Source organism: Sinocyclocheilus rhinocerous, unplaced genomic scaffold (genome assembly GCF_001515625.1).
Source record: "Sinocyclocheilus rhinocerous isolate Xijiao unplaced genomic scaffold, SAMN03320098_v1.1 scaffold1744, whole genome shotgun sequence".
NCBI lineage: Eukaryota > Metazoa > Chordata > Actinopteri > Cypriniformes > Cyprinidae > Sinocyclocheilus > Sinocyclocheilus rhinocerous.
Window position 1 is genome coordinate 8263 of NW_015638946.1, and position 70761 is coordinate 79023.

Here is a 70761-nt window from a genome sequence, read left to right on the forward strand (position 1 = left end):
AATTTATTAAAAAATATATTAAAAATAAATTATTAAAACAAAGAAAATATAACCGAATATCCAAAAAAAGTACAAAATGATCAATAAAAGAAAAAAACAATAAATAAACTTAATTTACACTACCGTTCAAAAGTTTGGGGGTAAGATGTTTTTTTTTCTTTTTCTTTTTTTCCCCTTTTTATTCAGCAAAGATAATTAGGTAGAATAAATCTGAAGAAAAAAATGTTCAATACTGACTTTCTTGAAAATATATTAAAATCATTTTCTGAAGAATCATGCGACACTGAATACTAGAGTAATGGCTGCTGAAAAATCAGCTTTGCCATCACAGGAATAAATTACATTTGAAATTATATAAAAATTGTTTATTAATAATATTTTACAATATTACTGTTTTACTGTGTTGCATAGGGAGCATCAAAAACATTAAATCTTATCAACACCAAACTTTTAAACTATAGCGTATATTTAGCATTGTATATAAGATAGATGTACTCATTAGATGAGCATCAGACTGTTGGCAAGACTTTGCTGACATCTGCACTGGTGTGTTTGTGTGTGTTTGTGCAGATCGCCGGCCCTCCAGATTGGTGTTGGGTTTCACAACACACAAAGGCCATAAGTGGTGTAAATTTTGTTTAACGGAGAATATTCAATAGCTTGAGGATGGGGTTCAGCTACATCCCGGGCCAGAAGGGAAGCCTGACAGACATCCCAGGGGCGTGTGTGTAACCTTCAGTATTGAGGGGGTCTCTGACAGTTTCCACATGGTGTGAGTGGGTGTGCATGAAACCGATGAATGAAGACCACTACAAACATGATACCAGACGCACTGCAGACCAGGTGTCAAACAGCCGGTACCCAGAACACACCACTGCATGTCATGGGACATCTACAGACTGGGAAGAGGTGTTCAGATGAGTGTAAATCCAACTCTGTGAGACTGATCTGAGTGATCTGACTGCTAGGATGGAGGAACATCCGAAGCATAGACTGAGATTTGTTGCACGCTTGATCTGGAACGAGTAATGAAAGGAACTGAAAAATTAATGTTGAAAATGTCCATCCCGTGATCCCGAACAGCTCCTGACCCCCGTGTGTGCTGGAGTGCATCACCTGTCTGGGCTTCGGCTCAGTTGTCTATTCCGTCTGCCACGTCCTTGTCTGCCAAATCTCCCTCCCCAATCTAAGGGGCACACGCGGCTGTAATGGCAGGCGCATAAACAGAGTGTGCGGCTTGTCAGACCTAATGGTGCAATGTTAAAACATGAGGCCCCTAGAGGTCCACATAGCGTCGCACCCTCAGACCATCAAACCCCCTGCCCTCAGCCGGCATTATGATCAAAAGCTTCACCTTGCAGCCGAAGGTGGAGAGAGGCAGAGGAGGGATGAGGAAGAGTCCTCATTATGGTTCCGAGACATCCATTTGGGCATTTTTAATATGTGTATCCTATTAAGCTCTTTAAGTGCTTTTTGATAATTGTGCTTTGTACTTTTACAGCACTCCAGTCTATTCCCAGTTCAATTTCCTCTTTTATCGGACGTTTGAAATATTGATCTCTGACAGATAAAAGCAAACACTATAATCTTGCTCCTGAGAGAGAGAGAACGCGAGAGAAGGAGAGAGCGAGGCGGCGCTGTAGGAATGCACTGGGGACGTCTCTTCCTTCCAAACCCTCTTTGTTTTATTGCGTTTCTTTGTCAACAGAATTTGCTTACTGCTTACCGAGATGCTTATGTAAAGCATCTGCTCGCTGATGGCTCGTTGATATGACCGTCTCCCTCGGTCTCATTTACCTCTATCTGACTCTCTCTCTCTCACGCTCTCCGTCTCCCTTCATCTGCCCCCTCCCTCGTCCCCCATCAAATCCCACACTCCCCCCTCGACATTTTGCGGAGCGGAGCGGAGGGGCGGCAGAGGTGCTTTCGATGATTGCCACAGCTTAAACGGCTGTCAGGCCGGCCTGAATAAGCATGATTTATCCCCGTAGTGCTTTATGGAAGTTAGTGTTTTCTGTTAACCTGAGCTCTCAAATGCAGCTTGCTGCTGCCTGGCAGTCACATTAACCTGAATCAATCACATCTTGATTTTTCCATAAAAGAAAAGCCAGCTGTAAATAACTGGGTGGACGCAGCGCGAGGATGAATGCGTGGTGTGGCGTGTGGCCGACTGCTGCGGCTGCCACTCAGCGCTTTGCCGTGGGCTTATTACAGCGCTGCCGTCACTGATGTTCCTCCACTGACTTTCGCAGTTCTGTCAGTTTTTTATTAGGCAGACAGCGGAGAAAGCAAACCCTAAAGCGGCTCTTCCATTTTTCTGCTGCCGTTTTCAGCCTTTTTAGCTTTCACAGACACTATTTAAGATTTACTGCAAACATTTGAGCATCCAACCCACTGTATTGACTCCGTTTGACAAGCGTAATCCTTCTCCTCTTCCCCGTCGTTTCCATCCCAAGATCAATCACCTCATCAATGCTGTCTGACTGCTATGAAGTGCAGGCAGGAGGTTCGATTCCCGCTCAGCACCCTTACGGACTTGCTATAATATAGAAATTGATTCATCTTCAAAGTTTTCTTAAGTGCTCGCCCTGGTGTTGAAGGTGTCACTGGTTTGGTGGAAACACAAGCTCTTTGTGTTTTTCACCAAAGTGGAACTTCTGAGAAAACAGCCCACACAAATGGATCGCAACAACAACTAAATGAAAACTTCCCTGCAGTTGTGGGGATTTCTTTGTCTTAGTCTGAAGTAGTAATTATTCAAAATTTCACCAGTCATGATATCAACAGTCAGCTATACTGTAGTGTGGAGTAAATATTAACTAAATATATTTCACACAAAAAATCTAGGAAGTAGAAATATTTGAATATAGGCATCCGGTAAAACGTGAAAATAACAATACAAAAAAAAGATGTCGGTAATAAACTATAAAAGCAATATATTTGAATTATATGAAATGAAAGAAACCAGCAAATAATACACACAACACACAATATTCAAATATATTAATACATTTAAATATAATCACTTTCCTGCTGCATACATCTTTATTGTGAATTATTATAGTCTACACAAGCTGAAATGCAAAATAAGTCTATATTCAAATAAACACAATGCATTTGATTAAATAAATTTAAATAAATGTAGACATCCAGGATAATGTATACATATATATATATATATATATTTATATATTATCCTGGCTGTCTACATTTAAAAACAAGCACTTCTATGCTGTGCTTCATACATATTGATGGTGGACTGATCAACATTTAGTGCATATTTACTCCACACTAGCACACCATCCAAATACCTGACAATTATGTGGGTAGCCACATAGTGAATTTTAAAACAACCATACATATTTTGTGCAAAAGTGTGTGTGTGTGTGTGTGTGTGTGCGTGTGTGTGAGAGAGAGAGAAATAGAGAGAAAGAGAAAGAGAAAGGCACACTTTTGGTCATTCATTTTCTGCTCAATTCTGCATCAATTCTGCTCAGCCCAGACAATAACTTATGGCTTTTCAAAATGCCTGTGACATATTCATAGACCCACAGCTCAACCCAGAGAATCGAGAGTGTCAATTTTACTTTAGTCCCCTCTTTCATTCAAAGCATACAACTGAAATGGACATCTCCCCCTCGCTCTCTCCTGTTTTCTTTCTTTCTCTCACCTAGTGCCCAGTTGATGAGTACACATGTCCTTTATAAAGCAATCTCCACGTGTGTAGACTGAACCATATTCACAGTATAGCCACATTGTGGACACTTGTTCTTGCTAATATGTCTAGGTTGGCATTTGGAGAGCGAGTGTAGGGGTAGAGCTGCTGGTGCTAGTGTTTTGGGAAGTGTAGTAATTACTGTTAGGACAGTGTCAGTGACCTCCAGATTGCAGGATCTTGTCTCTTTTGTCTTGGCTGTACCACTCTCTACACCGGCTGAAATTGTATCTATTCACTTTGGCTCTGTTAAAGAAAATGCTGGTAGTATTGGGCGCCAGTGAGCCGTGATGGTGAGGGCTTCTTTTCTCGTCCAGTAAACACACACACTCTCACACACACATTTAAATGTGAGGTTCCTACAGAGCAGCTGGGCCACAGGGTATCAGAGGTTATTGAATGTATGTGTGTGTGTGTGTGTGTGTGTGTGAAAAATAGAAAGATAGAAAGAGAGGGCAAGAGAGGAAAGGAAAGAGAAAGAAGCATGCTGTGTGTATAATTTGATGATTATCAGGTGAATACCATGCCCCACCCGGACTATTGACAGGTGTCAGGTGACATGTAGACCGTGGCAGTATTTGTCAGCTGTCCCTCTCTGAGTATCTCTGGAGTCTTGAGCCGTTCACACACACACACACACACACACACACACACTGCGCACATGTATTTAATTCGATCAGCCACTGTGTTTGCGCTTCCCCCCCAAAATTTCACACCCTACATCCTCACTGTTTTCCTTAACACGAGTCTGTACTGCCCACTGCTCATCTGTGGGACCCATTAAGATGCTTCCAGCCTGATACATCCCCAGTACTTTGGCCTAAGTTACCGTGAGCGGTTAGCGCTTAGAGTCAACATGCTAATTGGTATTCTGCAGCGTGGTAGGAGGCTGTTCAGGATGTGGGAGAGTGAACCAGTGTTCGATCCTATAAGAACAAACACTCTGTTCCCTGCCCTGCTGTCAGAGCATGGCGATACGAAGGAGAACAGGACCTGACATTGCATACACACGGTACAGAATAGCTCAAACACACTCATACATTGAGGGATTTCAAATGCATACTACCGTTTATGTTGTTGGATATTAACTGGATTACTTTTTTTGTAATACACATTACTTAATTTTTATTCATAGTTGGCCTGTTTGTATATATATCTAGGAATATAATGCTAAATTCAATAATAAGGCTTTTCGTTTTGTTTTCTGTGTGACCAAGAGTTCAAAGCTATTTGTCACTCTCAAATCACATTTTATTAGCAATGGTGACCATGAAGCACAGCACAAATTATTAAATAATCCTTTAACCTTTACAGGGACCTTAAATATGCATGGCACAAATCAATATCATTAGCTGCAACAAAATACATAAAATAAAATCAATGCTAATAAAATGATATCGGTCATATACTCTGTTTCATTTCCACCCTTACCCTATTGCACAATGATTCCCATAATTCTTTGCACTACCATATGCTACGGCATGGATCTTTTTCATTACAAGTGAGGTCGGGTCAATTAACAGAGCTGTTAACACTCTTTAGTTTAAGTTCACACACCAGCCAGCTGTTATTACCGTCCTATTCTTAAGAAAGAGGGTTAAGCTCTTTAATCCACTCTGTGTGAAGAGACACACTCATTCAAAAAACTGTATAATGCGATGACCAAACAATACATGACTCAAATTACATTTGATAATGTGCCCCGCTACGACAATAAAAATATCATCCTCAAAACAATTACAATACATGTAAATCATGTAACATATATATATAAGCTCATCCTCCATGCTATGAAATTTCTTAAATCAGGAAGAAAAATCTGGGCAAATATGTAATTGGTTCTAATGTGCTGATGTTATTGCAATGTTTGTGTAACAATCTCTTCTTGTTGTTCTTTTTTGTTTGTGAGTGTATGTGAGACTTAGTGTTTGTGAGGGAGGGTGTGTGCTTGTAGACCCTCATACCTGTGGGAACCCTGTGGAGCCCAGCGTGTTTCCTGCTCTTGAGTTTGAAGTGCTCTCCAGCTCGACCGTGGCCTCCGAAAATCATTAACACGCCTTTGTTTCCCAACGTCATCCTGCAAAGAAAGAGAATGAGTGAGCGAGAGCAGGATTTTAGAAATATGAAGCAAAGCAAAATAGGTAAATGCTAGATTTTAAAGTGTTTAATTTCATATGTCCTCTAAGGTGAAGAGTTAAATCTAGATCCAATATAAAACAAGTATGCTGGGTAACAAATCATAACGTTGTTACATTTTCTTGTGTTTTTAGCTCAAACGCATTTCATTACACAAAATTTAAACCCTTGGTATGCTAGTAGAAGCATCGGAGACAAAGACTCATGGCTTGATTGTGATCAAATAAGTGTAAAATGAATGCAAAGACTGATTTTTAAACCGTCATGGATTTATTACTGAGAAAGGGTTAAAAGTGCTGCACTGTTTTAGTTCAATGTAAAAATAAGTTAAAGTTTACGGCTTTTATAATACTTGCAATTCTTACTGATTTTACCCTTTTTAATGAGAATAATATCTTAGTGTTTTGGTTTGGAAACAGAGAGAGAGATTTACGGTAAAGCCCCTCCTGTTTTTGACGACATTTAAGCAGGAAACCTGCACAACACACACACACACACAAACAGGCACACAAATGGACTCTTGGGGTTTTGTACCCATCATGCCAGTCTTGCATAAACATGCATACACTTTGGGAGTCGTGTAAATTGCCCTAGAAGGGAGGTCAACTAAGTGTAATTGTGCTGAAATTGGCCGTGTATCCGCCCTGCCATTCCTCTGCCATTATTCCATTCACTACCTCTAAAATAAAAAAAAACTCCCACAAAGGAAAACAGTAAAGAAAAAAAAATAAATAAATAAATAAATTACAAACTTGTATTTAAAAAATATAAATGTATTGTTTTCATGTTATTTTACTTTTTTATTTATTATGATTTTTTTATTTATTTAGAACCATGCAATTTTTATCATGTAATGCATCTTAATATTAAGTTTAGGCTACACGCTTTAAAAATCTACACTAGCGAAAGACATAAATAATATTAATCTTTTTTTACAATTATATATTTTTTCCTTTCTCATTAAATGTATTTTTTTTAATTACTTTAAGTGACTAATAATCATCTTTAAGCATTTTTGCAAAACTGTTTAGCCTATATTAAAACATTTATTTAAACAAACATAATTACATGTACATGATTCATGTATTTTATTTAATAAACAAATAGGTAATCCTAATCTTCATTGTCATCCACAAAACTGAAGCTGAATAAATCAGAATGAAAATCAGCGCAGGTGAACTAAATTACTTAATTTAGTGTCCTGTAGACAAACCTAGATATTTCACTGTGCAGAATAAACCTTTATTTGTTTTCAAGTGATATGCTATTTGTCTTTTCTCCAAGTTAAGCACATTCCCATCTGACAATGACATCTGTCTGCAGATTAAAATGACATTAGCTGTATCCTCTCAGCTATGTGAAACTGGACACACGACAAATAGACCATCTCAACACAACCCACTCCTGACATTAAATTTTAAAATAAATTAATTAATTAAAATAAAAAAAATAAAAAATAAACGACTTCTACGTCTAAAGCAAGTCTCGCTCGACACTTGAGTGTTCACGTGTGTAAAAACCAAGTAAACACACTGTTCAATTCGCACTAAATTATGCTGTGGAATGGAGTGCAACGCCTCCTAGTGGCTACTAATGGGAGCGCGACTCGTTTCTCCAGTCTTTAACTTGCGCGTTCGTAAAGACCGAGATCAAGAGCGAATTTCCATAAAAGCACGAGAGTTTGCCGGTGCCGTTTATCTTTTGATCAGCTATGACTGATGCTCGGTTAATTCAAATCTAACGTTCTGCGGCGGGAGCTTCATTAAAGTGCGTGTGTGTTTGTGTGAAGGAGAGATGCTGGAATGCAGATGTGAGAGGAATAGCAGGTAATTAGTAGATAAGAGTTCTCATTTGAGTGCAAATACACACATCATACATTGTTACATTACATTATTGTGTGTGCGTTTTTTTTTTTTTTTTTTTTTACATATAATATCCAGCACAACATAAATAGTAGGGCCAAAGGAAAACATTGTGTGAGGTAAATTGACAGAAAACTCACTGTACGTATGCTGGAATGAGATGTGCAGGGTTTGATAAATGCTTTCGCGAGACTCCGGCGTTAGGGAACAGAGGTGTAATGCAGATGAAGACAGCACAAAAGAGCAGATGAGCTACAGATAATGATACTATGGTAGTATTAACTTTTAAAATACAACCTGATCTTAAAGCTAGAAGTAGCTAATGTTGACACACCACCACCACATCACATCCAGGAAATCTTAGACTAGAGCAATAAGCTTTAGTCTCTTTTCTCGCTTTAGTCTCATTGCTTTTAAGTAAGATTATAAATAAGATAATTGAAAGAAAGAAAGAACGAAAGATAGAAAGAAAAAGAAAGAAAGAAAAGAAAAGAAAAGAAAGTCATGCATAAGGTGAGCAGGCTCTGTCCTGGCTATTGAGCTATATTTTAGTAGTCTTGAGTCTCCATTTTATTTTATTTCTTAAATTATTATTATTGTTGTTTATTTATTTTTGTTTTGTAAACCAAAACCTGTGTCTTTCATGTGTGCACTGCAGCTATTTTAATTGCAATTACAGTTAATTTTCATTGATTTTGGACGTTCATGAATAATGATCGCTGAAGTTTAAAGAATTATCATACAGCCTCTATTATCAAATGCAGCTCTGATTCTGCTTTGGGTCTGTGTAAATATAATGCAGCATCACAGAAACCTTACCACTGTGTAGATTTATGATTTAAATGTATTAAACATTAATGGTTTCATTCCTAATTCAATCGTTTATTTCCATAAATACATATTTTAAAACAATTTTCATAACATTATTTCTACACTTGTAATTTCCTTAGTAAATGCATTTACGATCCCTATGTCAGATACAGATACAACTTAACAAAAGGCTCGTTGTTGAGCTTTTAGCAAGAATTAGCGACAACAAACACACATCCCTCTCAATGCATTCAGTATATTTGTGTGAGACAGAACTAAATCATCTCCATGATAAAAACTCAACTGGGAAACCTAATTATTAAACACAAAAATAAAAAAACATTTCACAAAAGCTACAACTAAATAGAGTAAATTAGATGCTGTCTGTCTCTGAATAGAGGATTCAAACTGTCAGAATACCTGGAAAGATAAAGAAAAGTCCTGACAATGTACAGAGTCAGCAAATGCTGCCTTGCCGTATAGAGTCAGACAGACCTGCAACCAGAGGACAGATCCTGCTTCGACTGCATACTCAACTGTACACGTCAAAACCATTTTCAGTTTATGTCTAATACCTTAGATAAAATTATTATTTATTTCTTTATATTATAATTTTTTTTTATTCCTGGTATGAAACCACATGTTTATCATTCCCAAAAATCGTATTTAAATCATAAAGTGAAACATAAAAAGGACGGCACTTGTCATTGACCTATGACACTGAACGTCAAAAAGAGGGACACACTGTTTGCCGTTCCTCTTTATGACTTTTTCTTTCCCCTTCCCCCCACCATCTTTCTCAGACACACTCACACTTTCAAGTCTTTCACACACACATACACACACATAGTTACACTTGCATACACACTGTCTGTTTCACACATTTGTTAGCTAGATAAGTTTTTTGAACATTGTACTGGAATTGTGTCACTTTAACCCCTACTTGCTCAAAACATACACACACATACTAAAGTGTCATCCCACTCACTGCGGTGGTCTACATGCTGTGGAGAGAGCACTGCAGAAACACTCCCGACACACACACACACACTCCCTCTTTTTCTCTCTTGTAGCACAGTGGGTGTTAGTAAGGCTGTAAGAACATGAGAGTGATGGTAGTAGCAAAGACGATATGTGTGTGTATGGATTAAAGGGATATGGAGGGGAACTCAGTGAGCTGTACATCATTATATAAAGAAGGGGGAGTGTGTTATTCTGGATGTGTGACAGCAGTGAGGAATAAACGTCATTAGCAGAGCGGTTTAGACCAGGAACACAGGGTGCTGGACAGTACAAAAGCACACATATGCACTTGGAAACTATTTTTACCCGTAGGAATGTGCCAGTTATTTGTGAGTGCAATCCACTAAAAATACTAAATGTTCTTACTAAATGTGATCACAGTGGCACCAAAAAAAGAAATGACCTTTTTTATATTGTTTGGTGTAATCTGAATGTCTTGTTATCCCTCTTAGACCTCGGGCTATCAGAGCAAATTTAGTCTCAATTGTGTCTGGGTTTTTTTTTTTTTTTTTTTCAGTCCAAGTACGATTGCATGCACTTTAAAGGTTCAGGTTAAATCAAACTAAAGCAATAATTTGTCATGATTCAACTAACCTGGTACGCAGGTATATGTTTGTCACTGGATTACAGGAGTGCAGCATTCTGCAGAAACGAGAGGGAAAACTGCTCTTAAAGTTCAGAATAGGCAACAACACACACATCTTTTTTAAGACGGTTCATCTTATATACAGACACCCAACTAGCCTACAAAGCTACTAAAACTGAAAAAAAGATATTTCTTAGATGACCAAATATGTTAATTATAGCTGAAAATATTATACAAACACACACAAATACACACTTAAAAAGCTTACAAATTTGGGGACGCAAGATTTTTTTTGGAGAGAAGTTTCTTATGCCTCCAAGGCTGCATTTATTTCATGAAAATACAGCAAAAACAATCATATTTTGAAATATTATTAAAATTAAAATGTTAATATATTTTATAATGTAATTTATTCCTGTGATGGCAAAGCTGAATTTTCAGCAGCCAGTCTTCAGTGTCACATGATCCTTCAGCTGATTTGTTATTCTTATTTCTTCTTATTAATGTTGAAAAAAAGTTGTGCTTAATATTTTTGTGGTAAATTTGATAATTGTTTACACACACACGCACAAAGGAAATTATGTATTTATTTTTTTCAAATAGGAAGTTCAAAAGTATGGCATTTATTTGAAATAAAAATATTTTTGTAACATTCTAAATGTCTTTACCGTCACTTTTGATCAATTTAATGCATCCTTGCTAAAAGTTTTCATTAACTCCAAACTTTAGTGTGTATAGACAATACACATTTATTAATTCATTCATTCATTAATTCAAACTTGGAGATTGTTTCTTAGGCGTTATTGTAAAATACTATTCTGTCAGGAATTCAGAAGGTTCCCTCTACTGTCATCTGTGTCTGTGTGTGAGTACGAGTGTGTGTACCTTTCTGTCTATCAGCGAAGGCCTGTGTCAGTTTGTGTATCAGTCTCTCAAAGAGTGTGCTCATCTGTCCATCTCTATGTTTGTTTGATGCTTTTTTTCAGTTCTCTCTCTCTCTTTTTCTCTGTCTCCCTGTCTTATTGAATGCATTACCATGGTTGTCTTCATGAAAATTCTAGCTCAAGTTTAGAGATGTTCTCCATATTAGTGGTAATAGGTGAACAGATAAGAGGAAAGCAAAGAGATTGCAAGTGCAAGAGAGACAGAAGGTAGTCCTTAAATTTGTTCTTGAGCAAAAATATGTGACCTGACTCACTGTGGACAATAATTGGCCAAATTAGCGAGGAATGCCTTGAATGCAGAATGGATTTCATGGATACACTAAAGTATTAAATTATTTAATATTAATATATATATAAAATATTAAATAATAATAAAAAAAATCTTAGATCAGCATGAGATAGCGGTTTATATGGTGCTCTTCTCCTCACGTCTGTGCTTCTGGGGTCACCAGACAGAGACGAGGTAAAGCCGGTAGGGGTCACCAGGTTAAACAAGGCTAAAATCTAGGCAGGAGCCCTGTGGCTGCCATTTAACCCCAATCCAGCGTCTCACACATACACCGTGTCCCCCGGTCTGAGGCCAGGAGAGACGGGCTATTGATTGCTAGCAATGAGAGAGCCAGCTGCCATTACACCATTACAGTCCTGACAGAAGAACTGCACTGCATTGATCTGCAGGCCAAGGCCCTCCTGCTGGTATTTATAGAGGTAGAGCAAGAAACATCCTTATCCCATCCTTCTTTATCTTTCTCTCGCTCTCTCGTCCTCCCTCTTTTATTCTTTCTCTCTCTCTCTCTCTGATGAGGGGTAATTGATTATAAATGAGAATGTGTTTCCTACCTGACCCCAGTGCACTGTGGGTAAGCTTGATTACATCTAGCGCAATTATGATTGATATGATTCAGTCACCGAACACATCACGTGTTTATGTTTATAACCAAGCTAAAATAGACTTAATAGACAGGAAGTAGTGGCATATTTACATTTTGACTGGAATGAAAATGAGGCTGAGAGGGAAGAAGTACAGCACAGTACGTTCAATGGATTGTACTGTAGTTAAACAACATATCAACTGTTCAGCTGATGAAATGTCTTTCTGAAAAAAATATAAATAAATACTAAACAAAAGATGCGAGTTGTGAAAATGATGTGATCTAGGACCTTTATAGAGAGCATGTCCATCCTTGTTAAATTCACAACGGCATTTAACCCATATTCAAACTACAGTCTTCAACTGCCAAAGAATACACAATACATAATAAAATGTTGAATATTAAATACACCTTGCACATCACCTCTGTCTTTTGAAATAAGTGCACAATGTTGTAGTAAGACCAGCATGTAAACATGCTAAATGAAGCCAAACTACAATCGCATTATCAGCACAGTTAGTTCTGGTACGATTTCAGTCAGACTACAACATATTTGAAAAAGCTGAAATATTGCTCAAGTCAAACTTTTAAAAGTGCATCTAAATGCCTATGTGTGTATTTGTGAGCTATACAATATTTAACCGATTTATCATGTTTTTCCCACATATCTCCTACAATGTGGCATGAAACACTCATGTTTAAAATCCCACTTAATAAATTCCACTTCTCTCTCTTTCTTTTCCTTTTCACCCAGTGATATAGCACATAATCATCTCTTCGTTGCCAGTGTTGTGACAGCACACTGAGCCTTGGTGAATATCTCAGTATGTGTAAAAGTTGAAGCAATCAGCACCGGTCTATACTGCTTGCTTAGCAGGAGGTGTTAAAAAGTATTGGCAGCTGACATAGCCTGACTTAATATCCAGCTAAGTGATTTAATAGCTTCTGTTGGATGCTTAACTGCTGTTTTTTCTTGTATTGATTTATGAGCTCATAAAGTGTACAGTGAATTTTCACCCACCATGGGAGCTATCGAACCAGCCATTTGATATTTCATAATCAGCTCAATACAGTAATAACCCACAGTTTGGCAACCTTTCCATCAGAGAATATAAGCTAAAGGTGTGGAGATCTACATCACAACAACAGTGTGAATCAGCGAGAGATGTTTGTTCGGTTTTGGTTGCTTGAGAACATGCAAATGTGTGAACGTGTCTGGTTGCGTTTTCATCCATTTGAACTGAAAGTTACTTTGCTGAATGTAAATCCATCATATTTGCTCATGTGTGCTTCTCACTGGCGCGCAAAATGCCATCTACACATTAGCTGAATAACATCAGTGTGTCTAAGAATCCCAAGAACTACCATATCTGTCCCTGTCAATAACCAACATACTGCTTCCCATCAATCCATCTCTCCATCTTTTTATCTGTTGGTGTTTTGTCCATAATTCAGTTATTGTGGGAAACCATAATGAAATTTCTGCATTGTTTGTTATTCTCTCACAGTCTGTAATTCATCCCATCATACAACTAAGTTGAAGTGTCCTTCTGCCTGTTAAATGCAGAGAAGGAGTCTCTTTATATGACCCAGTTATATTTCAGGCTGTCTCTATGGGCAGCCTGTCTCTCTGAGGGGAATTAAGTTAAGCATGTGGTTGAAATGGTTGGTTATGAGTAGAAGCATTACAGCAACAGGCTTTTAAAATCCATTTTGCTCTCTCTGATTAGATTTGCTGTTATCATCACTGCAGTGCTGAAACGACTGTAGCTTGTTCATATTTCTGAAGAAAAGCATACAGTAAATCCAGCTAATTGGGACCTGTCTGCTCCAGTTATGGCTGATGAAGAAATATTGCCACAAAAACCACAAGTCACTTACGACTTTCTTCCACGCTGTGCCTGGAATCTCTCTGTTCCTTTCTTTCCCTCATTCATCCATCCATTACAGAATAATTCTATTTCAACTGAATTTTCATCTATTTTGTCAAAAACTCCTGAAAAAAGATAGACAGACAGACAGACAGATAGAGACAGACAGACAGATAGACAGACAGACAGACAGACAGATAGACAGACAGACAGACAAACAGCCAGAGACAGACAGACAGACAGATTCCACAAATAAAATCGTTTCCACAAAAATATTACATAGCACAACTGTTTTCAACACGGATAATAAAAATGAATGTTTCTTGATCGCCAGAAAACAGTTGTTTTAAATTGTAATAATAGTTCACAATAGTGCTGTTTTGACTCTATTTTGATCAAATGCATGCACCCTTATAGACCAGCAGTGTACATTATTTAAAAACAGCATGACATTTTGGCAGTATTTTAGGGCTGCCAAATTTCAGAGCCAAAATCCTGCAATGAAGTCAAACTAACACGGGAGACTCGCACAACATTTACAATGCTAAATCCTTTTCCTCAGGGTTACATTACCGTCATGGCAAAGTGTAAAGCAAGCAGTGGTGTAAAACTATCCTAATCTGGCAACACTAATGCAGTGAACCAACACTACAAAACTAGCAATCACAAAGTCTGGGTTGCCATTCACCTCGAGTGTGAGCAAAGCTAAAACTCCCGTTTTTGCCAGGGTTCCTAGCACCTGCAGAGTGGTGGAGTGTGTTGTAATTGCAGTTGTATAATGGCCTGTTTAACACTATGAATAGGAACAGTGCACCTGATGAAAACAATGAGCAAACCCAAGAGATTGAGTGTCTGCCAACACTAAACCCAACCATTCAAACTGCACACAGATAAAGTTACAGTTCACTCCTCTGGACTGCATTAAACTAATGGCGTTCATTGATATGGCTCAAAATGGAGTTGTTTTTCAAAATATTCTTTAGAATAAGAAACGGCTTGAGTGCTTAACATATGGCTCAGCAGATTACTAATTGAATATTCCGTCTCTCATTTTGTGTATCACCTTTCGTCAAGGCAGCATACAACCACTCACATATTGCATATGTTATTCCGTCCATAAATTACATGTAGCGTCACATGATATTATCAGTTGTAATCATGAATAGGGAGGCAGTTGGCCATTAGTGTGGGAGGATGAAGATGAATAGATTAACTCATCGCATATCACATTTTGCTAGGGAGCATGTGAAATCTATACAATAAACACCATATTTAGATCTCTGTAATATATGTGGAAATTTCGGTTAAAAAGTTCAAAGAGAGCATTTCTGATTATATTGGACATTACACTACTGTTCAAAACTGGTTCTTCTATGGCATCGCTGTGAAAACCCCCTTTTGGAACCATTATTTTTAAGTGTATAACAATTAACCTGTAATAATATTTCATAATATTACTGCTTTTATTGCATTTTGATCAAATAAATGCAACCTTGGTGAGCATTTCACTTCTTTCAAAAACATTTAAAACCTTACCAACTCCTAATTTCTACAGAGTAGTGTGTATATATTTTAAAGTTTAAAGCGGATCATTGGAAATGTGTTTTTGTTATTTCATAATAGCAGAAGCTGTGTAGTGATAATGTTTGGGTTGTTTTTAAAGGTACAGCAAAAGCTGAGAGATTTCCATTTACACCCCTTTTTAAGAGATTCTGTTTGAATGGTTTGCTCAGATTAATATATATATTAAAAGAGGAAGCAATAAATGATTTTAGTTTGCTTTTAATGCAGGGAGTGTAGCCTTAACCATAACTCTGACACAAGCCCACTGTCTAGGCTGTTTTATGATTACATCACAATGGTAAAGTTATGGTATAGCTGTATTGTTTTGGATCAGTGGTATATATTGCTTTTGATATCTGTGCTTTTATAATAAGTACAGGCTCCATTTGGGTCATTATGTTCTCTCTAATGCCTGTTCCTTTTGTCAAAATGTCCTACAATACATCTAGTGAGGCATGCTTTGTGTGAATAATTGAAGATATCAGAATTTTAGAAGTTAATAAGCTCAGCGTTCGGCCATGTTAGAGGCGTACTTTGACAAATGCATTATATTTCCTCCTCCCTGATGCACTTACTATCTGTTACAGCTAATATAAATATGCAAATCTGCCTGTTGAACTTTACTGGTGCTGCTGTGATTCGTCTCTTTAAGATATTCATTTGCATGACTGAAGCACCCATGCATCATGCCAGTGTCATTCTGAAAGCAAATATTAATCAATTTTGCGTGATGTAACCCTTCCCCCAGCAATCCTTGTTTCTTTGTTTGACTGTAGCGTTGGCTTTTTTTAAGCATTTACTTGCTTTACAATTTAAGAAAGGTCTTTGTGCGTGACCCAGCTATTGTTGTGTCTGGCCCTTGTACAATAGTGAACAGAAATGGTGACATGATGAAATTGATTCATCTGTGTGAATTACTTATAAATGTAATTAAATTGAGTTATGTTCAATATCATCACAAAGGCTCTCTGTGGCCTTTTAACAAATATTCCAGGAGCTGGTGAGTTTCTTGGGTTCCGTTTCACAGTGGTGTGTTTTACATGCGGCATGGTGGCCAAAAAAGGAGGACACTTCACAGCATTTAGTGAAGCCAGGGTAAAAACTGAAAACAATCCCAAACTTACAGCATTAACAATTTTTACCTTTACAAGGGTAACTTTTCTAACCTTTTTAAATGTGTGCTTCCGTTTTATGTAAATTCGTAAATTTATTCAATGAATGCAACTGGAATAGGAAGACATCATTATTATCAATATTTAGAGCTATTACAAATTAAATCAGTTTAAACAATCTTTGCACTGCAGAGGTGCCACAGAAGCTGCATTTAAAGAGGAATTTATATGTATTTACAGACAGTTTAAGCTGTGTCTATGTCAGCTGCATCACGCTGGATCTGTTTCCTACGTTGTTGTCATTTGATCTGAACGGAAACAGCATATCCGCGTGGTGCAGCTGACACAGAACAGCATACGTTGTTTTACGTCCAGCGGATATTCTCCAAAATGGCACCAGGGTGATGCGGAGGAGACAAATTGTTGTATAAAGTCGTTTTTTTTTTCTCTTTTGCACACAACAAGTATTCTCGTAGCTTTGAATAATTACGGTTGAACTCCTGATGTCACATGGATTATTTTACAGATCTCCTTGCTACGTTTCTGGACTTGGGAACATTTCATTTGCGTTGCTGTCTATGCAGGGTCAGCACAACAAGATACTATAGAACTCATTATAATCAGTGATGCCAGGCCCGGTTCTTGACGGCTATAAAAGGGTGGGCTGGCAGATATCCTGGGTGGGCATTTTTTAGTCGTCATATCATCACATAGAAGATATTTATACTGTACATATTGCTATAGTAACTATATTATATGTACACTGAAAAAAAGCTTTCATGGGCAGCCTAGAATATCATGCATTTTCACAGCAAAATAAACTTTTTTTCTTTATTGAATAGTAAAAAAAAAAAGCCCTCTTTGTTCACTTTCACTGGATCATTGTTTCTACACTGGTGACTCTTTTCAACTAACTTTTTAAATAAATAAAGGATTTAAATGGATTTATGGAAATACATTTAAAAAAGAACACTAAAAGAAGAAGAAGAATTTTTGTAAAGTAATCAATCTGAACTGCAAATAATATTTTGATTTTAAAATATGCACCCATTCAATTTCAGTTGAAAACGCAAAACAGAAAAATGCTATTGTCATCATAATCAATTATAAATTACATGAATCATGTAAATGGCAGACCTACTTTCCATTCAAAACCATGCCCATGCCTGGAGCCAGCCCCAAGTGATGCTGTCTACACCATAGATATATATACATATCTATGGTCGGTAGGCTAATTTCAGTAGTCATGTTAAACTCCCCGTAACTCACAAACTCCCCGTAATAGAGCGCAAATATTTCAGCCCGTTTTTGCTCGTTTTTCTGCAGCAGACTGAAGCTCCGCGTGAATTCAGCGCGCCTTGCACACAAATTTCAAATGATTCTCAACGGTCGCTTTGTCGCGTCAAGTGTACTAGACTTTAGCTATTGTGGCGCAGACACGGTGCTCACCTATCGAGAAGAAACAAAGCAACCTCGGCGTCCGATCACAGGCCTTCCGCTCCTTGAGTTCTCTCCAGCGCTGGAAAGCTGATCCGATATTTACACGGGTCCTACTTCTTGCCTTATGCCTTCTTTTGTTCCGCAGACGTTTTCCTCTTTTGTTTTTATCCGCCATCTCTATCTTTCTGTCGCTCGGCTCAGCTAATGTCCGTCCCGTGCACTGAACGCTCTCTCCTCCACATCATGAGTACACATGCCCCTTTACTGCTGATTGGCTACAAGTTTGTTTTGCTATTCGGCCCGAATTAGTTTTCTAAAGCGTTTTTGAAAAATCGCTTACCCCGCCTTTAATGCTGCTCAGAGATGCCATGAATGCATGTACACTGCAGTTACAATTGCATAAATAATGTTATACGATTTTAAATAAGGTTATACATTTTAAATATAAAATATACTAAAAATAGAAATATGAAATGTAAAAAAAATTATTTATACTTCATATATGAAACTACCACCAGTAAGTGGCAGCAAGTCACTGTCTTAATGGTTCATTCATTCACTCATTCTGGAACAAAGCAAGTGATCGTTTTTATGAATGGGTCATTGAATAACTGACTCACCTGATTCATTCAAAAACACCGAATCATTCAGGAATGAACGCCACTGTGTTTGCTGAGATGCAAATGTTCTGCTGTGATTCTGTTTGGAACTGTTTTCACTGGTGGAATAGAGCAACAGTCAATATTTTCAATATTGCGTCTAAAACCTCACTTAATATTACCTTAAATAGCCTTTAAAAAATTATTTACTATTGGATCAAATCTAAAAAGAAGGACAAATAAATGTCTGACTCAAGGCTGTGTCAGAAGGAGGACATGGTATTTCAAACTCGGACAAAACTGGACAGATGGCCACCCAATACAGTAGATTGGCATTATATAATGTTAGCGCATACAAACCCTGAATCTAAACTTTTTTCTTCCTGTTTTATTTCAAACTCTGCTGCACTCAGGAACCTTTAAAGAAACAAAAAGACGGGCATGACTCACTCTCTGGATTAAGTTTCCATTATGATTCATTCATATCAGAATTCAGGGAATGGCATAAGAGCACAGTGTCAGTATGCTTCCTTTTGTCTGCCTTTCTTTTTTTCTGTTTACTTGCTGACTTGCTCATTCAATTTCTCACTCCCCCTCTCCAGCAGGGTTAAGAGCATTGAACCGTACACATTCTTATCCGTTCACTCAAATATTTTAAATGTTAAATGAATATCCAGTTTGTTGCAAAGCCTGAAATAGAAAGCTCAGAACAAAATACAAACCCATCCAGAAGGCCTGCTCTTTGTCTCTCTCTCTCGCACACGCACACACACACACACACACACACACACACAGCCCCTGTGGGATCCCCAGTCAGACAAACAATGATAAAGTAGTGCTCTTATGTCTTTGACACTCTGAGGAGATGCAGACCTCAAAACGCCTAACTAATAAACGCTGTCTGACTGCCACACATCCAGTGTACACAGATATCAAATGTAATGTTAGTGATGGCTCAGTGTGTTTCTCAAAGAATATTGTTTATTAAGGTATCACACGTTTTCCCCAGTGCCATTGGAAAGGGTCAGCGTAAGGTGAAATAGAGTAAATGGGCCACTTTTTGTCACTGAGATGAAGTGTCCAGAATGCACCCTAATACTCACCCTCAAACATGAACTGTTTTGACATCTGAGCTGACCGCTGAAAAAGACAACACACGGTCCAGATGACCAGTCCTTCCTATTAACCATAATAAAACAACTGGGTTTCATCTGGGTCGAGGCCTCCGAAGTAAAAGGGCACATGAGGAGAGCCAAACCCACGAAAGAACCTAAGGGAGAACGGATGAGTGGACGGGTGGGGGTGCGGTTGCCGAAAGGTCAAGCATGTAATATAAGAGCAGGATCTCGGCCGTCTCCGTCAGACAATAGCCTCCCGCAGCAGACACTCCGCTGTTCTCTCTCTTCTCTTAATTACAGTCATATCACCCCTCCACCGCCGCCTGTCCTTAACATATTCCTCTTTATTTGGAGTCCTTTTTTCTCAGCTAATGGAATGTCAGCTCTCTGCTATTCCCTCTCCTCATCTCACACCGATCAAAGTGACCTCTGCCTCTCCGCCGGTGCACAAATCAATACGTGCACTGACAGAAAACCACACAACATATAATAAATGACAATCCGCGCACGCACACACACAGGCCGTCCTGTGGCATATCTGACAAAAGCCTTTCATAGCAGTCATTCTGGCACGATGGCAGTGAGTTATGTTTAAGGGGGGATTGGCGGAGCGCTCGGCTCTGCGCAGGTGTGGATATTACAGGGCAGGGTGGGTTTAAAGCATCTCTCCTCGGTGTGTGAGAAAGCCCGTCCCGGCCCGGGGCTGTCAGCACCAATGCCATTACAGTTGTAGCTGTTTATTGTGGTTGTCTTGCTGGGAGAGGTTCTATCCAAAGCAATTTTCCTCTTAAGGGGGCAAATTGCTGGCGGAAAATTGTATGTGCTGTCGCTCAGCCATGATTGGCAGGGAGGCCGAGTTTGGCAACAGCGAATAAAGGAGAATGAAAGGATTTCATACTCGGAGCCGAGAGCGAGTGAGCGAGGGAGGGACGGATGGAAGGAGGAACGAGAAAAAGCACAGTGCATATTAAAATGTGTTGTGAAAAATGAGTGTGAAATTTCACACAATTCTGAAAACGACTGCTGTTCTTCCAGGTGGAGAGAGAGAAGCCAGGTGTTTGTGAAGACCTCATAGAATTAGTAAATCTCTCTCTCTATCTTTTTCCTCTCTCTTTTTTTCCATCGGTGTGTGCTAGCTTTGTAAAGGATCAGGAGGATTTGTAACAGCTGGCATTCTTCCAGTCACTTGAAACAAGGAGTGAGTGAGAGAGAGAGGGAGAGAGAGAGAGAGAGAGAGGAAAATAGTGAATTGATGAAGAGAACGACAGACGCTTGCGTTCTGCAAACTTTGATAGTAGTTATTAGCTACAGCCACTCTTGGAGAAATAAAGGGGTGAAGTGCTGTGAACTTAAGTTGACTAAACTCTTTAGTTTTTGTTTCTATTGAAGCCTCTATGAGTATTCTGTCTGGTTTGTTTTTTTCTGCTCGTAAACAAATATGAAACACTCTTTGATCCTTCCTTCCTTCATTCCTGAACAATACTTTCATTCTTTTATTTCATTATTTTCCTTTCCAATCTATACCTTTTCTCTTTCCAACTTCCTTGCCTCTTGACTTTCTTTCCTTTTCCTATCCATGCTTCTGTTTCCTGTCCTTCCATCCTTACTGTCCATACATCTTTCTCTTTCTCTCTCATTTCTCTCCTGCTCTATCTCTCCCTCCCTCTGCAGATGGCGTTTCAGCCTCATCCATTAACTGTTATTGTTTTTCCTGAACATGACATTGATTCAATTTAACACCAATCAATTTCAAACGCTTCTGACATTCAGATCTGACCTTAAGGCAAACGACTCATGAACTATGATCAGAATTAAACTTTTGCTAACGAGGTGATCTCTCAGCCTTGCCCAACAGCAATGTTCGCTAAAAATTAGATCAATTATTATAAGGCAAACAGACCCTAAGTTGATTACCCTGCCCTCACTAATTTGTGTAATTAATAACCAGCCCTGGACCAGAATAAGAAGTTTATTAATCCATATCTACAAGCCGGTAATGAAATTGCGTGGGCAGGTCATCCATTCAGATGGTAATGTCATAATCAATGCCGCCACACCATACATGTTAATGAGCATTGTTATGAATTGTTACAGTTAGAGGTGTGTGTGTGGCGATGTCGGCCTCTTTGTGTTGTTATGTATGGCAATCAGACGCGTGAAAATGGCAAATCTAATTAGGAATTCCAACTGGAGCGGCTGGGAACACTGAGAGCAGTAGACGGTATCGGAGCTGACAGCTGCCAGCCGGAACGCAGAGTGTCGGAACAAAACCAGCATTCTGCGCCACAACGGGAATGACAGGAAAAAAGGATGTATCACAAACGAATAATTGCACTCTGCATGGCCTCTTGCCATATAGCACAATAGAACTGCCAGCACAGGAAGAATATGCTATTGTGTGTGTACAAGCACTCTTTATGAGTTTTACCTCCGAGTCGAGGGGATAGACTCGTGTCATCTGCATGGCGATGAGGCTCCTGCTGTCGCATTCTGTCTTCCTCTGCAGGCCCTGTGTGGTCCTCCGCTTCTGCATGCGAGATACTGCACTGCATTCATCTGCTAAATTAATACATGTAAATTCACACATATGGAGGTCTCATACAGTTCATAGGGATCATATATAGAGGATTCACACTAATTCATAACATAAGGAGGAATGTGTTGTTGAGTTATGAATTAGTCTGTCATAAAGTTGTAGACAGGGGCCTTGATGTTTTACCATGAGAGACATCTGCCACGTTGGAGCCTTTGGGTATTTTTTACAATTGAATTAAATGCAATATAAACATACATATACATACACTACTATTCAAAAGCTTGGAGTCTGTACATTTTTAAATGTTTTGAAAGAGGTTTTAAGATGTCTTATGCACACCAAGGCTGCATTGATTTGTGGCATTGAGAAATATGATTAAAATTCAAAATAAGAGTTTTAAGATATAAATGTAATTTAAAAGAGGGTTTTTTTTGCCCCCTTCCTGTTTTTTTTTTTTGCACATTTGTCACACTTAAAAGAGTCAGATCATCAAACCAATTTTAATATTACTCAAAGATAATGCAAGTAAATACAAAATGCAGTTTTTAAATGATAATTTCATTTATTAAGGGAAAAAAGCTGTCCAAACCTACCTGGCCCTACGTGAAAAATTATTTGCCCCTCCTCTTAAATCATGAAAGAACTGTGATTAACCACATTATTTTAGAAAGCTGAGTTAAATTTCACTAGCCACACGCAGGCCTGATTACTGCCAGACCTGTTGAATCAAGAAATCACTTAAATAGAACCTGTCTGACAAAGTGAAGCATGCTTAAAGAGCAACACATCATGCCGCGATCTAAAGAAATTCAAGAACAGATGAGAAACAAAATAGTTGACATGTATCAGTCTGGAAAGGGTTATGAAGCCATTTCTAAGGCTTTGGGACTCCAGCGAACCACGGTCGGAGCCATTATCCACAAATGGAGAAAGGTTGGAACAGTGGTGAACCTTCCCAGGAGTGGCCGGCCTACCAAAATTACTCCCAAGAGCGCAACGACGACTCATTCAGGAGGTCATAAAAGAACCCAGAACAACATCTAAAGAACTGTAGGCCTCACTTGCCTCAATTAAGGTCAGTGTTCATGATTCAACAATAAGAAAGAGACTGGGCAAAAACGGCATCCATGGGAGAGTTCCAAGGCAAAAGCCATTGCTGACCAAAAAGAACACAAAGGCTCGTCTTACATTTGCCAAAAAAATATCTTGATTATCCCCAAGACTTTTGGGCAAATATTCTGTGGACTGATGAGACAAAAGTTTAACTTTTTGGAAAGTGTGTGTCCCGTTACATCTTCCTTAAAACCAACACAGCATTTCATAAAAAGAACGTTATACCAACATTCAAACATGGTGGTGGTAGTGTGATGGTCTGGGGCTGCTTTGCAGCTTGAGGACCTGGATGACTTGCCATAATTGATGGAACCATGAATTCTGCTCTCTATCAGAAAATCCTGAAGGAGAATGTCCGGCCGTCAGTTTGTGACCTCAAGCTCAAGCGCACTTGGGTTCTGCAGCAGGACAATGATCCCAAACACACCAGCAAGTCCACCTCTGAATGCCTCAGGAAAAACTAAATTAAGGTTTTGGAGTGGCCAAGTCAAAGTCTGAACTTAAATCTGATTGAGATGCTGTGGCATGACCTTAAACAGTCCATTCATGGTCGAAAACCCTCCAATGTGGCTGAATTAAAACAATTCTGCAAAGAAGAGTGGGCCAAAATTCCTCGACAGCGATAAGACTCATTGCCAGTTATCGGAAACACTTGATTGCAGTTGTTGCTGCAAAGGGTGGCACAACCAGTTATTAGATATAGGGGGCAATTACTTTTTCACATAGGGCCAGACAGGTTTGGATGGCTTTTTTCCCTTAATAAATGAAATAATTATTTCAAAACTGCATTTTGTATTTACTCCGGTTATCTTTGTGTAATATTAAAATTTGTTTGATCTGAATCATTCAAGTGTGACAAATATGCAACAACAAAAAAACAAAACAAGAAGGGGGCTAAGTATTTAGTGCCACATTAATTCTCAGAAATCATTCTAATATGCTCAAGAATAATTTTTTTTTATCAATGTTGAAAATATTTTTTATTAATGCTGCTTAATATATTTGTGACCTTGGACCACAAAACCAGTCATAAGGGTCAATTTCTCGAAATTGAGATGTATACATCATCTGAAAGCTGAATAAATAAGCTTTCCACTGATGTATGGTTTGTTAGGATAGGACAATATTTGGCCGAGATACAACTATTTGAAAATCTGGAATCTGAGGGTGCAAAAAAATCTAAATACTGAGAAAATCTCCTTTAAAGTTGTCCAAATGAAGTTCTTAGAGTCGCACACGGATGCTAACTGCTTTTAGCACCTTACACATGCCACCGTGTGTGTATATGCGTGTGTGCTGCCTGTCCTGTTATGAGGTTAAATATTTTACACAGGCATGCTGCATAGCTCTGCAACACCTGTTCTTCAGAGCCAACAGCAGCGTCTGCTACACAGCTCATTAATGACTACACAGATACACACCAAAATGCATTAAACGAAAAGCACACAATGTGTATTTTTATCCTATCTCTCACACCTTTACTGTGTTCGTAAACCTTTATAAATTCCCCTTTGATTAGTGAAGACTGTGCTTTACAACTAAAATGACATACAGATAAAGTTTGATCACAGGCATCAAGATGATCATTAAGAGCTCAAGATGAAACTTAATCAAAGAGATCGTTTAAAGAAGGCTGAATAAGAAGAGGTAATGCTATCATCAGTCATCATTCCTGCATTACCTGCTCCAGTTTTTGAGCTTTGAAGACAGCCAATAAAAGCTGCTGTTAGGATGAAGTTAAAGTGTTTCTCTGGGTTTATATTGGGTTAGTACTGATTGGCTTTAAATTGCTCTGTCTTGAGATTGCCTTTCATCTTTACTGCTGGAAATCACTGTTTTCCTGTTGTCTGAGTAGGTTTAAACATTTACTCTCACTCTCTCACCGTGGATGTTTTCCCTTGGGAACGTGAGAAGAAACAGCTCAAGGAGTGAATTTCAACTAACTAGCAGTATAGGTAAAGAATTAGACGGGGTGAATCAGAAAACAACTGTCAAATCACAGCCAGTGTTTGTATATTTCCATTCTGAGTGCACAGATTATAGACATGTGCACTCACTATGGAAAACAAGACATAGGCAAAACTGAAGGCCTGACCTAATACAATGAGTTTTGTCAACCTGTGAGAGATGCGTAATTACACACAGTATTCTTGAGTCTCTTTTCATTCATTTTCAACATAAGACTCTTCTTTATCTTTGTGTCAAGAAGCCAGAAGCTTCAAATCACTATTGCTATACACTCAAACATATTTTTGGCTTAACTTAAATTTAAATGTGGACATTCCACAATGTTGGAAATGAGATTTCTTCACATGGAATTATAATAAACTCAACTCAACTCAAATATTTTGTATCAAGCTAAATTGAGTGTGAAGTGTCAAAGCAGCTCAAAAAAATAGCTAGCAATAGCAATAAGCTAGCAATAGCACACACAAGCAAACATGCTAAAAAGTTATTATCTGCACAGTTATTGACTATTCATGTCAACATATTTCCACTAAAATCTCAGTATTATGCGAGTTTGTGGTATAGCATTCTCCCATAGCAAATTATAGTAGTAGTAAATTCTCATGTTTCTATTAACTATCACAGAGCTGTTGAATGCTTGATTCTGATTGGTTGATTGGTTCTAAGGTGTGCCGTAAATCCACAGCTATGAAGCAGTTTCAGGTCTGTCAACTGCATTACAGTTTTATATCACTTTGCTAAACTATTTAATTTATTTTATTTAAGGTCCTTACAATGTACAAGAACTGAACACGACAAAAGACACTGACCAAGTTTTGTAATTAGAAACAGAGACTTGGTATGAGAAAATCTAACAAATGTCTTGGGAAAAAAATTTTAGCAATGTCTTAAATTGTCGTAACCATGTTATAATTCACTCTGGTCCATTGAATTACTGAAAAAAATAAACACCTAAGTGAAACGAAGTGAACCCTCATTAATTATTTTTTTAGATATGAAATTATAGTAAACATAACTTCTTAATAATGAATTCCAGAGGTTTTAAATTCTTGCTTTGTCCTGTTGTGGGACACTTAAGATCTAATTTTGTGCATAATTTTCTCACATCCATACACTGAACTGCACCAAAATTGGCAGTGGAAAGGTGGAAGCGCTTGTTTATGGAGTCCAATTTCTCATTGAGCAAAGCTATGCATACCACAGTCACAAGCTAGCATTCTCAACCCAAGCACAAGTGCCACTTTTCAGCATTATGGCAACCACGGGCTTCACCCTTTTTCATCTTGCTCGAAAACACATAAAATAGAACTTCATTTCAACATTTACTTTGCCCATCGAGTATCATGCAAAGCACGCTGGGAACCATAAATCCTCTAGCCATTCAAACATAAACAGATTAAGTACATTTCTATTTTACAAATTTATGTGAATTGCACAGTGAAATTAAGCTGATGTTCAAGAACTGTGTTCCATTAGCTTTTTAAGTAAATTGAACAAGAGGCAAAAATAATTTTTTTGAGTGTACAGTGCATGGACTATCCATCCACATAGAGAAAGCACACACAAAACTAATCCTTACATTCCTGAACTCTCATAGGGAGACACTGAGGTAAACCTCTGACAACAGCAGATCTTATGTTTATCAGAATCAAAGTCGACAGAGAAGGAATCCATTTGCTTTTATTTGACATTCACCCCCCAACCCCCCAACCTCCCAACCTATACTCTAATGGTGAGAATGGCAATACTGTTCTCCATCTGGTTAGGTAGCGCCAACGCAGGCTAAATTAGCACGTGGCACACAGCAGGCATATGCCACAGCGTTAAGCTACATTAGAGCATTGTGTGCCAGCTGTTGTGATGACAAATACTAGCACGACAATCGTGCAGTTCACAGGCTTGAAGTGTACAAGACGACAAGGCTAAGAGGCAGTGGTGCTTTTTACTGAAAGTGGAGTATTTTTTATTTTGGGGGGGGAGAAACATGATTTGGTAACACTATACAAAAAGGTTTTATTTGTTAACATTAGTTAGAAAAAGATTTTTTAAGAAAAAGCTAGTAAATTTCACAAATAATAAATAAAAATAAAAAAACACACAAGTAAAACTTTTGAAGTAGAAACATTGAAATAGTATTTTCTTGCAAATGTACTCCAATAATCAGTTTTATTTAGAACTTCGAAAAAAGTTTGCTTACAGTGCATGGACTAACAATATACAATACTTATACAACATTTATTAATCTTCATTATTGTTAATCTTAATATTTCCTAATATATTTTTTAATATTTGTATTAAGTAACATTACCAAAGGTTAATACAAGTTGCAAGCATATTTTGCTCATTGTTAGTTAATGTTAGATAACGCATTAATTAATGTTAGCAAATGAGACTCTATTGTAAAGTGTCACCTATGATTTATGAAGCACTAACAGACCTATTACGAGTATCAAACTGTACAGTGGACAATCAAAGATTTGGGAAATTTTGTTAGCACTTTATTTTAATGTGTCCTTCTTAAACATTACTTGTATTTATTATAGTAGTGAGAGCAAATTATTTATTATTACTAGCAACTAACAATAAACCAAATCCTAAACCTAAAGGCACAATATTACTCAGAACTTAGTTTACGTATGCGTTTTTTAGGTTTTTTTTTTTTGTATTTGTCGAAGCATTTCCTATCAAAATGCTTGCTACGGATGCGAAAACGCAGAAAATCGAACCTGGTCCGAATTTTTTTTATGATGGACGAAAGCTTCAGAGGCAGTGTGTAAACGTGATTGACAACGTGAGGTCGCATATTTTTTAACTTGCGAAAAATTCGGACGAAAATTTCGTACTCAGTGTGCAAAGACCGTAACAATGAAACATTAAAATATAGTGTGATTTATATCGCTACATCTACTGGTACAACTTAACATGTAATGGCTGTGACCATATGAGGTCATCAGGGGTGGAGACTTGATGTGGCATGTGTGTGTGTGTGTGCGCGTCTGTGTCTCCAGCTGCTGAGCCTTCACTACAGATCAGCCCCATCTGTCCAGCTTGTGTTTGCGTGTGTTTGCGTCCGAGACCACATCATGCCCTGGTCGTGACACCATGTTAATGAGATCCACACAGTTGACAGGTGAAAGCAGCACCGCTGGCAGTTGACAAATCCCCATACAAACACTCACAGACTTATGAAAACACTTAAGGCAACGGACATCCAAACACACCTCGCCCGTCTGCCTGCTGAAGACCGTCTACAAACACACACACTCAGACACGTGGCAGATGAAAACACTGCTGGCATCAAAGCACAAACGCTGCACACATCTCAGTGACATGCAAAGACAGAGATTCTCACAGCTTGGTGGCACATATGTCAACTTTTCAAGGTAAATATTCACTTCACACACACACACACACACACACACAAACTGCACCCCTTCTTCTTCACTCCTTCTTCACTTCTATTTAAAAAACACACATTTTAACAAACAATCCCAAATGAGCAAATCAAAAGCAGTGCAGCCATTACCACAAAAGCTGTTTTCAAAATGGCATTTTAATTTAGTTAACATTTAAGAGAACAGCACAGAGATAATAACGTCCACCTGGCTTCATTTTACACAAGTACACTAGTCGTCATTCTTTCTCCCATTACAGCCGCTCATGGAGAATCTCTCCAATAGTGTACGGTTACATCAGCAGAGATTAAAAAACAATCCCAATGCATGTTTCTTTCCATAACCTTTCAGTTTAAACCAGGCCATGTAAACAATCCGATAACCCATAGCAAAAATGTGCACAGTACATCAATCCAGTATCTCGATGAACAGTGTTACCGCAAATTAGCCAACAGCACTGCAGTTTAGCGTGAAACAGCTTCTGCCCATTCAGCCTCCGCCGTGAACACTCAAACCAGAGCATGTCATATACAAACAGGAACTGGAATCAGTTCTTTATAACAGTAACATGTCCTTGACTGCAAAACAGTAACTTTTGGAATTTCACATCATCATAATATTTGCACAAATTGACTCGTATCTGTAAGAAGTAATTTACCACTAATTTATGATTTTGAGAGCATGGCCTGGGAAGCTGCTAGTATTTTTTTTGCAATATTTAAAATAATATTTCCACATTTATAAAAACCAAATCATAATAAAATGAAATAATTCCTATTTTAACAAGAAAAGGCTCAATTATATTATTCTTCATGTCAAAAAAAACAAAAAAAGTGTGCTTAATCATCTCATTCTTCTGTCTTGATCTGGGACCAGTGCATGGCAGTCAAGGGCTCTGCTGTATGTGAACACACCTGACAAAGACTTCACAGCAAAATATAAAGGCAAAAACAGGGACTACACACAGTGCATCTGAACTATAATTAATGCTGGACGCTGCAGTGCATTAAGATGGGTTAATGACGAATGGAAGAATTCAGACAGAAGGGAAACATCCTGTTTTGGTCATTCATCCAAGGCTTCATTTACAGGGTTAGAATGTGTTGTTGTTTGGAGGGGTCAGTTCTGGCGGTAGGTGGCGAATGTGAAGCCATCAGGTGAGTGAGCGTCTGCGAAACACCTGAGGGCTGGAAAGATTGCGAATTCTCTCCGTGCAAAACACCGCTCGGAACACTCAAGAGTTTGAGCTTAGCCCAAGACGGCACAGATCAGAGAAAACAACAACGACACTTCAACAAACACACAAACACATATGCTCTCACACAGTGCAAATATGCTTTTTCGTTCATTCTCTTGATCTCTCCTTCGCTCTCATGACTGTATTTACCCTGCAGTATGTACAGAGAGATGCAGAACAGAGGATGAGGCAACCGGACGTGGGAGTGCATTTTCCTGGGCACTTTTTTCCTCCTCATTCTCTCTTCACCACAGCCCCTTTTCCTCTGTTCCCTCGTTCCCTCATCTCTCTCCTTCTCGGCCATTCCCTTTCCTACCTTTCCATCCTTCTTTATTCCTCCTTCTCTATTTATAGAGGCTCATGGTGGGACTCTGGTACATGCACATATAGGCGTCACAGAGAAGTCTGCGTGCATAGCCCTGGATGTTCTTGGGGTCCAGTGCGTGGAGTTCCTCCGGGGTCATCTTCAGGTAGGCCCCTACTTCAGGGCATGGGGAAACCTGTGGGATGTTAAACCCGTTCTGACCGCCTACCACCAAAAACAGAGAAAAAAATATGACAATTCAGTAAAAGTACAGTGAGTCAATTTATTCAATAAAACTCAAAAGGTGAGAGTTGTATTAAAATGATATTAGATAGATTATATTGAAATTATATCAGATAGAAAGTCGTCTGTACCGTCGCGGTCAGCCATACTATCGAAGAATAGCCAGGCCGAGTCTGCAGATCCATATTTGACAAAGGCAACATAGTGGCTCGTCTCAATGCAGAGCACGGCAAACAGCTCCATCTGCTGGTGAGGGTAAGATCCCTGTCTCCAAACCGACTCCTGCAGCTCTTTAGGTATAGATAACTTAACATATCGATGAGACTTACGCCGTGGGTGTAGATGTACCTAAAGGTCCAGGAAATTAACACATATGCGAGGACAGATATATAGAACAAAAACATGTACATTCACGTATATTTAAGCACAGAAAGGAACTGCTATAGTCAAGCGTGTTTGAGCATTATTCATTTGGAAAAGTTTCCATCTAGTGGATATGAAAGGTACTGCAGACAAAGATAATTGAATTTTCTTAGGGCTAGAAGAACATGTTTGTGTCTTGTGTCCTACCTGTGTATTGCACTTTTCGCAGAACTGCTTGATCTTTCCTGGTGTGATGTCACAATCTTCATAGCACTCTCTGCATTCGTAAAGAGCTAAGCCACCGCAAATTCGACATTCTCTAGGAGCTGACAAAAACATTAGTTGTATCATTTTCCTTTAAACACAGAAAACATAGAGCACAGCCAGAATGATGCATATTACATGATATTAGTTCTTTATCTCAAACACAGATATATTATTTTGGTATGTGGAATGGTATTCTAATAACAGCACAAATCAAATCAGTTATTGAACTGACTCACTGTCATCTAATAGATCTGTGATGTCAAGCTCCAGAGAAGGGAAGATCTTATTAAACATCTTAAAGTCCTTCCCAAAGCGAGGCATCTGAATTATAAGGCAAGAAGGGGCCTGGACAGAAACAAACAGACAAGAACATGACAGTGCCCTTCATTTGTCCTTACACCACACCAACAAACATATTTGGATGTGGAAATTCTCATCTAAATGCATCTTAATTCTCTTTTAATTTTGTTTTTCTATGTGCTTCAGCAAGGATACATTCAATTCATCAGAATTGACAGTAAAGACATTTAAGATGTTCCAAAAGGTTTCTATTTCAAATAAATGTAGTTATTTTAAACTTCCTATTCAATGAATCTAAATTACAATTTCACAGTATTACGGTTTTTACTGTATTCTGGATCAAAAAAATGCAACCTTGGTGGGCATAAGAGACGTCTTTCAAAAAGACTAAACAAATCTTACTTACTGACCCCAAATAAATACATTAAAAAAACATTAAGGTTACACTTTATTTCGATAGTCCACTTTAGACATTCTATTAACTATAAGTAACTTTGTAACTACATGTCAACTACATGTCAACTAATTCTCATTAATTTGCAACTACATGTCTACTAACTCTCAGAGTAGACTGTTAGGGTAGGTTTAGGGTTAGTAGAATAAGTTGACAAAGAAAGTGTTAGAAGATATTAAGCAGACAGTCTACTAATACTCTACTAACTGCTAGTTGACATGTAGTTGCAAAGTTACTTACTGTTAATAGAATGTCTAAAGTGGACTATCAAAATAAAGTGTTACCCAAAAAGGTTTTATTTGTTAACATTAGTTAGAAAAAGATTTTTTAAGAAAAAGCTAGTAAATTTCACAAATAATAAATAAAAATAAAAAAACACACAAGTAAAACTTTTGAAGTAGAAACATTGAAATAGTATTTTCTTGCAAATGTACTCCAATAATCAGTTTTATTTAGAACTTCGAAAAAAGTTTGCTTACAGTGCATGGACTAACAATATACAATACTTATACAACATTTATTAATCTTCATTATTGTTAATCTTAATATTTCCTAATATATTTTTTAATATTTGTATTAAGTAACATTACCAAAGGTTAATACAAGTTGCAAGCATATTTTGCTCATTGTTAGTTAATGTTAGATAACGCATTAATTAATGTTAGCAAATGAGACTCTATTGTAAAGTGTCACCTATGATTTATGAAGCACTAACAGACCTATTACGAGTATCAAACTGTACAGTGGACAATCAAAGATTTGGGAAATTTTGTTAGCACTTTATTTTAATGTGTCCTTCTTAAACATTACTTGTATTTATTATAGTAGTGAGAGCAAATTATTTATTATTACTAGCAACTAACAATAAACCAAATCCTAAACCTAAAGGCACAATATTACTCAGAACTTAGTTTACGTATGCGTTTTTTAGGTTTTTTTTTTTTGTATTTGTCGAAGCATTTCCTATCAAAATGCTTGCTACGGATGCGAAAACGCAGAAAATCGAACCTGGTCCGAATTTTTTTTATGATGGACGAAAGCTTCAGAGGCAGTGTGTAAACGTGATTGACAACGTGAGGTCGCATATTTTTTAACTTGCGAAAAATTCGGACGAAAATTTCGTACTCAGTGTGCAAAGACCGTAACAATGAAACATTAAAATATAGTGTGATTTATATCGCTACATCTACTGGTACAACTTAACATGTAATGGCTGTGACCATATGAGGTCATCAGGGGTGGAGACTTGATGTGGCATGTGTGTGTGTGTGTGCGCGTCTGTGTCTCCAGCTGCTGAGCCTTCACTACAGATCAGCCCCATCTGTCCAGCTTGTGTTTGCGTGTGTTTGCGTCCGAGACCACATCATGCCCTGGTCGTGACACCATGTTAATGAGATCCACACAGTTGACAGGTGAAAGCAGCACCGCTGGCAGTTGACAAATCCCCATACAAACACTCACAGACTTATGAAAACACTTAACGCAACGGACATCCAAACACACCTCGCCCGTCTGCCTGCTGAAGACCGTCTACAAACACACACACTCAGACACGTGGCAGATGAAAACACTGCTGGCATCAAAGCACAAACGCTGCACACATCTCAGTGACATGCAAAGACAGAGATTCTCACAGCTTGGTGGCACATATGTCAACTTTTCAAGGTAAATATTCACTTCACACACACACACACACACACACACAAACTGCACCCCTTCTTCTTCACTCCTTCTTCACTTCTATTTAAAAAACACACATTTTAACAAACAATCCCAAATGACCAAATCAAAAGCAGTGCAGCCATTACCACAAAAGCTGTGTTCAAAATGGCATTTTAATTTAGTTAACATTTAAGAGAACAGCACAGAGATAATAACGTCCACCTGGCTTCATTTTACACAAGTACACTAGTCGTCATTCTTTCTCCCATTACAGCCGCTCATGGAGAATCTCTCCAATAGTGTACGGTTACATCAGCAGAGATTAAAAAACAATCCCAATGCATGTTTCTTTCCATAACCTTTCAGTTTAAACCAGGCCATGTAAACAATCCGATAACCCATAGCAAAAATGTGCACAGTACATCAATCCAGTATCTCGATGAACAGTGTTACCGCAAATTAGCCAACAGCACTGCAGTTTAGCGTGAAACAGCTTCTGCCCATTCAGCCTCCGCCGTGAACACTCAAACCAGAGCATGTCATATACAAACAGGAACTGGAATCAGTTCTTTATAACAGTAACATGTCCTTGACTGCAAAACAGTAACTTTTGGAATTTCACATCATCATAATATTTGCACAAATTGACTCGTATCTGTAAGAAGTAATTTACCACTAATTTATGATTTTGAGAGCATGGCCTGGGAAGCTGCTAGTATTTTTTTTGCAATATTTAAAATAATATTTCCACATTTATAAAAACCAAATCATAATAAAATGAAATAATTCCTATTTTAACAAGAAAAGGCTCAATTATATTATTCTTCATGTCAAAAAAAACAAAAAAAGTGTGCTTAATCATCTCATTCTTCTGTCTTGATCTGGGACCAGTGCATGGCAGTCAAGGGCTCTGCTGTATGTGAACACACCTGACAAAGACTTCACAGCAAAATATAAAGGCAAAAACAGGGACTACACACAGTGCATCTGAACTATAATTAATGCTGGATGCTGCAGTGCATTAAGATGGGTTAATGACGAATGGAAGAATTCAGACAGAAGGGAAACATCCTGTTTTGGTCATTCATCCAAGGCTTCATTTACAGGGTTAGAATGTGTTGTTGTTTGGAGGGGTCAGTTCTGGCGGTAGGTGGCGAATGTGAAGCCATCAGGTGAGTGAGCGTCTGCGAAACACCTGAGGGCTGGAAAGATTGCGAATTCTCTCCGTGCAAAACACCGCTCGGAACACTCAAGAGTTTGAGCTTAGCCCAAGACGGCACAGATCAGAGAAAACAACAACGACACTTCAACAAACACACAAACACATATGCTCTCACACAGTGCAAATATGCTTTTTCGTTCATTCTCTTGATCTCTCCTTCGCTCTCATGACTGTATTTACCCTGCAGTATGTACAGAGAGATGCAGAACAGAGGATGAGGCAACCGGACGTGGGAGTGCATTTTCCTGGGCACTTTTTTCCTCCTCATTCTCTCTTCACCACAGCCCCTTTTCCTCTGTTCCCTCGTTCCCTCATCTCTCTCCTTCTCGGCCATTCCCTTTCCTACCTTTCCATCCTTCTTCATTTCTCCCTCTCTATTTATAGAGGCTCATGGTGGGACTCTGGTACATGCACATATAGGCGTCACAGAGAAGTCTGCGTGCATAGCCCTGGATGTTCTTGGGGTCCAGTGCGTGGAGTTCCTCTGGGGTCATCTTCAGGTAGGCCCCTACTTCAGGGCATGGGGACACCTGTGGGATGTTAAACCCGTTCTGACCGCCTACCACCAAAAACAGAGAAAAAAATATGACAATTCAGTAAAAGTACAGTGAGTCAATTTATTCAATAAAACTCAAAAGGTGAGAGTTGTATTAAAATGATATTAGATAGATTATATTGAAATTATATCAGATAGAAAGTCGTCTGTACCGTCGCGGTCAGCCATACTATCGAAGAATAGCCAGGCCGAGTCTGCAGATCCATATTTGACAAAGGCAACATAGTGGCTCGTCTCAATGCAGAGCACGGCAAACAGCTCCATCTGCTGGTGAGGGTAAGATCCCTGTCTCCAAACCGACTCCTGCAGCTCTTTAGGTATAGATAACTTAACATATCGATGAGACTTACGCCGTGGGTGTAGATGTACCTAAAGGTCCAGGAAATTAACACATATGCGAGGACAGATATATAGAACAAAAACATGTACATTCACGTATATTTAAGCACAGAAAGGAACTGCTATAGTCAAGCGTGTTTGAGCATTATTCATTTGGAAAAGTTTCCATCTAGTGGATATGAAAGGTACTGCAGACAAAGATAATTGAATTTTCTTAGCGCTAGAAGAACATGTTTGTGTCTTGTGTCCTACCTGTGTATTGCACTTTTCGCAGAACTGCTTGATCTTTCCTGGTGTGATGTCACAATCTTCATAGCACTCTCTGCATTCGTAAAGAGCTAAGCCACCGCAAATTCGACATTCTCTAGGAGCTGACAAAAACATTAGTTGTATCATTTTCCTTTAAACACAGAAAACATAGAGCACAGCCAGAATGATGCATATTACATGATATTAGTTCTTTATCTCAAACACAGATATATTATTTTGGTATGTGGAATGGTATTCTAATAACAGCACAAATCAAATCAGTTATTGAACTGACTCACTGTCATCTAATAGATCTGTGATGTCAAGCTCCAGAGAAGGGAAGATCTTATTAAACATCTTAAAGTCCTTCCCAAAGCGAGGCATCTGAATTATAAGGCAAGAAGGGGCCTGGACAGAAACAAACAGACAAGAACATGACAGTGCCCTTCATTTGTCCTTACACCACACCAACAAACATATTTGGATGTGGAAATTCTCATCTAAATGCATCTTAATTCTCTTTTAATTTTGTTTTTCTATGTGCTTCAGCAAGGATACATTCAATTCATCAGAATTGACAGTAAAGACATTTAAGATGTTCCAAAAGGTTTCTATTTCAAATAAATGTAGTTATTTTAAACTTCCTATTCAATGAATCTAAATTACAATTTCACAGTATTACGGTTTTTACTGTATTCTGGATCAAAAAAATGCAACCTTGGTGGGCATAAGAGACGTCTTTCAAAAAGACTAAACAAATCTTACTTACTGACCCCAAATAAATACATTAAAAAAACATTAAGGTTACACTTTATTTCGATAGTCCACTTTAGACATTCTATTAACTATAAGTAACTTTGTAACTACATGTCAACTACATGTCAACTAATTCTCATTAATTTGCAACTACATGTCTACTAACTCTCAGAGTAGACTGTTAGGGTAGGTTTAGGGTTAGTAGAATAAGTTGACAAAGAAAGTGTTAGAAGATATTAAGCAGACAGTGTACTAATACTCTACTAACTGCTAGTTGACATGTAGTTGCAAAGTTACTTACTGTTAACAGAATGTCTAAAGTGGACTATCGAAATAAAGTGTTACCAACATTAAAAATATTTTTGTTTTGTTTTTTCACAGAAAAATAAAATAATATGTTGTAAAGAACAATAAATCATTCAGAGCATACCCTGTGTACATACCTCTGCAAATTTGAGATCACTGTTGATGAAGGACCACTCCAGAAGTTGCTGGCTGGTTGGCACCAACACTTTATCTTTCTTATCCATAAAGATTTGATAGAAGTAACAGTCCTGAACCTTCTGTCCTGCAGACCTGCAAATAATAAAATCATGTTTTTACCAAGACAAAAAACACAACTTTTTAATAACAGCTTTGTGGCGTTCCCAAGAATGCTGATTCTAGCATGGATTTGAAGGGTGTCAGAGACGCACCGAAGTTTGAGAAGAGGATCAACTCTCAGGATGTGATGAAAAAGGATGTTGAGGAACTCCTCAGGATCTAAACAGAAAGAGAACGCCTTACTATGTCACTCAACACAGAAGCTTTGATATACTGGAACACATTTAGATATTTGAACTATAGCAATCAATCAATTACAATTCATCTCACAATTCTTTGTAGTTCAAATGTAGATCATCTTGAAAGTGTTTTTTTTATATAATAACGTTTTTTTGGTGTTGAATGTACAGTACCTACTTACGAGGTCCCACTTTATATTAGGTGTCTTTAACTAGTATGTACTTATGGCACAAAAAAAAAGTTTTTGTACCATGTATTTTTGATACATGTAAGGTTAGGGACATTTCATGGCATGGGTTAAAGGTGGGTTAATAGTGTAATTACAGTGTAATTAACAGTGTAATACATCCAGTTTATTATTATTATAAGTACAAGGTAAAAACATGTATGCACATAATAAGTGCAGCTTATCAAGTTATTAATTTAAATGTTAGTACACAGAAGTTAAAGAAACTATAAATAATGTGCTTATAAATAAGTACAATACAATAAATAAAGTGGGGCCATATTATGATAACAGTTACACTGTATTTCAAGGTGTCCTTGTTACAGTGTAATTATACATTTAAGTACTGAGTAATATTAATAAACTACATGTACTTACTATATGGTTAGGGTTTGGCTTAGGGTTGCTTGCATGTAATTATTCATAATTTATTGTTATTATAATAGTAAGTACATGTAACGTGCAACAAGGACACCTTAAAATAAAGTGTTACCATGATAACTTTGACTAACGTAATATAAATTTACAGTAAATATTTAGCATTTAATACATTTTTGGCACTCTAGATTTTTTTGAACAATTCAATTTTGAGTGCAATAAATTAAGAGCCTTATTATAAAAGTATAAAGTGTATAACTTTAACAATGTATTCTTCTTTTATTAAGAATGGAATGTTCTCTGTGTCATATCAGGGCCGTGTGTGATAACTTTATAAAAGCACAAAGTGGACATAATAGGTGCCACCTGTGTTTCAGTATGGTTGCACAATGTTCCCTAAAACAGCAGGATGTACTCAAGATAAAAGATCCTTAAAAGCTTCTATGAAGTAATTGAAAAAAGAAAAAAATATCACTCCCAAACTACTTGGTATCATAATGACAGTTTTTGAGGAGATGGCGTGTTCTATTAGCGTGTTCTCAAAAATTTAAGAACTAGAGATCACATAATAGCATTACAACAGGTCTGACATAATTATATTTCTGTCATACTGTGTAGCTGAAAACATTACTTCTTAATATTTTGAAAAAAAGAGTAGTGTTTTCCAACAATACAATACAGTATAAACATTTCCAGTAAAAATCAAACTGGTGCACCTCTAATAATGAATACTCCAACCATTTGTGTTGTTCCTCAATATTACAAACACTCAACATGAAAATATCTCAAAAGCTGAATAAAACAAGTGCCTAAGAGCTTCTGCTTGCATTTCTAGAGGGCAGTATTTCTTTATCAATGCATTTCTTTGAGACTTTTCTGACCTTTCTCTTCTGAAGTGAATCCTGACGCTGCCTCCACTTTCTCCAATATCCTCCTAAGTTTCATGATTTTAGTGGCACACACGTAGCCATGTCTAACAAATTCACACACAGATTAATATAAGGTCACAAGCAGGTCTGTCACAGAGAATGAGTAAAAGGGAATATTTGGATGAATACTTAAATGTAGAATTTTTACAAGTTCTATGAGCCAAATAATATGCAGTAATAAACTGTATGCCACTCACATTCGTAGTGGGTTGACTATTTCTGTGCGTAGTAAGTCTTGTGTCTCTTTGTAATATTCTACATCAGTTTTAGATCTTGGCCTCAGGAGCACCGTATCCAACACAGAACTAAAGGAGAAAAGACTGACACGCAGAAAGAGACAGAAGAATACATATTTACAAATTTAACATTAAGAAATTATCTTTTAAGCAAATTCATTGCAGTAGTGTCAAGCAAATGTAATGTGTAATGTGTAAAGTAATTCCTACTTTTAACTCTCAGTGTAGATATCATCGAGATACAGAGAAATTAAACACTTTGTGTGCGTGTATGCTCACCAGAACAGAGTAGAGTCCAGATAGCAGGAGTTGTAATGTCCTTGTATTCCCTTCTTTTTCCCCACCATCACCTCTAAACCGTAATTTTCTGTCCGAGGAGGAGTGTTCTCATTAACTACTTCGCTTAGGTAACCCCCAAAAGCTGCAGAAAAAAAATACTGATCAGTCATATCGATTAATTATAATGTGAGCTTCAGTGTTGACTGACATCAACACGTTAAGATCTACTGTAGGATCTACAGTGCAAATGTTAATTAATACTACACAAAACAAACTTCGACTATCAGTTTATAAAAATATAAAAGATGAAAACACATGCTATTTTCAACATATAGCCACAAGAGTTGTTTATTGTACAAGTTAACATAATACTAGTACGACAGAATCACTTCCTATTCTCATCTCAGCAAAATTTAAGTCAAACTGCGCTGTCATGGTGACATGCTCATGCATCATTTTCAAAAAGATACCAGAAAAAGACATGACATCAGTAAAGCAGTTTATATGGAGCTAACTGCACCTACATGTCTGTAATGCACTTACATACATACAAAGGAATTGAGAAAACTAAAAAACAAAAACAAATACTGGAATGTGGGTCATTTACTTCCACTTTTATGCCAACAGTATTTTTCCCTTGTCCGTGTTTCACTCCAGCTCATGTACAGTCTATGTGATGTAAATTTTGTCAGAACAATCTGCTGTTGTCTGCACACACTGTCCATGTGCAGCCCGATTTTTTTATTTTTTTTGCGTGGAGCTCAAATCACATCATCAGTATGTACTAGTGATCTCAGCACTCAAAGCACTTTGCACAAGCAGAACGCATCTATCCACGTTCAGGGTCAACAGAGTATACTTTTACAGGCTTGTGCTTTCAATTATGCACTAGACAGAGCAGAACACAGAAAATGAAGTATACCCAGGGCTTTAGTGTGTTAATGTACATGCAATTTTTGCTCCTAAAAAAGTCACTATATAGAGTCACTTTTTTTTTTTTTAGATAAATCAAAATTATGCTGCAAATGCTGTTTATAAAGCTTGTATAGCACTGGACATTAAGATTACATATCCCTGAATCTGGTTTACTGTAAGCCATCATAATCATAAGCATAGGAACATGGACTCTGACAATTAAAGTGTATTTCTTACCTATGGAGTTGCATCGTTCTATGGGGTTGGGTGAATGATGTAAGGATGGGAATCGTGAGTCAGGCCTGCAGCACTTCAGTTTGACAAACAGAGCTTTCTTTGGTGGACACGTAAAATAACGAATCCCTTTAAACGTTCCATCAGTGCAGCCCACACACTCCTCCTCCTAAACACGCACAAAAGAAACACATAACAGTTATAACAGAGCAAATTTCTTTCAATGTTTTTGAAAGACGTCTCTTATGCTTAAAGATCCATTTATTTGATCAAAAATATAGTAAAAACAGTAATATTGTTATTTATATATATATATAAATATAAATATAAATAACACTAGGCTATCGCCACCAATAGCCTAGTGGTTAGTGCGCCGACATATAGCACAACTGTGCTCACACCGACCCGAGTTCGATTCCCGTCTCAAGGTCCTTTGCGGATCCCGCCCCCATTCTCCACCCAATACTTTCCTGTCTGCTCTCAACTGTCCTATCTAAAAAAAAAGGCATAAAAGCCCCCAGAAGATTTACATTTATATACTGCTATACTGCCGTTCAAAAGTTTGGGGTTCTTTTTAAATGTTTTTTAAAAGGCTGCATTTATTTGATCAAAAATACAGTAAAACTGCAATATTGTCAAAATATTATTACAATTTAAGATAACAGTTTTCTAGTGTCACATGATCCTTCAGAAATAAGTATAATGCTGATATGGTGCTCAAATAACATTTCTTAATATATGTTGAACGTGTGTAAAATATCCATTTTAAATTACATTTATCCAATTCCAGCATTATTTGATGAATAGAAAGTTCAAAGTGTGTGTGTGTGTGTGTGTGTGCGGCGCGCGCACGTTTTTGTGATTTATGAGGACACAATTTGTATAATAACATGGGTATGACATAGGTATTACAACGAGAAGGTGATTTATGAGGACATTTTGAGGTTCCCCATATTTCAAAAGGCTTATTAATCATTCAGAATGAGTTTTTTTGAAAATCTAAAAATGCAGAAAGTTTCCTGTAAGGGGTAGGTTTAGGTGTAGGGCGATAGAAAATACGGTTTGTACAGTATAAAAACCATTACGCCTATGGAATGTCCCCACAATTCACCAAAACAAACCTGTGTGTGTGTATGCATGCACAATCACTTTTGATCAATTTAATGCATCCTTGCTGACAGAAAAAAAAAATCTTGCTGACTCAAACTTTTGAACAGTAGTGTATACTAAAAAAATTTTTTAAAAAAAAGGCCAAAATATGATGTCCTTTCAAAGCTGATTAGCTCTGGCTATTTCTCCTCACTGAAGCACACACCAACACATGAAATATGAAGATATTGGAGAACCACTGGGCTACAGAAAAAAAAGTCACCACTGGAAGAATGACAGTCTGGTGAAAGAGAATGAAAGCAGCACACACCACAAACACAATATAAACCCCTTAACCAATCACAGACCGCCCCTGGAACATTCTCCAACAGTGCACGTTAGTAAAGAGTGACATGAAATATGAAATAATTACACAGATGAAAGCAATGTTTAAGGAATACAATATCCCAATGTGTTTAATGCCAAATACAAAATTCAGACACACAATTACACAATGGATGAGTGGAGATAAATCAAATATCGATGTATATTTATGTATGATTTGTGAAATGTATGAATTTCACAAATCATACATAAAACTGGCCATAAATACTAAACATTATATGTGATGCAAATTAATGAAAAGTTTTAAATAAAAGTTTTCTAAAAAAAGAAAAAAAATAGAAAATAACTGACCTAAGTAAATACATTTATCATTTATTCATTCTCATTTATTTCTTATTGCCTTATAGCTACATTTAATTGAAAGCTGAATCTGAAATGCAAACACAAATTACTGTAGCACAGAACATTCAGAATGACACCTGAGATTTTCTGATCAATGATGTCATGCTATGAGGTCACGTGCCATTCATGTCACAGTGAACCGGATTCCCAATAAAAGATCTCAGCAGCAAGTTGCCTTTTCAAATCACCACTGATGCATTCAAAGGCATTGATTAACATGTGACTTTTTCTTTCCAAGACTAGTAAAGGTAACTAAAGTTGATTGTGGTCTAATTTTAGGCTGAATATTAGCAGAAAGGCACCGTGCTGTTAAGATGTTTATTATTAGAGTTTCCCAGTCTGTCCATCTGTATTGATTATTGATTACCTTCATCTATGTACCATGTGCTTTTGGCTTTGGACTGAGCAGGGTGATCAACCGAGCTGCCATTTAGCGTATAATAAAACTCAGACTTGCTCCTGCTGCCAGGCTGCAGGCCTAACCCTGAATAACAGTCACGATAGGAAGATAGGAAAATAGGAAGACAGTAAACAGTGTGTGTGTGTGTGTGTGTGTGTGTGTGTGTGTGTGTGAGTGAGTGAGTGAGAGAGTGAGTGAGCAGCAAGTTGCCTTTTCAAATCACCACTGATGCATTCAAAGGCATTGATTAACATGTGACTTTTTCTTTCCAAGACTAGTAAAGGTAACTAAAGTTGATTGTGGTCTAATTTTAGGCTGAATATTAGCAGAAAGGCACCGTGCTGTTAAGATGTTTATTATTAGAGTTTCCCAGTCTGTCCATCTGTATTGATTATTGATTACCTTCATCTATGTACCATGTGCTTTTGGCTTTGGACTGAGCAGGGTGATCAACCGAGCTGCCATTTAGCGTATAATAAAACTCAGACTTGCTCCTGCTGCCAGGCTGCAGGCCTAACCCTGAATAACAGTCACGATAGGAAGATAGGAAAATAGGAAGACAGTAAACAGTGTGTGTGTGTGTGTGTGTGTGTGTGTGTGTGTGTGTGAGTGAGTGAGAGAGAGAGAGAGAGAGAGAGAGAGAGAGAGAGAGACAGGGGCATAGGAAAAGGGAATACATGTGGGATTACATGTTCAACAACTCATTTGTGTGTGCATTCTAGCCGAAATCACATGTCTGGTGAAGATTTCACATGATCCATCAGAACAGAATTTAGGACAAATTTTAAAATTTAAGCAAAAGAGCAGCAAGTTACATTAGAGCCAGTAAGAGCAAGAGACAGAGTGAGAGAGAGAGTGCTTCTTCCTTAAAGGATGTACATCAGTACTTAAAAATTATGGTTTTGTTTCTTTCTTTCTTTCTTTTGTTTTTTAAACAGAAAAAAATCTTTCGAAATAGCAGTTTTCAAAACCACAAACTTTCTGAAAGTAAAGTAAATTGTATTAGCTTTGAAAGCAACATCAGCCTAATATACCTGATGCTGTCTAATCTGTTAGTGGTAATCAAACAAAAGGAGAAAAATCACTAATTTCTCTTGACTGAAAAACATTGACTGTTTAATTTTTTTAATAATTACTTGAGATCTTTTTACTCACATTGGTTAGAGTAGTCTTTGCACTGGTTTTGAAATAGTGAAATTCCATTGGTATCTAAATGTTGGTGTTGTAAAATTATTTCCAGCAAAAAAATAACTATATAATGAAATGAAATTACTCATATATAAGAGTTTGCTCATATCGCCAACCACTATTAACTGTATAAATATATAACAGGAATAATACCTTTGCTCTTTGGTTTGCTCTGGCTGCCAGGTTTGTCACTGCCGCCCCTGCAGGCAAATACTTTGGGCAGCCTCTGATCCTGCATGGAGTATTCTGCAAACAAATAAAGACAGACAAGTTTCAATACAAGCAAATAGCTCGCCTAAAAAAAAAAAAATCACAAAATTCTCATATTGTTCAAAATCCACAAGATCCTTATATGGGCCAAAGGAGATTTTTTTTCTTTTAAACTTAAATTTAGATTTTCAAGGTTATTGTATTCTATGGATTTGACCAATAACATTAACACTTTATAAATCTGATCTTTTGGTGCGAGTTCCAAATAAAAAGAACAAAATGTAATTTTTTTTTTTTTAAATAGGTACTATTTTATAATTATGAAATATATAAAACATTTTTGGGTAAAACTTTTAACAAATATTACCTGATACATACGTTTACTGTTATACAAAATACTAACACTTTGACATAAGCTTTTGGTAATATCACATACAGCATCACACAAAGCAGCAGGTTACACTCTGATGACTGCATTTACAGATCCCTTTAGTTTCAAAGATAAACTAAGGAAGAGCGGTAGCTTTAAGACATTAACCAAGACAAGATGTTTTTCCCACACACATAAACATGCACACAAACAAACAAATCAATAAATAGAGGGAACAAAGAGAGCTCCACACACTCCGCTCACAAAAAACAAGGCCTTTAGACAAAGAGCTTCTGTTTCCTGTGTGTTAACATGACTCACACACACACACACACACATACACACTAGAGCCCTTTGCTTTCTGACAACAAATATTTAGCCTACACCCTGATTTGAAGTCTAAAACACACACAGAAATATCAACAATCCATAAACACTCGACAGAAAAGCAATTTATTTACTTTTTTTTTTTTAAATAAACTGCATATACATTTTAATAAATGCAATGAATGTATTGTTTTGTAAATTCTAAATTTAAATTCATTTATATTTTATAAAACGTTACGTTTTAACTTTTGTAACGACCAAGTTACTTCTTGTACTTTGAATCTGAGGTGCTCAAACTAGCAGTAAGCAAACTCAAAGCCAGAATAAAATCTAATACCCTCATCTGAAAGAATACAGAAATATGAAGTGAGAGCCCTTACCTGGCATCACATCACAGATGGGGACGAGACGGGTGTGTTCAAGACTAGCAAAATTACACAGCTGTTTGCCGTCGATGATCCCATCCCAGTCTCCAATGGGATTGTCCTGAGGGCGAGAGGTACAGCACCCTATTACGGCACCTGACCTAGATCATCTCATAAACGTTCGCATCTACAACACTGTAATTTTCATCTCAAAATAAACACGTGCCAAACAACGGTTGGCCTGTCTCTATCTCCTAATGGAAATCTTCATCTGCGTTCTTGTTCAGACCCAGACAGGACCCGTCTCACTAACTGAGAGCTGTAATTCTCTAATGGCTACACTACACAACCTACACTATCATCAGAACGACTGATGTCTCTGGACTCGAAACCCACACCCTTTACATACCAGATCTCTACTGTTATGTTTTAATCTAGATTTCGAATGTATAGCCTTTTCCTAGGTACTATTTTATGCATGTTCAAACAAATAAAGCCAAACTCATCAAATCTTCTTAGTGTATATTAAATTGCAGTTATAATAATAATACATGCATTAACTTACTAAATAGACTCAAATATATTTTAAGTCTAATCTATACAATCTATTACTCAAAAGACCTAGAGCAAAATAATGTAATGTACTGTCCTGAAAAATAAGTCAAACTCTTCAAAACCTAAACCTTTTCACATCTACACTATTTAGATGTCAGTGATAGCAAGTCCAGCTGAGCTCTGCTGAGAGAGCAGTGACAGCTTAACAGAAGAGAGAGAAACAAAGGGTGAAAAGACGAGAACAGTGGAATGGCGTGTGTTGGTTGTGTGAGCATTTGGCTGCATGCCATTATGGTGGTCACACAGAGAAAACTGAGCTGTCTCTACATCTCTCCTTCAATCTATCCCTCCTCGCTGACATCTGTCTCACTGGAGGTGAACATCCAATCTATTTTGACATACACTACCATTCAAAAGTTTGTGGTCGGAAAGATGTTTTAATGTTTTTAATGTCTGCGTATATAAAAGTAATATTGTGAAATATTATTAACATTTAACCATTTTCTATTGTAATCCATTTTAAAATGTAATTTATTCCTGTGATGACAGCTGAATTTTCAGCAGCCATTACTCTGCATTACACTCTTCAGTGTCACATGATCCTTCAGAAATCATTCTAGTATACTGATTTGGTGCTCAAAAATAGTTTACCCCCCCGGGATTCTTTGATGAATTCAAAAGAACAGCATTTATTTTAGAAATCGTTCATAAGATTATAAATGTCATTATAAATGTAATATGCCCATTCTAAATAGAAGTAATATTTCTTTTAAAAATCTTAATGACCCTAAACATTTGAATGGTAGCGTATTTTAAAGAGATGCACAATATATCGGTCCCTTCACTTAAAGTTAATGTTTAAAAACACTCATAATTTAATAACACTGTTAAATGTAATTTTTATCAAATCTCAAAAATATGTTATTTAGACAAAATGACAGAGAATTAAAGGGTTAGTTCACCTAAAAATGAAAATTCTGTCATTAATTACTCATACTCATGTCGTTCCAAACCCGTAAGACCTTCGTTCGTTCATCATTGGAACACAAATTAAGATATTTTTGATGAAATCCGAGAGCTTTCTGACCCTGCATAGACCGCAACGGAACTGCCATGTTCAAGGCCCAGAAACATAGTAAGGACATCCTTAAAATAGTCCATGTAGCATCAATGGTTCAACCTTAATTTTATGAAGCTACAATAGTAGACTGAATCGTGAATGGCAACGGAGACTGACCAATAACAGAAGAAATCATTGAATAAAGTTGTTCTTTTCATTTTCTTTGCTTGCAAAAAATATTCTCGTAGGTTCAACCACTGATGTCACATGGGCTATTTTAACAATGTCCTTACTACCTTTCTGGGCCTTGAATGTGGTAGATGCCTTGCTAAGTTGAACGAAGGTCTTACCTCATCAGCCAGAATTTGTATATCGTGCATCCTCGATAATTTCTTAATAATAAACTTAATCATCAACTTGAATAGCACTTTCTAAAATATCTGACCTTCATGACCAAATATATTGCTTCATGAAAATTGTAATATTAAACATACAGAGCATGCAACTGTAACTTGCAGCTAAAAACAGCTATTCACCACCACCGTCTAATTAATTTACCATATCAACACCAACGTAGTATCCAAGACTCTCATTGCCAGGCAGTAAGTCACAGAAAATAACAGTGCCCCGTTCTGGGCCATCCCGTGTCTGCACCAACACTCGAGAGTTGATCTCCAGTGGCGGTCCTTCGCCTTCCACTTCCGGGTCATTATCCTGTAGCGTCACACGTTCCACCTCATCTTCCCAGAGCTCAAGTTTATCCAGTGCAACAAAGACACCGCATTCATCTTCACAACGAAACAGCTGCTGACCCTGATAAGAGCCCTCGGTGAAACCTTGACCCCGGCCCTCCTCCTGAAAGACAGAGGAGAAAAGGACATTACATTCACCAACACAGACATCAGAACTCTCATAAATAACATCACGCATGTGCCATATAAACAAAAGACATTGTTGACGTGTGATGGTAGGTTTGAGACTAGCCTTAACCCACACTAGCAGCCTACAGGCTTAAATTATGTTCGTCCAAATCTCCCAGCTCAGCCCCGGAGACAAATGCAGCTTTGTTCTGTAATGATCACACGCTCAAGGACCATGTGAACCCAAAACCAGACGAACAACGTCAAACAAGACAAACAGTGTTGCTCACCAGCAATTCAACACCAAACCAGACACCACTCAGCGCTCGGTCGGGCAGCAAAGCTCCTTTAAAGCGGACCACACCTGGAAGAGGCTCGTCGCCAGACCTCAGCTGTACTCGAACTTTTGATCCGCAGTTGATGTCGCGGGCCCTGTCCAGACGCGCTCTGTCGCACAGCAGGCTGTAACGCTCTTCACAGTTGGTGATGGGGAACAGCAGCTCCGCCAGCTTCTCCTCAAGCTCCATAACGTCCCATTCATCCACGCTCACCACCACATTGGTCTGGTCCAGGATGCGTAGGCTGCACTTACCCTTGCTGGGTGGGATTGTGCGACCCAGGCTGTTGCGTTCCTGGCAGGCCTGGCCAAGGCTGCCGCGTGGAATGCGCAGAGTCTTCTGACCCGGCTTTTCCACAGTGCACTCCTTCACCACAATGTAGAAGTGCCAGTCGTCCCGGAAACTGCCTGCTGGCTTTTCCTGGCTCCATAGCGCAGAGCTCATGGCTGCATAGCAGGAGAGGGTTGAAGATGACAGGAACACACGTCAAAGGTCAGTGGGTTGTCAGGGGTCAGTGGGAATAGGAAGAGGAAGCTTTCATGACCTTTTCAATGGGATGGATGGACAGAATGGACAAAAAGAGCTGGAAAAAGAGAGACAGGGAATAATTAAAAAACAGAGAGAGTATAAAGGTTTAAGAACAAAGTTAGTCTAGTTTTTGTTTGTCTAGTGTCTTTTAGCTCATGATTTTGTCACAGCCGGCAACAGAGAAAACCTGAGTCACAATATGGTGAAAATTGTAGGGGGTCGCAATATACCGGTATTGAGGCAAACTGTGATATTTAAAAAAAATATATATATATATTGGTATGAAAATAATTCTACATATTGTAGTTATCTAGTGCCAGTAACTATCCGGTTGACACTCCAACATAATAGGTGCACATATAGGTGCACTGCACATATGTTCTGGTTGACACCCATCATTACATAAAAAAGACAGTGTATAGCTCCTACTGCTGCACAAAATCATGTCAAAGGGGATGACAGACAAAAGCAAGACACTCTAACCCGTACCCAAAAAAGTTAACTTGCCAGTGTGGGAGATTTTTGGGATTCTGATTTTTTTTTTAAAAAGACAGGGTGTCAAGGCTCCAATATACTTCAAGCGAAACCGAAGAACTAACTGGTGTGATGTCATTTCTTACAAAATCAGGCCAAAATGAAGTTTCATTGGGGAATTCGAAACAGCTTGCCAAAGGAAACTTTCTGGAAAAGTTTACTCCAGCTGGTATACATCTTCAAACTACCACTGGTCTGTGGCAATTATGTAGTAGGTAGGTGTGTTTGGGGCTCTGCCTTCTTTGACATAGAAATCGTCTCCGTTTTTTCTGTTCAGTCCGTCAAGGTCAGAAGCGTGTAAAAACATGAAAACACAGAAGAGATGCTTTATATCGAACATTGTAATTCTATCTGAGGGCAATACAGACACTGTTTTTTCATGTTTAATACTGTAAAGCTGCTTGCTTTAAAGCAATCTATTGTGTAAAGTGCTTCCAGCTGAATTTTTCAAACTTCTTTTTACCCCTAAGCGAAGAAGGAAAAAAGAAGTTCACAGTGAGTATATCGTGGCCTTTAGACACCCCAGTCGGCAGGATGAGCCGATCATCAGTAAGATCTTTTTGTGCGCTTTTGTACAGTTATGGTAACAAACAATGCTCATATTTTGAGTGCGATTCATTGGCCAATTTGACTGATAGTATTTTTTTTTTGTTCATGCAAGATTCAATAAAATTCGAATAAGTTATTGATATACAATGACGACAAACCGTTACGTAGATTTTATCTTTTTCCATTCAAGGGGATAAATAGGAGCTGTACTTGCATGGCTGGAAATAGCTGTCTGGGGGTGTTACAATTATGGCTGCCGAGTGAACTGACTAGCCCCAATGTGTTGCCACCTAAAATTACCAGCTCTGACCAATCCTTCCTGCTCCCCTCCAGGGAACTATCAGTGACCCACTAGCATTTGCCATATTATTACCATAATTAGCAACTGCAGGGCCATGGCTGGGAACATTGTGCAAGGATGCATACAAACTCGACTACTGCAGATATGCCTAAACGTCACATGAGGTTAATAAATATAAGAACGTCTCAGTATCAAAAATGCTGTCAACACCTATCAGAATAGCACTGTTAAATACTGTGTCATCAATTTTTTGAATAAAATAAAGCAAATAAAAACATATAATTTATTCAAATGAATGAAATGAACTGTGTAAAATGGAACACACACATTCAGAGCACGCTGAATGCGGTTCTGTTCTTAACTAACACAAAGTTGTCCTAAACAGCAATGCATGAGTGAAGTGATCTGAATGGAAACACCATGGCGTCAGACAGACTGCTACACTGAGAGCTGTCTGTTTCAACCTCTTATACACCACAAGACTTAAGCATTAACATTCTACCTACACCCCACCTCTGCTGTTTTTTTCCCCATCAAACTTTTTAAGAACAATGCGACACATCATATTTTAAAACAGTGAATCTTAGTTTACCCAAAAATTTCAATTCTGTCATTATTTATTCACCCTCAAATAATTCCAAACTGTAACAAAAATATTTGTAAAACACAAAAAAAAGTATTTTGAAGATGTCTCTGTGTTTTTGTGCATACAATGAAAGGTATGGATAACGTACAGTTTTTCAGCATCTTTTAAATATCTTCTTTTGTATTCTATGGAAGAAAGTAAGTCATGCAGTTTTGGCACGACGTGGGGTTTAGTAAATGATGAAAGAACTTAATTTATGGGTGAACTATTCCTTTAAGCAACATCACATGGCAGCCACTGACTAGGTTAAATTACATACTTCATCAATGACCACGACACTACAATAACCAGCCGAACACACTTGTATCAACACACAGACTATGTGGCTGTTTGGTTTTTCCCCAGCAGCAGGGGAATTCATGCAGCAAATTAAATCTCACTCAGAGCTTCCTGTATGCACAATAATGGTGCACAAATGCCACTACTGCATAATGACTAATATCGAGGATACAAGACGAGACAGAGAAGGCTTTACTGCATGACCTTTTACTGATATTGCACGTCATCTCCAGTCTGAAATGTAAGAAAAATCCAGCAGTTCAGGTCATCTGGCAGTGATTTGGGCCATCCTAAAAAGGCCAACACGGTTTTGAAAAACATAACTCTTCATCTTATCCATTGTCTGCCATGCTGGTAAATATTAGGAATCTGGGCAAACATGTCAAAGGGTTTCAAGTCAAGCAAAGCGTACTTGATTTCTGGCCGAAAGGATCAAGGAGGTCAATAATACCTGGACAAAGCAATCTGTTAGCATTCCCATACATCTCAATGGCACTTGTTCACCTCTTATTTTAAGTCAATCATCTGAGCTGTGAAGTGCATGATGTGTAAAACAGCCACACCCACCTGTAATACCAATACATTAGCAATATGAACAGGCTTTTAGAAGTGCAATTACTTAATTCATTACGTAATACATCAATGTAAACATCACATCAGCGTTATGCACTTTCTCTAGACAGTGACTGACTGCTGGGTGAAGACGATGGACAGGCCTTACACTAAATGACAATGATCAGGTACAGGATGCAAACTAACAGCTTCCTATTTAGCTGTTATTCCTAGTTCTAGAGCTCGGTTTAGATATAATGTCATCACTGGATAACGCTGTGTTGTCATGTATAATCAGTGGATCCTGTTACAGTAACAGATCGAAAGCTGATCATGTATCAGAGTCAGACTCTAGAGGTAAACAGGTGACATCAGCACGAGCCGATCAGACTGCTCTTACCTGACGTTTAAATATCCCGGTATTCTCCCGTCTGTCTTCGATGGCATTTGGAAAAAGATTATTCCAGTGAAGCTTTCGTGGCGCTGCTAGTGATGATGGTGTTTATGTGACATTGTCGGATGGGCTTAGCTGAAGCCAGCGCTGGCTACACTCCGCATTACTACCGGTTAATGGAGGGGCAGCCGTCTACTCCGTGCACTTTAAAACCGCTGGAAAAAAATCTCCGCGAGACTTTGAGGGAAACAAGAAAAAATCCGGTAATATTGGTCGAGCCGAGGCCGTTGTTTCATTTGAAACAGAAATAATACTCACTCACAGTGAGTATATTCACTCGCAGTATTATTTACAGTGTGTGAATGTGTATCTGACGGCTCAACCAAACCTGCTACAGTAGTGGAGAGAAACTTGCTCTCCTATTGGCCGATGAGTGACAGCTACAGCTTGCATTGGTCATTTCGGATGTCTTTTATTTCGCCCCGCCTCTTGGGGTTTTCCAGTGATTTGGCAGAGGAGTTTAAAGGGGTCCTATTATGCTCTTTTACGAAGTCTTGATTTTGTTTTGGGGGTGTACTAGAACAGGCTCTCATACTAGGTTGCTTGAAAAACACATTATTTTTCACATATTTTACATTATTACAACACCTCTCTCCCCAGTCTGGCATGAACGGCTCGAATAGCTCCTGTATCAAATGAAGGACCGCCTTCTGAAATACGAAATGTGCTGTGATTGGTTAGCTGGGCCAGTGTGTGTTGTGATTGGCAGCACTCGGCGCCTTGTCGGGAAATGTCATTCCCCTTACCATAGCCGCCTGCAAGCTTCAGTGTAAATTTTGTGTGAAAAATCTAATTAATTTGAGCGCAATTTAAACCCGGATGATTGTAACCACTCCAAGTTCGTCTGCCTTGGGAAGGCTAGCGTGTCTCCGACATAGTGATAACACTTGTTGCCTTCTCTAGTGCAGCTCAACCAGGTCTCCTCCCTTTCTTCGATATTTGTGATATATATCGAAAATATGCGTTGTAGTCCAAACGAGTCATTCGTTGTAGTTTTCGAAAAGTGATTTCTGTTAAATAAAATATCTCCTTTTGAAGTGTGCCCCTTACCATAGCCGCCTGCAAGCTTCAGTGTAAATTTTGTGTGAAAAATCTAATTAATTAGAGCGCAATTTAAACCCGGATGATTGTAACCACTCCAAGTTCGTCCCTTGGGAAAGCTAGCATGTTGCAGATCTTTTTATGCTCAAACAGCAACATTACAGACTAACTAAAGTTGAAAAAGTGAAAAAGCATAATAGGACCCCTTTAAGGAACTGTCAATGTGACAAGTTGTACATTAAAGTTTACAGTTTACTTTCAGTTCTTCCAAGCATTTAGGTTTAAATACACAAGGCAAATATAAATGCATATTTAATTAAAATGTAACCATTTTTTATTATTCATTTTGTACTTTTTACAGCATGTTTTACATAGATTCTAGATGGAAGCTCCTGTATCAGTAAACAAATGTTTAATGAATTTTGTGTGAAAACAAATACATCTATGGATAGTATGCAGCTCAATATAAGTCATAGAATTTGAAATTAAAGCAAAGGGATTCAAAACCATCATAAGAAATGGTGCAAGTAACAGACCTTAAATAGATTATGAATATACAATACGAAAAAAAACTCACATAAAAACAACTATGTACAATAAATGTAAACTGAGAATGAGTGCAATGGATAGTGCCAGATAAATCTTGTGTGCTACTTGTCCCACTTTTAGAAGTTCAGTTTGTGTACCATGGCTTGACAGTTTGAATGTTACTTATTAATTTTGTGAGGTTTTCTTCTACAAAGAAACTTTTGCAGTACTTTTATCTCAATGGAGCAACATAAGACAGATTCAAGACACAATGCTAACACAGGATTTTAGACAGTCATTGTCCAGCCCCATGTGATGTTCTGGGCTGCGTTTCCCAAAAGCACCGTAAGCCTAAGTACATCGCAGACCCATTGCCACCAATGGATCTATGATCAACTTAGGCTTATGATGCTTTTGGGAAACGCTGCCCTGATTGGTACACTCTAAAAAATGCTGGGTTGTTTCAACCCAACTTTGGGTCAAATATGGACTAACCCAACTTTTGGGTAAAAAATTTAATGTAAAAATTTAACCCAACGGTTGGGTTAGTCCATATTTGACCCATAGTTGGGTTGAAACAACCCAGCATTTTTTAGAGTGTACCGTGGATATTTAGCTTTTAAGCTATACCTCAACTCCATATAAGCATGTAGCTACAAGACAGCCATTTTTGACTAGCTAAGCCATGGATTCCTGCATGTGTCTGCCTCAGTTAGGTCCAGTTTTTTTTTTTTTTTTTTTGTAAAATGATGAGCTTTGGATTTGGGAGTTTGATGGCAGGCATTACAGAGCCATCTTGCTCTCAGAAGGTCAATCTGCTTTCTTGCTTGCTCAGCTCCTCCTCTTCCTCTGGGCTCAGATTATTTCCTCTCAGCCTTTAAGAGCACAAAGCAAAAAGCCTTTGTATTAAGGGCATTATTCACAACACAAACCATTCATCGGGCATGGGTATTAATGTAATAAAGCGTTTAATTTCTATTGAAACTGAATGGGGAATGAATGTCAACTTTCAGCATGTCACAATGGAACCCGCTGTTAAACACAGTGTTGCCTGTTAAGTGACGTGACATGTGGCCAAGTATGGTTACCCATACTCGGAATTAGTGCTCTGCATTTAACCCATCCTAAGTGCACACACACACAGCAGTGAACACACACCGTGAACACACACCCGGAGCAGTGGGCAGCCATTTATGCTGCGGCGCCCGGGGAGCAGTTGGGGGTTTGGTGCCTTGCTCAAGGGTACCTCAGTCGTGGTATTGAAGGTGGAAGAGAGCGCTGTACATTCACTCCCTCCACCTACAATCCCTGCCAGTACGAGACTCGAACCCGCAACCTTTGGGTTACGAGTCCGACTCTCTAACCATTAGGCCACGACTTCCCCTTAAGCCTGTTGAACTGTAGTCCTTTCAGCAAAATTTTAATCGTTAAACAACTACGAATAATTCATTAAACAGCAAAATACATACACAAATTTCAAAATGTTTAACTATTGATTTGGCCAGAAATATTGTAATGAATAAATATTATGCAAATGTATATCTTCCACATGTGACAACCTGAGTACACAGTTTAACTTGTCTGTTAACACTCCTGTTGAGTCTTGACTGAATGTATGCTATTGTGCTTTTATTGTGTTCACCTTTTTATACAATGATGAGAAAAAAAATATGAGATTGTGACTTTAGTTGGGCAGACAGATTTATAAATATTATTATAACTTAAGAGGGTTTGAACTGGGTATGTAAAACCAACATACAATACCACTCTTAGAGAAAACACATTTTTGTCTGATTCGACTTTTGACTCAATGAATGCTTGAGTGAAATGAATGAATTTATTGAGTAAAAACAAGCACACAAAGTCAGCTAAAATGCTAAAGAATTTCCTTACCAGACTTCCTTAACACTAGAGTTCATTTTCAGTGCCTCTATTAGACACTCAACCCCCTCTCTGCTGATACAGTTTTTGTTTAGCCTAAGTGAAAGAGAGAGAGGGCATGTAAATCTCAGGCATATACAGGCATGTAAATCTCTAAATTAATAAATAAATAAATATAAAAAAGGAACAAAGTGGATTACTCACCACAATTGCTCCATAGTTTTGCTCTGACTGATGAGTTTAGCCAGAGCGCATGCACCTGCACTGCCCACACCATTATCCACCAGACTGAAACAAACCAACATTATCACTACCCACAAAAATGAACACATGCTGCATAGCGTAGCTCAGCACTAAAATTTTCTTTGATCTGACTGGGCAACCTTTTTTCACTGTTTAGAATAAACTAGCTGAAAGTTTATTCTAAACAGGATTTTTTTTCATATTTCTATATGGAATGCAGAATTGTGGTAATATAGGGCTATCCAAGATTACCTTAGCCATATTAGCGTTGTGCTATTTTTCAGCGCAGCTGCCAATGCCTCAGCTCCCCTGTCCCCAATTTTATTACCCCATAATCTGGAAATGAAAAGTCAGAATGGAAATACAATTTAATATAGGTTAATATAGTATTGGAAATACAAAAATTAATTCCTCTCATTATTGACCTCACCCAAGAAACTGCAAAGACTGGTTGTAGCTTAGGCCTTCTGCCAGCTGCTCTGCTCCCTGCGACGTGATGTTATTATTTCCAAGCCTAAAAAGCAATTATATATTTTGCATGAGAAATGTGTTTCTACATGTGCAGTACAACCTGAAAAATGTTATTAGAATCATCAGCATCCCACAGGCCAGAAAAAGCACATAATAACCTGACCTGAAATAAGCACTCACCTCAAAGACAGGAAGTTCTGCTTTGATTTTAACAGCAAAGCAAAGTGTTGGGTGCAAGCATCTGTGAGGTTGTTGTTGAAAAGCCTGCAGAAATATTGAGGTTGTAATGAAAGTCGATTATTCTAACTATAACGATAAAATATGTTATTCATAAAATGCAGAGTTTAAGATGTTCAATATTCTCACGCTATTTTTTGGAAGCTTTCACACTTCATTCCCTTTTCCAGAAGTTTCCGGATTCCTTCATCTGATATGTTATTGTTCCTTAAACTGAAGGATTCAAATTCTTATAAATCAATTTGCAAAAAAAAAAAGAAAAAAAAACCCATAAATGAAAAAACTGTCACCATGTACTTTTCAGCACATCACTCCAAACTTGTATTACCTCCTTCTTCTGCAGAACATACTGTAAGATATTTAAAATTTTATTTTAGGGCTCCAAACAGCATTGTACTTTATTGACTTGCATTGAATGGACAAAAAAATAGACATTTTCAAAATATCTTCTTTCATGTTCCACAGAAATGCATACAGGTTTGGAATGACAAGAGGTTGTGTAATTGAAAACAAGTAGATGATGACATTTACATTTTTGGGTGAACTATTCCTTTAAACAACCTTTCAAACAAAACCACAATGAGTTAACCTCTCATCTTACTAAAGGGAGTGACAAATATGTAGACATGGAAGAAGCTGCTCCGCGCCCACATCTCCCACTGAATTGTTGTCCAACTGGAGCCCAACAGGATTCCGCAGGTACTTCAGCACATACCCCAGCGCAGTACATTCCACAGGACCAATGTTACAATAGGTGAGCTTCAGGTGCTCAACGTCCAACTTAGCCATGGTATCTTGAGCAATACTGTTGTCTTGCATTTCATAGATACACTTAATTAGCCAAACAAAACTTGGCATGGCATGCATGCTCTTCTTTTCACCTTCTACAGGACGAGGAATGGACTTGAAATGTCTCTGCATACCTTTAGACAAAGACTTCACTACCTGCTTTACCTTGCGTTCCCGCACAGCAATAGGACAGCATTCCAGCAAGAGATTATGGTGCCGCTGGGATAAAAGTCCTGACACAAACTGAGCTGTAATCTGGAGGTTTGGTGTCTCTGTCACATGGGATTCCACCTCCTCTACAGAACTGTCTATACAGTGTCCCAGACATCTTTGAGACAGGCCTGACAACTGCCTGTACTGGGGCTGAAAGAGTCTGGAGACAGTAGAGCGATCACTGTTACGATTGAGAACGACATAAAGAGCAGCGAAGAAGCATTGTAAGGTGATGTGCAGAAATTCATAGTGTTTACAATCTGTAACAGATAGGTCATTGCAGTAAATGAGGAAACCCAGGCTGACATCCTGTTCTGTCAGCCCATTTCTTTGCAGCTCATATCCTGAGAACACATAACAAGAGGCTTCAAGACCTTCCAGAGCCAGCTGTCCAAGTTTTAACACTGTGTCCAAATGTTCCTCCAACCAGGCCTTTCCCAGGACTCCTTGGGGCTGAGGTGACTTTCGCTGGAAGAAATGCTGTAAGACCAGGAGGTAGACATCGGTGATCGTCTGGGGAATAACATCTTGACCACCTAGAAGCTCCTGGTGGCACTTGGTCACAATCCAGCAGAAGACTGGGATGTGGCAAAGGCTTAATAACACTGTGTTAGCCTGGAGGGACTCTATGACACGTTTAGCCATAGCAGGGTCGCTGTGATGCTTCTTAACATAGCAGTCAATCCCTCCAGGAGAAAAACCCTTCAGGAGCACTTCTTTGCGGAGATAGTGCTTCAGCGATGGGCCTACAGCCTGTGGCCTGCTAGTGGCCACCTTCATAACTCCCTTCATTAGCGTACCCTGCAACAGATTGAAAAGCAAAATAGGTATAGGCACTTGCTTTGTGGGGCAGCAGTGGCGTTCTTCATCTGTGAAACCCTGTTTAAACTCATCGAGCCCATCAAAGGTAAAGAGGGCCAAATTAGGATGGTCTAGGATGAACTGGAAAACCTCATCCTGACCTCGATCAGGCCAGCAGCAATGCAGGAAGAGGAGCTCTTTCAAAGACAGTTCTCTGTGCTCTGAGTTCAACTTGCGGCAACTGAAAGGGAACAGCAGGAAAGTGTTTGTGAGCAAAGCTTCTCTTGCCCAGAGCAAGTGCAGTCGCTGAAGCAGTGTGCTTTTGCCACTTCCTGCCTCCCCAGACACAAGAACAGTGTCAGCATCTTCATTAAGAGTCCCCAAGGGACCCACCACATCCTCCAGCCCTAGTGTAAGAGTTTCACCAGAGCCATCCATCACTTCAAGAAGTCCGTCAGTGTAAATGTCATCCAAGGAGAAACGTCCTGTCCCACCATAGGTGCTAAGGGAATGGGACTGGGCAGCAACTGAGCTTCGCAGCTTCTTCTGGTAGAGCAGACAATCTGGAGAAACAATGTAAGTAAAAGACAAATTGTATTGACAAATATATAGTTTGTATTCAGTACATTTACATTTATGTTTTTGAGTATGTAACTATGAGAAATAAAGAAAATAACGGAATGTAAAAATGATTTTAAAAGTGTATTAATTATATTATTAATTTCAGAATTATTTATATTTAATTTAGTGATGACATAATTATGAGTGGCAACATAATTATGTCCATCTTTGTGCAGTTGACAGAGAGTAACACCGAAGACAAAGACATGCAAAGATACCCTTTCCACACAACTGAAAAATGTTTCATACTGGCAGAAAGGTGATTTTCTTTATCTTCAGGGTTTGGTCTGGTTGTCTCAGTTTGCTCTAGATATTGTAGTAAGGTCTTTGCAGCAGTTTCCCCTTTAAACCTCACTTGGTCTAACAGCCTCCGAACCTGCCACAATCCAACAAGAACATTGTTAACAAGCTTGAAATATGTACATGCCAAACTGAATTGCACTTAATAAGTACTAGATGAAAACAGTTACATTTTCAGAGTATGTATGAGATATACAGTATATCACAATGTGACACATTTCATTTGGCAATTGTTTGAAAATTGTTCAGCAATTCAACAGTCAGTACCAAGGAGTAGTCATGGGGAAAATTACATCACGGTTAGTCATGGGGCACACTAAATTTCAGGGATTTCATAACACAAAGAAAAAAACTATGGATTAAAGTAGTATTCAAACAAGTTACCTGTTGTGAGGGTGTGTATACAGGTAGTTGCACCGCATCACAATCTTTAATGGTGAAGCAGCCAGTTGTCAGTAAAGCATTCAGTGCTCCGTCAATATTATCTCTGAGCTTTCTCACTAACACTGGCCTGTCAGCCAGTAAGGTTAAAGTTGCAGTGTCTGGTCTGTTCTTGCCCAGCACAGCACATTCTTTCCCAAAACACAGCCCAGCCTTCTGCTCCTCAGGTAAGACCTGGTTCATCGCAGCCAAGAGAAGGCTGCATGCATCTTCTCCTTTATCATACACCACATCTAATAGTTGCCTGACATTGGATAATAGAGGTTTCTCCACCACTCCTATGCTTAGATAATCCTCCCAGACAAGAACCTCGCAAGCCAGGAGCAGGTCCAGAACACAGTCCAGAGGTTCAGCACTGCCTCCACCACACAGGACTGCCAGAAGCTCTGCTCGTTGTTTTAGGATCAACTGGTGAGCAGTCATTGTGGTACTCAGCCTTGTCTCAAAGCCAACAGCCACAATCAGAACCCTGCTAAAGGGATGAGATAGTGAAGGCCAATAACATCACGACTTCTTTTGTAAATGTATATTGTGGTATTTATTAGATATCAAAGAGATGCCATACACTGCGTACTCTAAACAGCTACATTTACATTTGGGCATTCATTTCCTCATTTTTCCCGAAAGCGGTCCGTCTAACTGAGTTCCCGCTAAACTTGCGTCTAGATTCGGGCGTGATGATTGTACTTGTAGTTAAGGCACATTATCAAAATGACTTTTGATAAATAGGCTATACTCCGCAGTCATCAGGGAACGTAATTTTAAGAAACACTTACCAGACAAGGACTAAAATATCTCCTGAACGTCATTGCTCCCCCACTATGAAGGTACATTTTTCATTCATGATCATACCTGTATCATTTCAGAACAAAAGCGTGTCATTTGAAATTTTCGAAAATATTTCGCAAACGAAACACGATTACAAACGTCAATTTACTAGATACACGATTACAAACGTCAATTTACTAGATATCAAGTAACTGTGGTAAATACCCCAGAATATGAAAACACCACAAACACATGCTTATCTGTCCTTACAGACCGTTTAGCCACTTTATGGTAATGATCGTCCGAACTGAAAGTGAAAGAGGAGGCGCGTCAAGTCGGTTACACATAAACCAGTCTTTGTTTAAAGTTGTTACATAGAAGAAGACAAGGGGTGTTGTGACCCTTTGTTGACACGTCAGTAAGTGATTGCTGTTTTGCACAATGTGTCAAAAATGTGAATATTGATTCAATATTCATAACTATGTGATTCAGTTTTAAAACGTTTTGAAATAGGCTATAGGCTTCTTATCACTCATACTGCGTAAAGTTAATGTCAAGTAAGCTACAAAGAGTGTTGTTACTAAGTACTTTTTGTCATGTAAAGTCTTGTTTTTAACCAAAATAAAGCTGTATAACTTCTGCTGTCACATCAGGAGGGTGGTGCTCCCCGAGCTTCCCCTACACTTGTCTTGTAGGCAAAGTTTCGGGAGTGTTTAAATGCGGAAGTGAATACTAGTTAAACGAGTTCTCGCTCGATGACTGACAAAATAATAAACGTAGCAACGTTTTGGCATCTCTCGGCTGTGAACAAGAAACTTCACTTTCACAGTTGTAAAGAAGCATGCAGAACCACCCTTCAAACACCAGAGGGAAGTCTAACATCATGTAAAACATTGGGGAAGATGCCCCCAAGGACAATGTGCATTTGCTGTTAAATTGCAAAATATTTAGAAATAATTTTAGAATTTAAATGTTGATGGTGCATCAGCCAATGTATTATTAATGGAAATTCAATAGAAACAAGTTTCACAAAATGTACAATTATTCAAAGAGGCCATTACCCCTACTTGGGGTAAGATGGCCCGCTACCTGGGACAAGACGTTTACCCTGGGTAAACTATTACATAATGTATAAATCTGGTTGATGGTGCATCAGCCAATGTATTATTAATGGAAATTCAATAGAAACAAGTCTCACAAAATGTACAATTATTCAAAGAGGCCATTACCCCTACTGGGGTAAGATGGCCCGCTACCTGGGACAAGACGTTTACCCTGGGTAAACTATTACATAATGTATAAATCTTTTGATATAATTTATATTAATGAAAAACACTGAATCAGCTAGTCTATTTAAATTGAGTTTTGACAGTTTAGATGAACAATTGAATAACCAATGACAGACAAGGCAGAATTACAGTAAAAGAGATTCATTTGAAAGGTACATTTATTCCATGTACAGGTATATGAATATAGAAGTAGGCTATTTAAATTCACATATTTTAGCAGAATATATGTTGAATGATTGAATGATTTCACTTAGATTTTAATGAATAGAGAAGATGTCTGGAAAGTACCTCTTGGAATTATTGCATAATAATCCTATAAATTACAATAAATATTAGGCTAAATTAAATAAGAAACACTAGTAGTAACACTAGTAACTCATGGGAAAAAATACAGTAATGAGATTAAATTAATATTTAATATTTATAGTTAATAATCTTATGTTAAATTCTTGTGTTCAGCCTACTGTATGTATTTTTTAGTTCTTGCAAATACTACTGTCTGTGCACATTTCCTATAATGTATTAACAATGTTAAAGAAATATTTTCAGCCAATTTCAACAAATTGTTTAATTTTGTTTGTTTGTTTGTTTGCTTAGTGGCCTTGACTGCTTAGGACATTAATCCACTCAAGGAAATGATTCTGTTCTGTAGACTCATACCATAAGCAAATACTGAGCAGTTATTGTGTTTATTTATTTTAGTCTACAATCCTAAACTGTCAGTTCTGGAGTTTTAATTGCTCAAATAAAGCAATATATTATGATATCTTCTGATGATGAGACCCAGTAGTCAGCGGAGGAATATATGACATTTATGGCGGTGTGGGCAGTGGAAGGTGCTGTGAGGGTTTGGTGTTGATCCTGTGTGGGGGCTGTTTGGCTTTGATGAGACCAGAGCTGATCAGCATGATGTCTTCATCTCTCTGTAGCTCTGTCATCCACAGTGTAAAAGACAACCTGTTTGGCCAGTCTAAACAAACTTTGTTTTTCTAGTTAAAAGAAATACAGCTACATGACTTTCTTTGAATTTCAGTTTATTTGAACTGTATCTCCATATGTTTAAATTTTAAATGCAACTTTACATCCTGTTTGCTTCCTCAACTTATGCTTTAATTCAAATTCAGGAACATTTTCAATTCAATTCTGAATGGTACACAACCCTGGTTGGCAGAATGGAGACCATGATAAACAATTCTGCACAACAGCAATTTTCTTCCATTAAGGAGAGACAACCAAATTAACTGACTCACTCTCTTTAGTATCTCTCAATGAACTTGTCTATCATGCTGAATGTGGTGCACTTCTGGCATTGCATTGGATACAGAAGAACAGTCATGCAGTGGACATGCAGCTGACAGTGACAACACAATTAGCCAGTGACTCAGAAACAGAGCAGTAGTGTGCAGACAGACGTTGTAAACAGATTACCTTCAGTGTGCTACAGCTTTCTTACTCTAGTTTTTAATCGCTGTTTTTTAAAGTTGCACTATTGTACACCCAAAAAATAATAATAATAATAATAATAATCAAAAAGCTTCAGAACTAGAAAAAATATTAAGGATTTTAGCCATGAAAATGAAATTAGACACCCTGGTCAAATCAGGCTTATTGGCATAATACTCAAACAGCTGAAAGAAATGCAAAAATATTCTTTATACCTAAAGTGTGTGTGTCAGAGATATGCGGCTTCTCCAGTCTGTCTTTGTCTTTGATCTACATAATAAAAACGTGGGAAATAGAGTTGTTTTGTTCCTTTATTGCCTGTTGTTTTGTCATGGTTGCTTTATCTCATATTTCCTCATGTGCCATGAATAGGTTGTCATCTTATCTGAGTAGAATATAAAGCTCTGATGAGTCCGACAATGACAGATGTAATGACAAACAGTGAGGTGTGGGTTGTCATGTTGATTTTCCACAAAGACTGTTGGGGTACAGAGTCAAACAGCTGAAAGAAATGCAAAAATATTCTTTATACCTAAGGTGTGTGTGTCAGAGATATGTGGCTTCTCCAGTCTGTCTTTGTCTTTGATCTACATAATAAAAACGTGGGAAATAGAGTTGTTTTGTTCCTTTATTGCCTGTTGTTTTGTCATGGTTGCTTTATCTCATATTTCCTCATGTGCCATGAATAGTTTGTCATCTTATCTGAGTAGAATATAAAGCTCTGATGAGTCCGACAATGACAGATGTAATGACAAACAGTGAGGTGTGGGTTGTCATGTTGATTTTCCACAAAGACTGTTGGGGTACAGAGAGGAGAGTTCTGACAGAAATGCTAATATCCTAATCAGAGAAGTACCTTGAATTGAACTCCCTTAGCACAATTGTTTTTGTCATTTCTTGTCATTTCACATTTTGTGTAAAACCGTGACTTGTACACTAATTGTAAATATTGGAGGACAGGAAGTGATACAGGATTTGTATTGTCCCCTCAGCATGATGGTGTGATCATATGATAGGCTAACGTTAGTGGGTGATACATGTGGAGTGGACGGAGACATGTGTATAGTCACACATCAGTATTTCGTACAACTATACATAGCTACCGACATTTGTCCTTCATTAATTATACAATAGTCTATAATTTTAAAAAAGAAAGAAAATGCTGTCATCATTTACTCCCCTCATGTCATTACAAACTTGTATGACTTCCTCTCTACTGTGAAATGTAATGCAAGATATTTTGAATAATATTGGTAACCAAACACTTTTGTTCTCATTGGCATCCATTGTATGGACAAAAAAAAAATTACATGGAAGTTGAAACTTGAAATGGGAACTGAAACTTCAAAACATCTTCTTTTGTGTTCCGCAGAAGAAAGAAATGATTACAGGTTTGGAACTAGCTCAAAATAGTCAATTGCTTGGGAATCAGAATACACTGGTCATGCTCAATGTTTTTGATTCACAAAAAAGAACCAGTTCGTAAAAGTCATTTGTTCTGGAATCAGACAACACTAGTCGTGCTTTATGTTTTTTACTCACTAAAAAGAACTGGTTGATAAAAGTAATTTGTTCAGGTATCAGACTACACTGGTCACACTATGTTTTGGATTCATTAAAAGAACCAGTGGTACAGGACACACTGGTAGGCTACACATGTAATGTCTCTGACAGGTTTATAGTACTCTAATTACACAGAATTTAATTAATAACTTCATTTGAAGGTTCTGTATTCTAGCTTAATTTTCATTAAGGGTCTCATTTGATCACATGCAGACATGTTGGTGAGCTTCACTTGTCACAGAGTGGTTACGGCTGCTTGGAAGGGCAGCACACCAGGGAATTTTAGGGACTAAGGGGGTACCATACCACATTTACCCCAGAGAACATGAAATGAATATCCACTTTTCACAAGTCTAAAATAGACCTCATACGTTCTGTATAGATGATCTTTAAAGCTAGAGCCTGGTCTGCACTCAAAGTGTTGGACTGTTTCCCACTTGAAATATTTACATTATTAAAGAAGAGGTCTGCTGCACATCTCTTTCATCCCATAAAAACAGCCATAAATTCGCATTTCTGTCCGGCACACCTTCATGACGACACAATTTATATAACATCTGGTTTTATAAAAACCATAAATTAAAGGCAGGGTATGTGATTTTTCAAAAACACTTTAGAAAACTGATTCGGGCCAAATAGCAAAACAAACTTATAGCCAATCAGCAATAAGGGGCGTGTCTACTCGTGATGTGGAGGAGAGAACTTTCAGTGCATGGGACGGACATTAGCCGAGCCGAGCGACAGAAAGAGAGATGGCGGATAAAAAACAAAAGAGGAAAACGTCTGCGGAACGATAAGGCAAGAAGTAGGACCCGTGTAAATGATATGCAGTCTCATTCAAACAAGTTTGTTCTTCCGTTTGATCAGACTTCAGCTGCGTTCAGCCTAACAACACTTCATCACACATGCATCGTAGGACATAGTCAGTTCTCACTTTTTTTCTGAAATAGCACATCAAAGAAATAGGTGAGTTGACACTGTTTGAGTGTCTGATGTAAAACTCTGTCAGCACAGCAGTGGACAATGGCTTCAAACAGACCGGGGAGGCAAGCCAGTAAGCGATGTCCTAATTGAGTCGAGTCTTGGTGAAATCGGAAGCCAATTAGTGCGGAGCTTATGAGACATGCTCTAAAGAAAGAGATCAAATGTCTTTCAGATGTAGAGAATGGAACAGAAGAAGTGCCAGCGCGTGTTGCAGCGCATCTGCGACCGCAGTCGCAGGCACGCGCCTTTATCTGTGTGTTTGTGCGGTTGCTTTGTATTGAGTTTTAATTGACACGAAGATTAAAGCTCACTTCTGGGGAGTTTTCAGCGGACGGCTAAAAAGAGAGAGCGAGGGAGTGAGCGATAGTAGTTAGAGGAGGAATGCGGGGCGTTGTGTGCGTCGTTGAAGGTTAGCTCTAGCTCCCGCTGCGTGAGCACTGCCTGAGATGGGCTACTTGTTGGACATTCATTATCAAACCCTGTTTGGTCCTTTCATCTGCTGCTCTGCAGAGCCGTCCTCGCAAACTACAGAGGCACCTTGCAGCTTGACATCTTTCCATTCACTCTGTACCTTAAACAGCATGCTGCCACATCAAAGCAGACACAAGCCCTTTGATGTTGCAAAAATAAAGAGCCCCAATGATCTACTCAAAACCAATGGAACTTTTTGGTGCCTCTCTCTCCTTCTCATTTTGCATCGGAGTTTGAGGAAGATATCCAGGGCTAACTATGATAGCAACAGCCCGTTTACACCTTTGAAAACGTGTGAACAGCGTGTATGCATGGAATTAACATATAAAGGGCTATGTAATGTCAGATGCAGATAAGCAGAATAATTGGAAAGTAATTCAATTGGACTCACACTGTGAGCCCAACATAACTACAGCATCCCGACTATGAACTGTGTCAAAGGTAAAATGGCAAAAAGTGGGAATTCCACAATGTTTGTATATGGCAGAAATAAAGGCCTTGCGTATCCTATTTTCTGTGTGAATTTCTGGGACTTCTGATTTGTTAGCCGCTATACATGGAAGAACAAAATGCAGTGAACTGTTAAACTATTTGTGTTTATGATTACATTAATAGATTAAAATAATATTATAAATAAGTTTACAACATCATAACGGACTGTTTTTGTACAGTTAAAATAATTGGACGCAGCTAACAGCCTTGCACATTCAAGTTAAAAATGGCTGTGCCCACTCTTACTTTGTAAATAAGGTGGATGCATTTCTCATGTATGGTTTCTGAAAAGCCTTTGCACCTCAAAATAAAAAAATACACACCAGCATTTTTGGAAAATGTTAAATGAAAGCCTCCCCTGCCCAGTGCAGTGTGAGCATGTTAATACCCCAAAGAGAAGCAGCCAGAGACTCACCGCGCCTTCAAAAAAATCCAACTGAAGTGCGTGGACCAAAAAAGGTTACCCAAAGATGAAGAGCTTGAAAAGAGTCCGCACATTCAAACATTAAAGCATCACAAGCGAGATGAGAACGATATATGCAATTTACTGAATAAAACAAGGCAAACGTTTCGGTCACATGTTGACCATTTTCAATGCCAAGCTAACAGTGAATACCCCAAAGAGGAAATATACTGTACCGCAGCGGATTTAATTAAATGAATCATTGGTTTACTGTGGAGAATCATTGATGTTCAAAACAGTCATAGCAAGCAGTCAAAATGTCCAACAGAATATGATTGAATGCCAGTGGAAAAATTATGTATTTCTTATTTACTTCTCTAGAGCCTGACCACAGAAATTCATCACACTTTTGAAAGTAAAAATGTGACCCTGGACAACAAAACCAGTCATAAGGGTCAATTTTTTGAAATTGAGATTTATACATCATCTGAAAGCTGAATAAATAAACTTTCCATTGATGTATGGTTTGTTAGGATAGGACAATATTTGACCGAGATACAACTATTTGAAAATCTGGAATCTGAGGGTGCAAAAAAAATCAAAATATTGTATAGGAAGACTAGAGCCTGGTCTCAGCAAAGTAACTAATCTATTAATGACATCATGTCATATTTCGTTTCTCTTATCAGTCTTAATTTACCATCTAAAATGCTATAATTACAGGGGTCTTGTAAAAAATAGCCCTCAAGCATTTTCTCTTTCTTTGCCCCCTCGCTCTCCTTCTGAATAATTCACTACAGTTCATTAGCCCTTGGGTTCCTGGCTTTAAAAATGTCTCCATGTTTCCACACACCCTCGCATTCCAGTCACACTACACCCTGGGCCGATGTGGAGATAGTTATGATGGAGCAATCCATCTGAAAACAGTATTACAAATAGTTGCAGGTCATTATCTGAATATGTTTCTCTGATGTATTTCTGGAGAACATGCATGATTCTTTTAAATTAAATTCTTATGATTTATGTTAACTAAGTAAGTGCATTCTTCAGTTGTATCAAAGTGTTCCACAGCACTGCAATAGTCAGATAGAGTCACATTCAGTGTTATTTTACTATTATTTATATACTATTATAGTATAGAATTTGTTGCTTTTAATATTTCTTCTATTCTATTTTAATATTTTAGTTATTTTAGTACTTAATCTTATTTCAATTATCTTCATCTCATGTATATAGGCTATATATATACAGGTGCATCTTAATAAATTAGAATGTCGTGGAAAAGTTATTTAAAAGTTATTTAAAGTTTATTTCAGTAATTCAACTCAAATTGTGAAACTCGTGTATTAAATAAATTCAATGCACACAGACTGAAGTAGTTTAAGTCTTTGGTTCTTTTAATTGTGATGATTTTGGCTCACATTTAACAAAAACCACAAACAAAAATCTCAACAAATTAGAATACTTCATTATATATATATATATATATATATATTACTTTATTTCAGCTTTGATTTCAGTTTTTGTTTTGTTTTGTTTTGTTAAACAATTTTTAACATGTAACACTAGTCTCACCAACAGCTCTGGTCAAAGCCATTATTTGATAGGGATCCCATAAATTGTAATAAATAACAATAGCATAATAAAATAACTAATCATCAGCTATTTTTAATTTTCATTCATCACTACTTTATTTTTTATTTATGTTAATACCATTTATTTGAAAATGTTAAAATATTTAAATCAATTTAAATTGATAAAATAACATTTATTCACAGACATACAAAGACTTCTATTGCAATGTGTACTCATAGACCTATGCAGCCTGTCACATTCACACCTCCGTTACCATTTCCCTCTCAGCCGTCAAACATGCCCTTGTGATTACAACGGGATGCCCTTCATCTCAATGACTGTTATCTTATCATACCCTTAACCCTTGCTGTAGAGCAAATGTCAACAGGGCACTGAGACCTTGAGTGCTACAAACAAACCTCAAAGACAGATAGAGGGATTGTGAACTTTAGCACTCTGCCAGCGTCTCGCCTAATTCAATGAACTTGACAGTTAATGAAGTGCTTTATTTTCACCCATCTTCTCATACATAAAAGCCTGCCACACCAATTAGCTTTAATTCACTTTTTTCTCCTCTCTCTTTTCTTTTCATGCTTTCAAGCCTGCAGAAAGCGCTATATTCCAATCATTTGCATTATCCAGAGAATCTGCTTTGAAGTTGTGAGATATTGTAAGAAAAAGGGCTCCACTTATCCCGCAGAAAAAAAACCAGAAAAAAAAAAAACCTTCAAAGCCTCTAAATACTCTGGAACAGATGTACATTATCATTGGATTTGCGTTTTCGCCTCTTTGCTCCTGTATGGTTAATAGTGTAGCGCATAGTCGCGTGTCCCTCACATCCTCTGTGTTTAGCATCTCCTCTCCACAGAAGCTAGCACCCCACTGGGCCAATCCGCACTTCAAAGCACTGTGTCTATCTACAGGAGACAAAGCGCACTCCACACATATGGAAGCAGCCTCCTCACTCACGCTCAAGTCAATAGCATCATTCGCTGACTTGCTCGCTTGCTGTCTATTTATTTTTGTGATGCAGAGATATGGCTCTTTCACACCTACAGTCCCCACCATCCTCACCACACAAATCCAGCACCCAATGTGAACCTGGTGTCACTTTTACACTCTTGTGGAAAATATTTGTTGAGTTGATGAGAAAAAAGTCCTAGGAGAAAGGAAAGTAGGCGTAGTTCAAATGTTAGCGCATAGCGCTAGCAATGCTAAAAGGTCATGGGTTTGATTCCCAGGGAATATGCATGCTGATAAAAAATTTAGGTTGAATGCACTGTTACATTTGATAAATTAAATGTAAGCTTCTTGTGCAGACAATACTGGGACAACAAAATTCTTGTTCTGTATAGCATTCACTCTTAAATTGAATTTAAGACTGTACAAGTACAGTACAGTAAATTGGTGTATTCCCATAGTGCTGCTCACTTACAGCAAATTTTATTTATCTATCATAAATTAAATTATATAATCTACCTTTCTAAAGTTTGATGTCTTTTGAAAGAAATTCATACCTTTATTTAGCAAGGATGCATTAAAATGATCAAACTTGACCGTAATAATTTCAGTTTCAAATGCTGTTCTTTTGAACTTTCTATTTCTTCAAAAAATCCTCAAAAATGTATCACGGTTTTTAAAAAAAATTAAGCAGCACAACTGTTTTCAACACTGATAAAGAAATGTTGGTCCCACTTTATATTAAGTGGCCCTAATACCTGTGTACTTACATAGTAACTAGATGTGTACATAGTAAGTTACCACAGTGCAAGTACACATTGGTACATAGTATCTACAGCTCTAATGGTTGTGTAACTACACATATGTAACAACCCACTGAATGGTATGTGTAAGTACATGTAACAGGACATTGGTAACAACACTTTTTGGTAATGAAAGTACAAATGTGTAGCAGGACTAACAGCACTTTTTGGTAAAGAAAGTGTTACACTTTATATTAGATTTACCATGTAATTACTCTGATGTTACACAGCAGCGGCCAGTAAGTTAGGCTTTACATATAAATTGTGGTTGGTGGTCAGAATGTTACACTTTATATTAAGTAGACAGTTCCTGAGGAGTTACCATGTAAGTACACTGGTATTACAGTGGTGCACCAAATCCACCAACTTGAGATCCAACTCCTCCCACTTTACATATCCCTAAACCTACCCATTTCCACCCCCTGGATCCCATTTCCACCCCTAAACCTACCAATCTCCACCCCCTGGATCAAATGGTTCCAATTACTCTTATACAT

The 70761-nt window shown here is 38.0% G+C and overlaps 3 protein-coding genes across 5 annotated transcripts; all 3 read right to left on the reverse strand.

Moving 5' to 3' along the window:
• Positions 1 to 28820: 28820 nt before the first annotated feature.
• On the reverse strand, positions 28821 to 31418 carry LOC107750228 (ubiquitin carboxyl-terminal hydrolase CYLD-like). The gene is made up of 4 exons (XM_016565512.1): positions 31314 to 31418; positions 31018 to 31136; positions 30579 to 30795; positions 28821 to 30429 (listed from the first exon to the last, which is right to left on the reverse strand). Exons 1-4 carry the CDS (start codon positions 31396 to 31398, stop codon positions 30245 to 30247), a joined length of 606 nt encoding a protein of 201 aa, XP_016420998.1. The 5' UTR covers positions 31399 to 31418; the 3' UTR covers positions 28821 to 30244.
• Positions 31419 to 33654: 2236 nt separating this feature from the next.
• Positions 33655 to 52256, reverse strand: LOC107750229 (ubiquitin carboxyl-terminal hydrolase CYLD-like). The gene is made up of 15 exons (XM_016565513.1): positions 51894 to 52256; positions 48057 to 48687; positions 47465 to 47761; positions 45307 to 45412; positions 44173 to 44265; positions 43234 to 43350; positions 39447 to 39588; positions 39129 to 39251; positions 38884 to 38975; positions 37311 to 37377; positions 37059 to 37191; positions 36159 to 36267; positions 35863 to 35981; positions 35424 to 35640; positions 33655 to 35274 (listed from the first exon to the last, which is right to left on the reverse strand). The coding sequence occupies exons 2-15, from the start codon at positions 48546 to 48548 to the stop codon at positions 35090 to 35092; spliced, it is 2292 nt and encodes a 763-aa protein (XP_016420999.1). The 5' UTR covers positions 48549 to 48687; positions 51894 to 52256; the 3' UTR covers positions 33655 to 35089.
• A 1847-nt stretch (positions 52257 to 54103) lies between these two features.
• LOC107750230 (nucleotide-binding oligomerization domain-containing protein 2-like) lies at positions 54104 to 60582 on the reverse strand. 3 transcript variants are annotated; one of them, XM_016565514.1, is made up of 12 exons: positions 60507 to 60582; positions 60290 to 60365; positions 59457 to 59982; positions 59022 to 59148; positions 56950 to 58714; positions 56478 to 56561; positions 56292 to 56375; positions 56071 to 56154; positions 55893 to 55976; positions 55602 to 55685; positions 55410 to 55493; positions 54104 to 54391 (listed from the first exon to the last, which is right to left on the reverse strand). In XM_016565514.1, exons 3-12 carry the CDS (start codon positions 59934 to 59936, stop codon positions 54319 to 54321), a joined length of 2949 nt encoding a protein of 982 aa, XP_016421000.1. In that variant the 5' UTR covers positions 59937 to 59982; positions 60290 to 60365; positions 60507 to 60582; the 3' UTR covers positions 54104 to 54318. The 3 variants fall into 3 exon arrangements, with proteins under 3 accessions (XP_016421000.1, XP_016421001.1, XP_016421002.1); XM_016565515.1 differs by having other exon boundaries at positions 59457 to 59985; XM_016565516.1 differs by lacking the exon at positions 55410 to 55493.
• Between the last annotated feature and the right edge of the window lie 10179 nt (positions 60583 to 70761).

What these genes read in the sequence shown, in the direction of transcription:
- LOC107750228 (XM_016565512.1), bottom strand. Translation starts at nt 31,398, where the DNA reads ATGCCTCGCTTTGGGAAGGACTTTAAGATGTTTAATAAGATCTTCCCT. An exon ending in GCGAAAAGTGCAATACACAG is followed by an intron (nt 30,796 to 31,017) that starts GTAGGACACAAG and finishes CTGGACCTTTAG; the next exon opens with GTACATCTACACCCACGGCG. An exon ending in TAGTATGGCTGACCGCGACG is followed by an intron (nt 30,430 to 30,578) that starts GTACAGACGACT and finishes TTTTGGTGGTAG; the next exon opens with GCGGTCAGAACGGGTTTAAC.
- LOC107750229 (XM_016565513.1), bottom strand. Translation starts at nt 48,548, where the DNA reads ATGAGCTCTGCGCTATGGAGCCAGGAAAAGCCAGCAGGCAGTTTCCGG. An exon ending in ACTACGTTGGTGTTGATATG is followed by an intron (nt 45,413 to 47,464) that starts GTAAATTAATTA and finishes TCTCGCCCTCAG; the next exon opens with GACAATCCCATTGGAGACTG. An exon ending in GTGATCTCAAATTTGCAGAG is followed by an intron (nt 36,268 to 37,058) that starts GTATGTACACAG and finishes GTTTCTGTCCAG; the next exon opens with GCCCCTTCTTGCCTTATAAT.
- LOC107750230 (XM_016565514.1), bottom strand. Translation starts at nt 59,936, where the DNA reads ATGACTGCTCACCAGTTGATCCTAAAACAACGAGCAGAGCTTCTGGCA. An exon ending in CATATTTGTCACTCCCTTTA is followed by an intron (nt 56,562 to 56,949) that starts GTAAGATGAGAG and finishes TGAATCCTTCAG; the next exon opens with TTTAAGGAACAATAACATAT. An exon ending in ACAACGCTAATATGGCTAAG is followed by an intron (nt 55,686 to 55,892) that starts GTAATCTTGGAT and finishes GGTTTGTTTCAG; the next exon opens with TCTGGTGGATAATGGTGTGG.